Source organism: Mycetomoellerius zeteki, unplaced genomic scaffold (genome assembly GCF_001594055.1).
Source record: "Mycetomoellerius zeteki isolate Tzet28-1 unplaced genomic scaffold, Tzet1.0 scaffold126, whole genome shotgun sequence".
Taxonomy (NCBI): Eukaryota; Metazoa; Arthropoda; class Insecta; order Hymenoptera; family Formicidae; genus Mycetomoellerius; species Mycetomoellerius zeteki.
The window spans coordinates 319,201-391,289 of NW_017256190.1; the positions used below are offsets into that span (position 1 = coordinate 319,201).

General features: G+C 34.9%; 2 protein-coding genes across 2 annotated transcripts in view; one reads left to right on the plus strand and one right to left on the minus strand.

Moving 5' to 3' along the window:
- Mekk1 (mitogen-activated protein kinase kinase kinase 4) overlaps window positions 1-3,718 on the plus strand; it is a 9,780-nt gene extending 6,062 nt beyond the window's left edge. Inside the window, exons 11-19 of the mRNA XM_018461742.1 lie at window positions 1-57; window positions 129-585; window positions 815-1,180; window positions 1,287-1,474; window positions 1,554-1,722; window positions 1,804-1,926; window positions 2,103-2,254; window positions 2,425-2,627; window positions 2,875-3,718. The exon at window positions 1-57 is cut by the window's left edge and continues 103 nt beyond it. Coding sequence (XP_018317244.1) covers window positions 1-57; window positions 129-585; window positions 815-1,180; window positions 1,287-1,474; window positions 1,554-1,722; window positions 1,804-1,926; window positions 2,103-2,254; window positions 2,425-2,607 — 1,695 coding nt within the window. The 3' untranslated portion in view covers window positions 2,608-2,627; window positions 2,875-3,718. The remainder of the gene's footprint in view (window positions 58-128; window positions 586-814; window positions 1,181-1,286; window positions 1,475-1,553; window positions 1,723-1,803; window positions 1,927-2,102; window positions 2,255-2,424; window positions 2,628-2,874) is intronic.
- A 9,041-nt stretch (window positions 3,719-12,759) lies between these two features.
- Window positions 12,760-49,147, minus strand: ChAT (Choline acetyltransferase). The gene is made up of 10 exons (XM_018461725.1): window positions 49,111-49,147; window positions 24,654-24,826; window positions 22,746-22,926; window positions 22,282-22,456; window positions 20,041-20,270; window positions 18,412-18,623; window positions 18,127-18,249; window positions 17,385-17,589; window positions 15,159-15,359; window positions 12,760-12,966 (listed from the first exon to the last, which is right to left on the minus strand). Exons 2-10 carry the CDS (start codon window positions 24,800-24,802, stop codon window positions 12,760-12,762), a joined length of 1,683 nt encoding a protein of 560 aa, XP_018317227.1. The 5' UTR covers window positions 24,803-24,826; window positions 49,111-49,147.
- Between the last annotated feature and the right edge of the window lie 22,942 nt (window positions 49,148-72,089).

The window sequence follows — 72,089 nt, forward strand, 5'->3', positions numbered from 1 at the left end:
ATTGAGAAATGGCCTGTCTGCGATCAGGAGTTGGAGAAATCATTAAAACTGTTGAAGGTAAGAATATATATACACAAACGATTATGTAACTGTTAAAAAGCTAAATCTTCATGTTCATATTTGTATAGGATATAATCCTGGATTTGAGACATCGCATAACGATGGTGATCGAGGACTTTCAAAACGAAGCCAACAAAGTGGAACGATTAAATACCGAGAATGATCAGTTGCCGTTACGATCGAGAATCCGCGAGATCCTCCATCAAGCTTACAAGATGGGTTTTGATTTTCACAAGGAAATGTGCAAGCTATTCTCACTAGAAGAGAAAGCTATTCTGGCGCGGGGTTTAGTATCGTTTGCACTACTATGGATGGAGTTCGTGAGAACAAGATGCGAACGTGGCCGCGGTTTGAGGCCTAGATGGGCAAATCAAGGTCTGGAATTCTTAATAACAGTATGCGAGCCGCAAAATACGAAGCATCTTACCGATCAGGAGTTTGAGGAATTAAAGATGTGCATGGATCGCTGCATATCTCATGTCGTGGGAACCGTGTCAGTTACGGGATCGACACCGGAGACAGAAAGTAATATATGATTTTTAGTCATTAATTTTAATATGCATGATTAGAGTTTCCATTTATCTTTATGACTTTAAGTTTAGTAGAAGTTATAAATATCAATTTTGTTACTTTAAATGTCCTTTTTGTTATAAAGTTAACAAAATTTTTGAAACTTTCTAAATGAATAATTTGATCTTGAAAATGATTAAATGAATATATTTCATTACATGTCATTGGCAATATTTATTTTCAGGCTTAAGAAGACTGTCGCGATCAAGAGCTTCATCACCTTGCCATGGTCGTACTAGAACCGCAAGCATCAGTGTCTCTCAGAAACCACGGGACGCTTTGAAGTCACCTGAGCTATCAGTTAATGTGAAGAAAAATAATTCGCCGAACATAGTTGATGGAAATCTCGCAGTGATAATAAACATGCCCGAGCGAGGTACACAAAGGCACGAGATGATCATTCGTGCTATCAGGAAAGTCGAGGGTGAACTTGACGAAAGATTACGAAGCCGGGAGCTCATTGGACAAGTCGTCGACAGGAAAACAGTGGACAAAGTTCACATCAAGGCCAGGCGAGTTACATTTACATGGCAACGAGGTATTAAAATAGGTACGTCTTATGATCATTTAGGAACATGTAAAAGAATTATTGTTTCGATAGATAATTATAATAATTATAATTTTTAGTGTTATTTTAATTAAATTTTATTATGCAGGCCAAGGAAGGTTTGGCAAAGTGTATACCGTGGTGAACAATCAAACTGGTGAATTGTTGGCCATGAAAGAGGTACAACTGCAACCTGGTGATCATAGAGCGATCAGGCGTGTCGCCGAGGAATTACAGATATTCGAGGGAATTCAGCACCAGCATTTAGTGCGATATTACGGGCTAGAAATTCATCGTGTACGATAAATAACACAATCATCGCTATGATATATTAACTTATGGTTATCGCATTTATCACGATAAATTTTGCTTTCAGGAGGAAATGCTGATCTTCATGGAATTTTGTGCAGAGGGAACTCTCGAGAGCTTGGTAGCGGGTAGCGGTAATGGACTGCCAGAATCTTTGGTCAGAAAGTACACTCATCAGCTTCTTTCGGCTGTGGCAGCGCTGCACTCTCACGGAATAGTTCATCGAGATATTAAAAGTAACTATATTTGAATAAAATGAGCTGTTTTTAAAATCCGTGCTATTTTTATGATTCCATAACATTTTTTTCTTTCCGCAGCTGCAAATATTTTTCTAACAGATGAAGGTAATAGTTTGAAACTCGGCGACTTTGGCAGTGCGGTGCAAATTAAAGCACATACAACTATGCCTGGCGAACTCCAAGGCTTTGTCGGTACTCAAGGTTAGTATTATTTTAATTGTTATGTATTAAAATCTCATTCATTTATTATTGATTAGAGATGGGCGAAGGAAGAGAGAGAGAGAGAGAGAGAGAGAGAGAGGTTAAGAATTTAATAAACTCAAAGACTTTACTTCCATTATTTATATTTTTAATCATTTCTTAATTTTTTTTTAAAGCTTATATGGCACCAGAGGTATTCATGAAGTCTGAAAGTAGTGGACACGGTAGAGCTGTTGATATTTGGTCAGTGGGTTGCTGTATCATCGAGATGGCGAGTGGACGACGACCTTGGTCGGATTACGATTCAAATTATCAAATTATGTTTAAGGTAATTGCAATTAAATACATTATTACGAAAATGGAAAGTAATTTAATTATTTTGACGATTTGAGAAAGATAAACAAAGGGTTATAGATATTTAAAATTAGGAATTTAGAATTAAATCTTTCGTCTTACATCTTTATTTTTGAAATTTAATTTTAACTCTTTTCATTTAAGGTTGGAATGGGAGAAACACCAGCACTTCCGAAGAATCTTTCCGCAGAAGGCATAGATCTCATTAAGAAATGTCTTCAACACGATCCGAAGAAAAGGTCAACGGCGAGTAATCTCTTTGCGCATCCTTTTGCGCATGGAGAATATGAAGATGTTAATGATGCTGATTTAACGATGCCTGTGTAATACTAAGAGCTCGGAAAGATGTAAGTACCATTCGTGAATTATAAGCCTTTAATTTTTTTTCATACGTTATAATCTTTTTCTGAATCTTGGAACAAGATACTATAAGAAAAATTAGAATTAGACAAATTCAAGCATTTTTTTTAATCTGTGCAAAGATATGTATATCTTACTCTAAAATCTTGCTTTAAGAATTTTAAACAAAAGGTTTCAGACGAAGTTATGACATTTAATTTTTAGAAATAATATTCAATCTATTTTTCTTTACAGTGCACGATCTCTGCTAGGCAAAGCTGGTATTTGCGTTCGCACCTAATCGATAGAATTGTTCCACTCATTTGCTGTATCGTATTATTTGAACATGGTCTCGTTCTTCTGAGCAATTCAGTGTGTTTTATCCAGCTTCGACACTTTTTAAACGTAAATATTCTGTTAATATTATGTTAAACGTAATAGTCTAATATTTGCAGTAGGCTGTACAAAGAAACAAGGCAGTCTGAAAATATTTTATTCACTGACAAAACCAATATAATATATTGTACTATTGTGATCATGTTGTACTTAAGGGGATCCTAAAGGGGGTCCTGTTTTTCCATGATTACGTTTTAGGAGAAATCTCCGAATTAGCTTCACGGATTGTAAAATTTTGTTTACAGAATTAAAGAACGCATAAAAAGAAATCCCAGCAAACACGATTTCACGAGAAAATCGAAAACAAAATTAAAAAATTTACTTTTTCTGGCACGTAAAACTCACCTGAGGTTAACATTTGCGTGATATAAAAGTTTTACAGCTTGTAGATTGAAAATAAGCGTGAAGCGGGATTTAGCTTACTTGAACAAATAATACTGAGTTTGTGGAATTAATAGCGTTTTTTACTGGGTCGCACTGAGTGCGCACCAAAAACTCGTTCAGTGGCAGCAGCACTGTACGAGGTTGCCAAAAGTGCGAGTTTCTTATACTCTCAGCTAAACGTGTATCGATCTCAGTGCGTTTTATAGTGCATATTTGCCACTACATTTGATAATATAAAATATTACGTAATTCACATTTTCATAATATGGAAGGAGAAGGATGCATACGTGTCTACTATTTTGTAAGCTGTTGTTCTGGAAACGCGAAAATAACTTTTGCACTGTAACGATAACATAATTACTTGTAGTACTGATATTCTTATACAATATATCCTGGTAAAAAATTTTTCATGTATGATCATTATATATAAACGTATATAATTATATAATACGTATATATAATACCGTAATATGACATATTTCATATGTCCATACGTCTTTCTTTCTTTTATAAAAATATTTAGTATGATAAAAATAATAATAATAATAATGAGAAAACGTAAAAAATAATTAAAAGAATAAGTTGCAAAAATCTTTTTAATTATTTTTTTACATTTTCTCGTTATTGTTATTTTTCTCATACTAATAATTTTACAAAAGAAAGAATGACATATATCCATATATCATGTGTTCATGTATGAATACATGAACACATTTCATAAATAATTATATATGTTTATATATATTTATGTATGACTAGGATTCCCTTAAAGCGTAAAAAAAATATTTTTCCTAAAACGAAATTCTTGCTTTGCAAGGACTCGGAACAGAATTCCGACGTCAACAGAGCCGAAATTCCGTGTAGTAGCTGCGCGGTCTTGCGATAGATTAAATGGTGCTGGCATATGTTAGATAAGGACAGATGTATGCGTTTTAGTGAGACAAAGCGATATATAATATTATGCAAGAATCAAATATGTTATCGAATTTGGAATTAAAAAAGTCTGCACTATCGACCTCCATCAAGTTCGGTAATCGGTTTAGGATCTCCTTAAGCATAATTATACATTATGCGTTCCAAAGTATACTTTCTTTCCATTATAATTATTAAATAATGAGACTTACTACTTTAAGATTACTATTAGCAAAGCTTTTAGCGTTTAAAGTTGTAAGTTAGATTTTAACGTATATAAAGTATACCCAATAGTTATATTTTGACGTATATAGAGTACACCAAATAAATTACATTATAAAGTGTAAAAAACAAAATTTAGTTTTCCAATTAATTTAAAACAATTATTACAAAACAGCATTAATAGAATGTTTGGCCTTAATAGAATCTTCTAGCTTCAGTGATAAAGATATTTAATGTTAAAAATTTAAAATGATATTAATAATGGCGATGATTTAATCATCTCGTAATGAAGTGTCTTCAATACGATTTGAAGAAAAGATTATTTCCTTACGCATTTTTTTGCGCATGGGAAATATGAAAATGTGAATGATGCTTGTGAATAACAAATTCAACTGTAGTTTTATACCAGATCTAGTGGAAAGAAAGTGTAACTTTGGGATTTTCTTTATATGTCTGTTATATGTGATTTAAGATAGCTGTGCTAGAATAAGTTTGATAATTCGAGCTGAAAGATTTAAGAGACACCGAGTGCGTTTTAATGAAATGTAATATTTGATTATCATGATTCGATAATCGCGCGTATAATTTTTCACTCAGTCGAATAATATTATAAGGAATATATTTATAAGAAATATATAGTGTTTAAATATACAAGAATGAGAAATATATATATATATACAAATCCTTTTATTTTTATCAGAATATACACAAATATAGTTTTATAATATGCATTTATCGTTTTATATAAGCTTTAATAGTGTGCTGTGTATTCCTTATAAATATATGACTGGTACAAATGATAAAGGATACTTCACATTCCGAGGATTATATTCACACCTCACAATTAGTATTAAATGCGACTGTCAGAAACTCGTATTATGTCAAAATTCGTATTTTTTTTTTTATATTTAGGCGCTCGTATTTAGTGCTAGTTGTAGCCTAAAGTTGCAACTTAAAGTAATCTAAAGAGAGGTGTAATTAAGTGTTGCTAAAATATCTTAAGGTACAATAATGGCAGCTTTAAAGCATGCGTGTATGTTATGCCTATGTTATAATTTCGTAGGTAAAATGACTTGTTATTATTATAGAATGCATATTCTATTTTAAATAAAATGATGAATAAAGAAAAACAACGAACAATCTGGTATTCCGATGGAGTTTATTTCTGTATGAGGAAACGTACACATGTGATACAACATACTTTGACATGGGTCAATTACTTAGCGGAGGTATGCTGTGTATGCTTTCCGCGCGAACGGTAAGCCGAGTGTATATTCGTTTATCTATCGAACGCACGAAGGTATATATAATTGATGTCACGATTTTTAATTCTTATCCGAACATTCTCTTTATCTCTTCAGAAATATCAAATTTCGATCGAGCATTTATTTAACAAAAATATTTTTTAATTAAATATTTACAATTTTTTTGAAATATTAAAATGCATTAAAAATAAAATCAAAAACAAACTTTCGAATAATCTCGAATAATTTTCTCTTACGAAGATCCTTAAGTGAAGATGTTCGCACAAGAATTAAAACGAGTCGTATATTACTCAAGAGTAAAAAAAACTCTATGCAAACTGAAGAATTTGTTAAAAATATTAGGTTTAAAACTATATCATACATTAAATTTTGAACATATTCGCATCAGAGTCTTTTTATATAAGTTATTGGATTATGTATGAATTATTTCATACATGGCATTAAAAATATAATTAGAAATTAAAGTTTATCTTAACTTTCCAGTTTATGGTCTATCGGACCTCGTTTTTTTAAATTATATATATATTTCTTTATTATTATTATTATTTTTATTATTATTATTATTATCTATGTATAGTTTTACGAGAAAAATTTAGTTTTTTTCCTCTAGGTTTATTATATAAGAGAGAGGGGTAAGAAGCAAAAAAAACCAAATATAAATTATATACATCATATGTATACATGGAATTGAACAACAGAATTAACAATATTTATACAACGTATTGTGCAAAAAAGTAAGAAGGACTGTGAATTTGTTATGTGAAGAGTCGGAATAAAAAGACATAATTTATATTACATGGGGAACTGAAGTTAAAAATAAAGTTAAGTCAATCTCCTCAAAAACTGGTTCCGGGCAATCGTATCGACTAGTCAGACACTAAAGTATAACATTATTATTCGTATGTGTGCCCTGATAATTCTCGTTTCACAGCATCTATACTTCACATCTATACTAGGCTTGCAAGATTCAAGCACTGATCGAAAAACTGAAAGCTTAATAATAATATACAATAAATATATATATATATATATCCACGAAGTCTTCAATAAACATTTTAACAACGATGAAAGCCACTTTCGCCTGTAACGATTACGAATCGTATGCGTGAATCGCGATTTTTAAAATAGGAGAAAAAATTGTTTCACTTGGTGCCTAAAAACGTAATTTATCATGATTTTATTTTGTTCAATTATCATAGTCGTCACGAGATGAGTCCTACATCTATTAACACTATAACATTATTTTCACACGAATATATATGCTACAATTACATAAATCATACTTTCATACCTGTCATGCTTTTTATCACTCTGTGACGATAACATTAGCAGTCTTAACGCATAGTTTAAAATGTGTATTTTAATAACCAACACACATTTGTGAAATGATAATTCGCGAATTAGACACCGATTGCTCATGGGATTGATAATTCCTTGGAGATATGAGAGAATTAATCCTTAAACTAATTCAGATATCGCCCATCTAAATGCAGTTCCAAATGCGTGCTATTTTCTGTTCTTTATATATTTTTATTGCTTTGGCCATTTGCTTACTCTAGAAATATATCTTTTATATTTTCGTCACTGTACATTAAATGCATGTGATTTAATATTTAATACATATTTAAATCAATGAATTCGTGACGAACCGCAATATTTAATATCGCTTTTCTCAAGTGAATCAATGTTTATATTTACAATTTATGTAAAAAATCATATAAATGATTTAACGTTTCAATTAATAATTATTGACCAAACGAAGGCATTATCGTTTCAAAAGTCATGAAACAGAATCGTAAAATTGTTCTGTCGCAATTCACGCAATACGAAACACCCCGGAAACAACGAATAATTTAACGCGTCGATATATTTCTCTATCTGCTACTTAATTAGAACTCTCGAGTTATATCATAATTACATTCGTAAGTGCTCCTAACGATTTATCAGGATATGTGCTATCCCGGAATAATATCGTCGCTACGTTGGCTTTCGCCTGATATGCGTATGATATTCTTGGCCGCAAAAGTGCGATCACAATTGGCTTCGCGATATGTATAAGTAAAGTATCTCTAGTCGTACTTCCTGGCTTTAAACTATGCAGTAATAATAGCGGTATTTGTGTGCTTCTTAGAATCTAATATAGAACACCTGGCACGTGTATATCGGACGTATACAGGGTGCAATTGAAACGGACGCGAGCGAGTCACCGGGCGTTGAAAATGTACAATATAAATTCTGCAATTATATATAAATCCAATTATATATAAATTCTTAATTTTCCAACGTTCGTGCGATTCGGCGATTCCGAGAAAACTCTTAACGGCGTACATTTTGACTGTACCCTGCATACGCGAGAATACGTGTATCTTTAATCTCGGCAGCGGAGGACTGAAACTTCTCTTCGATGACGCCTCTCGAGGAATTCTGTAAAAATACGCGTGTCTCTGTTACGATGACGTTTCGTATTTTTATGATATCAATGCATTTCGAAATTCGTCGGAAAAGGAAGTGACTCGATGTTTTAAATTTTTTTCCGCCACCGAGCGTATTCTCGAATGCACGCGTTGTTATAATATATATGTATCTTCTTTTCCATTCCTTTCTCAACAATAACGAGGAGGCATCGTGCTCCCTCGTACTTTTCGCTAAATTAACTTCCCTGATTAACTCCCGTAAAATTCGAACTCGTAACTCGTGGCTACGTAACACAACGAAGCAATTGAATAATAATAACAACGCAGATATACACCTCAGAGAAGAGAACAAAGCTTTAACAAGGAAGAACCGGAATTTCTTCAAGATTCTAATTTTAAGAATATGAATAGGAAAACTGTAACTTTTCATTGAAGATTCACTAATCCATTTCCTTCAAAAACTTGACGAAATTAAATCTCATACTATAACATAGTAAATCTAAAACGCGAATTTGAGACGACTTCATAAAGTATGAATAACGTGAATAAATTTATCGCATTTAACAATGTTTCTGTAATAAGCAGATAAGAAGATGAGGGAGATTCGATATATAGTGAAGTCGTAGTGCTAATTTTTCTTTTAAACACGCAAGAAATCAGAAACAGTATTGATCAGACAGATCGCGATGGGATATGAAACAGATCGAAAATTTATATCTTTTTTGTGTACAACAACACATTCCCTTTCATACGAATCTGACAGTAAAAAATCTTGTCCAAAGCTTCTCCCGTGGTATCCATTTTCCCTCATTTTCTCTAGCAATTAATTACAATTATATCTTAACTAGAGGAACTATCGAGAAGCTAACTAAACGCTGACACCTAAATAACTTTATCTTATAGCCGCGACTTTATCTTATAGAGGCGATTCCTCGCGATCAATCGCCGTTACAACTACAACAAGCATACGATGCTATCGATAACAGCAATACTCCAGTACGAGAAACCAAGGCGAGTGTGACAGATCGCCTAAATTATCTAAATCGCAGAATCGAAGAAATGCGAATTCACCTCTGCTTCAACGAATTAAATATTAAAAATATATTGTTCGAAGAAATGGGATCACGAAAAAATTTGTAGGAAACAATATTACATGTATATCTGATATTTGATATGTGTTTGGTAATTTGATATGTATATAAATAGATATGCAATAGATTTTTATAGAGAAATAATTTTTAATGAATTAGTTAATTAAATTAATAATCTCTGAGAAGAAAATAGAGTATTTCATTTCTGCCGTATTACTTATATAGATTCTTCAGCTAATTTAAAATTAATTTTTCCAGCGGAAACCTCGAGAGAGATCGTCTATAATTTATAGTAATTTATAAACTTTTCACGCTTTGTATTTTCATGTAAAATGTACTCAATTTTAAACTTCTGTTAAAATTAAGTTTATTTAAAATTTACTGATAATCTTGTTATTTACTTTTCTTCGCTGAAGCTAAGTTCGTCAAAAATGGTTTTTTTTATCTTTTAATTGTTTAAGAACTATAAGTGATATAGAAAAGCAGACTTTTTAAACGAGTTAAATTTATCATTGTAGTGGTTGATGTGATATGATAAAAGTGGAACACTATTCTTAAGATATGCAATTCTTTGGCCCTTTCTGTCATGATCCCATTTAAATGGACAATAATACATAAATAATATCAGATCTAACACGAGCATAATAATGCTTGATAGTCACGTCGAGCGATAAGTTTATCTAAATTGTGTAAAGTTGAGAAATCTGTTTCTCCCCTATTCGTGAGATCGGTACGTACCAAGATTTGAGACCGATATTATTTCGATGATATCACCTTCATGCATTTGAGGCATGAAATCCAATCTGAACAGAATTGTATCAATGCTACATAGTTATCATTATGTTAATTATCTTTTCCCGAATCTGAAAAACTGAATTTGGAAAAATCAATTTTTCACAAAAAGAGGCATTTATGACTTTCAACTGATTTCAATTATTTTCAATTAATCTTCGGTTCCTGGCAAGTCAAGCTTAGGACAAACAATAAATAACAAAATCATATCGATGGTCAAAACTTAAAAAAGTGGTAATCTTTTATCAACATTTTCGTCGAAGGAAAAATGTTTTCTGAATTGGCCAGGAAATTACGATTAAAAGAACATTCAATGATCTCTCCAAGAGAAACTGCACAAATATTGTTACATAACGACGCACATAATTACGATTATGTTAGTTACACGTGCAATTTTGTCGAATCAACCGTATGTATAGCCTGTATAGCCATAGTTTATCGGTCGCAAACCCTGGCACGGTACGGGGTAGTCAGCTACGGTAAATCGTAGGGAGTAGAAGAATAGCGCGATAGACAGATAGAGCTATACCGTCGACGATCGATCGGCTCTTGACGAGTCGAGCGATACGATCCGCCGACCTACCTAAGAATTGGACAAGAGTTTACTGTGCGGGCGCCAACATACGTACGATTGGCCATATTTAGTGTGTTTCTGCGGTAGACGAATCCCGCACGCTGGAAAGTTTGTAATAATTGTAACACCGAATAACGGAATTATCCACGAAAGTTCAAATTGAATTCCTAAGAAGATTGAGGCAAATTAATCGAGAACACAAGTCATGAACAGCTTTACACTTTTATGCCCGTTTCTACCAATGTAGTTTAATTTTAATCTCAGTTCAACTAACTCTTCGTCTTTTTCCAGTTCTAAGAATTAGAAAAAGATGAAAAGTAAGTTGAACGGAGATTAAAGTTTATCTACAGAATTGGAGAATTTTTGGTGAATTTAACATATTCTACACGGTCTACTCAAATTTTTGTGTTAAAGTAACACAAGATGATGTTTGAAAGTAATACAAACATTATGTAAAAAATTAACACATAAAACTGACACAATTTGTAAGCAATCATATTTCTTCATTAAAATTAACATTTATAATATATTATATATATATATATATATTAACATATATTTTATTTATTTATCTTAGAATTTTCATTTAAAAAATATTTTTATGTTATTCATTCACTTACTCATAAATTGTGTTATTTTAACTAACAATAAGAAATGTTGAATTGTCAATTTAACACAAAATTTTAAGGACTCGAGTGGGCCGTTTCTAACACAAATATAAAATATTTTTTACTGTGTACTTTTGAAAACGGGCATTAGTGAACTAAAAATTTCTTTTTCGTTGGAAACTCAGATGGACAATGAGGAAGATCGGAGATGTGTTATTCCTTTTCCTTCATGCGGAAATTCAAGATGTCCGAACGGAATTCTCGGCGCTTGTGTAACAAGCGGCTCTCCAATCGACAAGTAATTTTTATCGTCTCAGCGGTTTTTCCAGCACGCGGGCGTAACGCTCGAAGAAACTTTATTCTTCTCTCTCTTGGAGCGGACTAGAGTTTTAAAACGACCGATCGATCTATAACATACGACGCCTACTATACGACGGCTGCCGCTGAAGGATTTTTAATTCGCCGTCACCGCGAACGAGATTACGTAAACGCGCGTGTGTCTTGTATGTGTGCGTGTGTGTGTGTGTGTGTGTGTGTATGTGTATGTGTTTTGAACATACTTCTCTAGAAAACAGACAACGAGAGATATATTCATTTCTAGTACACCAGCCCACACAACGAAGGACACCTTAAGAATTACTGACAAACTCGCGCCTTTTAATGACGCTTCTCTTCTTCGTGAAGAAAAATTTTTCTTCTCTCTTCACAGAAAGAACAATTTTGGTGTATCTAAAAATTTAGTTGGATACATATTTTTTAAAAGTGATATCTTTGAATCGTTAAAATAATTATGTTGGACGCCGAAACTGATCGCTAGAATGTCAAAATTTTTCGCTGCATTGCTTGAGTGTCTTACATAATAATTTTGATAATCCAACAAAATTATTTTTAATTATTATCTGTATCTAGCTAAATCTTTAGGTACTTCAACAAAATCATTCTTTATTTCTACATATGTTCCATAGAGATTTATTATATCAAACCAACGATATATTTAACGAGTTGTGCGGGAACGAGTTGATAAATCTCTCTCTTGCGCTACATCTACGCTCGCGTTCCTTAAGTTTACAAGTTATACTTTCATACAGTATTTCATGCAAGGGTGCTCCGAAAGTCGTGCTCTCCACTTCGTCCGAATGGAGTAATTAAATTAAAGTCAACCGTAATAAAATAAACCTAAAGTTTATCGCGAAAAATCGAACGAAATGACGATACGTGAAAACGAAAAATGCTGCTTCTGATACAGACGCTTTGCATTTGCGAACTTTTCGAATGGAATACATTAAAAACATCATAAATGAGGGAAAGCGGCCTCGATGTCATTCGATTGTGCATCTTACGGGTTCGATTTACCCGCGTTTCGAATCACCCTCATGCGATGCGCGAAGCTCTTCTACCTCAGCCCTACGTCCCCCCCGTTAAGGGAAGCTGTGCTGCGTTTTGCAACTCTTGTGTTTTGCGAAACTATCACGCGCACGTCTATCACTTCTTTGAATTCTTTATCATAGCCGCCATGTCCCGCAGACTCTGCTCCAAGGTTTGCGCGAATTGCATCGCGCTGGTCCTACCGTCGCTGTGGAAGGCCGAGACCGAGAAGATGAAGCCGTTCTTCCTCACGTTGTAGGCGCACCCATAGCCGTCTGGCACCACCGGCCCGTATCCGACGATCACGTCGTTTTTCGTGGTAACCTGCGAGATAAATCTTACCTTCATTTCAAGCTTCACGCAGTTAAAATATAATATATGACGCCGAAAATGTATTATTCTTGTCCTTTTAATGACAGCTCGATTGCCACCGCTACTGAGCTAAAGAAGATGATGTGGTACATAGACGGAGACTTTCTTATGGAGAGGAACTTTCCACACTCAATTAACTCCTGTAGATATTGAATTTCACACCCAGAATTCGGGGTATTTAAAAAATATATATTAACCCCCCCTGGTGAAAATTTTTTTCTCTGAATTTTTCATATAATTTTTCAGAATCTTTATATAATTTTATGATTTTCTCATATTTTTTATACGAATTTTATACACTTCTCAGAAAATCTACATCTTTTCTCAGAATTTTCCATATATGTTAATCATGAAATATCGTAAGAGAGAGATTTCTAAGATTTTTTATAAGTATAATTTCTGATGAAATGTTATAAAAAATTTAAAAATATTTTTTACAAATTATGGGATGAGAAATCTCAGAATATTTCAGAATTCACATGTATGAAAAATTCTGAGAGAAGATGTGAACTTTCCGAATATTTCTGAGTATTTCTGAAAAATGTTCCAATTCGTATAAAAATTATAAGAAAAATTTTCACTAGGGAATTTTTGACAAATTTTAAAAAATTTTGAGTAACTTTTCAAACATTCAGAAAAGTCTCCGTCCTTGGTACGACAATAAAGTTCGGTGAATGTTATGAAAAAATAAACATTAATTAATATACAAATGACCTTTATTGTTCTTTAAAATAATTCTTCCTGGAGACAATATACTTCCGCGTGACAACAATAAGACTTAAGGCAATGTCGGAAAATAACTTTTCACAGAGTTTCCGCAAGCTTTACGAATGTTGTCAGAAGTGTATTTTGTCTTCAGGAGAGATTACTTTGAAGGACAAGAAATGTCATTCGTACATTAATGAAGTGATGTTTATTTTCTCATAATATTTATCGAACTTATTGCGATACCACGTATCTTCAAGCGTAAATTTTCTATAGCGTAAATTTCTTTTAGCGTAAATTGAGAATATAACTAATCGAAAGATAGATCTGAGCTTCGCAAAATGTATCCGCGAAGGAAGTATTCTACTGATAACTAGATATTAAACGTCACCTTGGAATAACATGCACGAGCGGATATATTTTTATTCTATGTTAATTAAGATCGTGTTTTCTTAAGATGTTAATCGTCTCCTCGATTATGTAACTTTTCTGAAACAAATTGATCGTATCGCGTCGACCTCGAGCTGTCCGAGTCGTTAAGTACCTTTATAAAATGTGCTTACGACATGATAGACCACTTTAACTAACAATCTTTATGGCATGCATCATATAGTAATCATTAATAATCAAGAGGCGAAACGTTCTCGTCGAAAAAATTTTTAAACTTCCGCGACTTGTCATCATTTTTTGGAGAAGCCAATAATTCTAAGTTTGTGCCATTTCACTTTACAATTATCATAAATACACACTTTTTGTTATAACAGAGAACTTACGAAATATGAATTCATGCATGGGCGTAATCAGAATTTCAATCAGAAGAAGACAGACATTTATATTCATACAAAACTATTATTAAAATATTTATTCTTTCAGTAGGGATCACCTCGCTTTTAATACCTCGTCTTCTATCTATTTATTTGTCAAAGAATTTTATGAATTTTAATTATTTTAATATGACGGCTTAAATTATTTTATATACTTGATTGGTAAAACTGCAATGTGGATAGGAGATTTGATTTATTATATCAATAAGCATTGAAGAGGACTCAAATCGAGATCGATACGAATGCGATATTGTATGTATAATTTGTACGTAATTATTAGCGAATATACACAAATAATTTACGCATTAATAACTGCATTAACCATACAGGCATTCTTTCTTTTATTTTTAAATACTTATACTTAAAGCTAGTCTTCGAAAATCTTCAGCGAACTTTCTTATTAATAATGCGTGAATTATGCATTGGTCAACGAATATTTAATTTTTCGTCGTAAAAATTATTTTCATAATTTATTTGTTTCTTCTTTCTAAAATTTAAGGGGAGGGGCAAGCGCTCCTCTACCCCCCTTTGCGTACGCCCATGCATTCACGGCTAATTGAAAGGCAACGATGTCACGAATTTGACGCCGATGATGAATTGACCTTGATCACTGACCTGTGACGTCGAGAGGGCGAAGTGATTAACGATTGCGTAAGCCTCGTCCGTGAAGATCTCTGGAATCGGCTCACCGACCTCCTTCGCCGCGTAACGCAGCCCCATCAGATGATTATCGATACCCTGACCATATATGTTGTCGTTCATCTCTTTCGTCTGTCTCTGCACCGCCAGATCGAACAGCTCCTTGATCCTTTCCGCCTGGGGAAGCGAGCCGGAAGCAACGTTCAATTGAGTCCAACGCGATGGATCATTCGAATCTTTTTTCGACGAAGATTTTCCCGACACATTATATCGAAGATCAATAAAGAGCTCGGAGAAATCACGAAGGAATCGGTACGCTTCATTAATTTTAACCAGGTAGGTTTGATACTCGATCTGTATATCTTAATGAATTTTAAATTAATCTTTCTGCATCTAATTATGCGAATTTGTACCGTAATTTCCTTTTCATGATATTCCGATTTTAATAAACAGTGAATTTCTTTTTTGCGATTATCATTTTGTGAAATAGACTTATTGTTTTTGAAACATGGAGGTGAGAAGCAACATCGAGCGTGAAGGTAATTGACGTTTATTAAATCAGCTCTCATGTATTAAATGAATAAGATTCGAAAAGTTGCAAATAAAACAAATAAAGAATGCTAAGCAGAAGATAAGTTAATATAATTTCCATAAAATGAAGAAAATAAGCTTGGCGGAGATTAACTCGTAAATTTTACAATTATTATCATAATAATTTTGAAGGAAATATAACCGCGAATTTTGAAGGAATATACCTTTGTAGAAAATTCAACTCACTATGAACAGGAAATGATGATGGAAGAAAAATGGAGCGGCTGAAACAACATCTCTGCTAAAAGGGAAACAACCGAGCACGATAAATGAGAAACAACAGCTCGTTGCCACAGTATTTTCCGAACAAGGGCGAATCGTGTGTAAGGGAAACAAACGGAATATCCCCGCGGAACTTGCCCGGGTGCCTCTCGAGGATCGTGCAAATACTCGATCGTGAAGGACGAATGAATTGTGCCGGCGGACCGGGACTAATTGATTGCCTTTTCTTCGGGGAGTTCCCTAGTTTTTCTTTCATCCGACCGTTGCTTAACTTACGGATCTTACATGACAAACTGTTTTTATAACTATTTTTATAACCGCCAACTATTTATTTTGGAGCACTTGCACTTTAAGAAAATATAAATGTAAAGAGAGACAGAAGTATAGCTTGGATATAATTTGAGAAGCATTATTCATATATAACGTAAATAAAAATCACATATAAATAACGTTGACATTCGTACATAGCGTTGTTACACACCGATGACTTTGTGCACCTTACAGATAAAGATCGGCTGAAGCATAGTGTATACATATAAGTAACGTAACGTACACCAATCAATCGTAATTGCAAAAATCACATAAGTGTAACGTCAATATAAAATTGTAATTGCAGAAATATCACATAAACGTACATGAATTATCTAATTGGGCGGCGAAAATATATTTAAAAAAACTGATATGATCTAATATAAATGAAAAAAAAAACATAATTTTTTATAATAGTGTAAGACAAGAGACACGTGTCTATAAATGAAAAAGAAACAGCGTAGATGTTATACCGAAACCTTTTCGTAGATAGCTGCATTTGGCAATGCAAATGGGCAATACGACCAACCACTCAGAAACTTGTCGTAACACTGCAAAAGATGCATCGTGATGTACATGAACGAAATTACTTCGAACACGCGATTGTACTTCACTACGAATTCGTTATTATTACGTAGCGAAAGTACTCGAGGCAAGATTTTTGAAAATAGCGTTTTCAACCGGCGATCCATCAAGTCGTGAAAATATTGTGAGTGCTCAATCATTCAACTATCCATTATTTTCAACATTAAATTTTCTTAAGATTAGCATATCCAGCAGAATATTACTAAGGTTTCGTTATCTTACGCAAATAAATTGTCTTAATCAAATTATCTGCAAATTATACCATAAATTATATCAAAGAACTTACGCAAAATAATCCGTACAAAATAAAATTTATTTGTATTTACAAAACAACGGCAAGGAGCGCTTAAAGAATTAAGGCATTGAGGCGAGATTGGAGGAAAGTAAAGTAAAACGCATTCCGCTCGACCTTGTCGCAGTTCTGTCGAGTGTACTCGAGCTGTGTGTGTTACACGACACGAGAATCGCATAGGAAAAATGCCAAGTTTCAGTTACACTGTAAATGGTGAACTGAACTCTTTTGGGGCTCCCGTCCATGGCGTTGTTCGGCTGATTCATCTGGCCGTGAGGATCGCCCTGGCACATAGCTTTCGCCCACGCCAGCGCTTCTGGACTGGCGGCTCGGATGCAGTCCACGCGACCCAATGCGAACCTCCGGATGCCGGCGCTTTCGTAAGTAGCCACCAGCCTCCCGTGAAGTCTGCGAACACCGCGAAATTATGAAATAGCAACGATTTGGGGTAATTTATCAATAATTTTTGTCTGTCATGGTCACTTCCTTCCACGTAACAATCAAAGGTTCAAATGACAGTTTTTCATGTAAGATTCTATTCCCGAATCTAATTTTTGCTATCAAATTTCACGTAGCTGTATTTTGAAACGACTAATACGGAAAGAACGGTTTACAGAAGTGTCTAAAAATTTAATTAAATACAAATCTGAAAGTAATTTTGTTGGACCATCAAAATAATTATGTAGAACTTAAATAATTGATAATAATATTGAAAAAAGTTTTGATATTCTACGATCAGTTTAAATGTCCTACATAATTATTCTGATAGTCCAAACGAAATCATTTTCAGATCTGTATCTAGCTAAATTTTTAGATACTTCAACAAAACCGTTCCGTGTACTTCAATAAGGTACATATACTGTATCTAGAACGAATATGGGAGAAGGCAATTTTTAAGATTTGGACATTAAAGAAGAATTCCTCTTCACTTCTAGTATATTTCACCTGAAATATGTAAGTTGGAGTGCTAATTGTATATACGCGTCCGGGCTGACTCTGCAGGACTTTATGAACTCCTTCGAGTAATCCTCGAACCACAGAATACAGAGGTCCAAATCTTCGACCAGACTGAAGGACAAAAAAAATATTATGAATGCAGATTTACAAATAGAATATCTTGCTTTCAAAGTTTTTTTTCCTTTAACAATTTTCGTAAGGATTGGATTTGCAGGTAGAAACGGAACAACAAGCTTTCCATATGATTTCTTTCTTTTTTCCAGAGTTACTTACGCGTCAAAGTTCATCATGGCTTCTCGGATGTCGTTCAGACTTTGCTCGGTGAGGCACCACTCTAGCTTTTCGGGTGCCGGCAGATGCGAGGGTACCAAATTTTCATCCGGCGGCGACATAGAATCCACTTTCTCCGTTATATCCTCGAATGCATTGAAAACGGCCGGTGCTTCGCCAGCGGAATGTTCATACGTCAATCCCCACATTCCGTCCTACGTTAAGTGTTATACAAAACGATCATTGATAAAAAATGTAGCAGGACATGGTCCTGGGCCAAAATCTGAGTAAAGTGCAAAAAACAAAAAAAATTGAATAATTTTGCTTTTTTTCGTATCGAGAAGTGACAGTTTGTTTTAAATATCAGAACGATCACGGATAAAAAAAAATAACGTTTCATGGAAGGTAATATTTGATCAAGAATTCGTGTAAAAAATACATGAAAAAATTTAATAGAAATCTGCTCCGTTCCATTTCGCAAGTCTTTTTTTAAAACGATATAAATTATATATCATGTAATAAAACTATTGATATTTGAACGTGAATAAATTAAGTTATAGTTGGATGCCCTATAAATGATAATTACATGTTCAATCTCAAGAAAATTAAAAAAGAATATTAATGGAAAAATTATCTGATAAACATGGATAATACAGAAATATGCGCAAAAAATATTATATATACTAAATAATTAACATTCGTAAGTTATTCGTTATTTGCCGTAATTGTTACAAAACTAATTATATATGATCGTTTGCCTATATTAACGTATTATTATCGCGCATTAATAATTAATGTGAATGGCTAAAAAAGAGGAAACGATCGATCAAACAATCTCGTTCATTAAGGCAATATGATTAATAAATAGAAACGTAGAGATATCCTCATCGCGAAAGATTAATTAACCAATCAATCGTAAATGAAACACGACAGGGAGGTAGAGATCGAATGCGCGCGGGACCATTTTTATCATCCGTGGAAATATTCCGACAGGAAGAAGTTAGACAACACATTCCGTCGTGTGGCATATGAAAGCAACGTTACCACAACGTCGCGGGTTCACGAACGATGATTTCGCCCGTGAACCCTGACACCAATCAAATCGAAGAGTCATCTTGGAAGCGGTGAAAGTGATAAGTTCAATTCGGCCGAGCGCATCCGCAGAAAAAAACGTTCCATCACGAATTGTTGCCTGTTAGGAGAGTTTCTCAGGAAACGCTAGAAGTATCATTTGGTATCGCGTGTGCGTTTTCTCAATTTATGGGAATAATAGAGAACTCTATTAAATGTCTCTAATTGCGCCAAGCACGTTCGGGTTTCGATCAGATTACAATAAAAAATCAATTCCATTTACTTCACTTCAAATTTGAATATCGGATGCTAAATTAAATTTCGAATCGATCTCAAATATTTACATATCCAATTCGCTTACATCTTGAAAACTTTTATTGGCTTTCACAGCGATTCTAAAATAGATGAAGTCATCTCGTTTCATTTCGAAACAGAAAATATGATGATCGAAATATTATGTAATATATTTATTGTGCAATAAAAACGAAACGTGAGCGTATTTACGAGTATCGTGGATCGACTGTCGACGTGTAGTAATTAATGTATGTCCGTTAAACATACTTTGCCAAGGATAGCGTGGAAAGTTTTGTCGAACCAGCGATTCGCGCCCAAGTGCCGGGACCCTCCGCCGTGGAGAGCGTGATGAAGCACGTTCGCGTAATCTCGATCGCCAATCCATCGGTCCTCCTTCTTCATAGGATTGTTAAATGTAGTAGGCAGCACGTCGTCGTCGATGCAAACGACGCAGAGACAACGCTCCAACAGCTCCAGATTGTGACGATTGCGCTCATCTGGAAGCCGTTTTGCAGTCTCGTTAATTCAAACGACAATCCAGCTTCGATGTAACAATTTTTGTGAATCGCAGCAAAAATGTATTAGGGATTATAGTAACGCCGTTCTTATTGTTACTTTTTATAATAACAGTTTAATAATGAAATTGCAATTTTTTATGACAGTAACGATAACTAACTAAAAACTAAGATTGGGAAAAATTCATTTTTAAAAGTTACTTGTCACCATCATGTGTTGTTTAGTAAAAAAAAAGTAACTTATTACTTGTAACCGAGTTAAAGTAAAAGTAACAAGTCGATATGTTACAAATAATGAGTTATTTTTTCCAATAAATGACGTATAATGGTGACAAATTATTTTTCAGAAGTTATTGTAGAAAGTAACGGTAAAAGTAACGTTCCCATCTCTGGATCAACATGTTAAATTTACTGCCTATATTATGGTCTTATATCTCTACTGTGATTAGCTTTATTACTTGTGTTTTATTGTTTAAGTTTTTTGTGTCCTGTGACCCATAATAATACGAAAATAAATATTACGAAATATATTTAAATATAATATTACGAAATAATACAAAAATAAATAATGAGGAGCGATAATGAAGAATCTGCAATAATAATGGAAATCAAATGGAAAATATTAGAAAATTTGCATTACCTGCAGTGAAAAGTTAAAAATATTCATTGTTTTTTTTTCGCAGCGGTTTAAAAACAGGTCGTCTCTTTTCATTTCGAAGCGTGGAAAAAGATAAGCAATTTATGTAATATAAGTTTTAAGTAGCTTTGTTGTACAAGACTTACGCCGTAAATACGAAACTGGAACGCATTTACGAGACGAGATCTATTAGAACGAGACGTCGCCGGGAGCTTGCTATTTTAGAGTTACAATCTCTCCGTTGTCTTCACGACGCTAACGAACGCGGGTCGCCGTTAGCTCGTTAGTGTCGACCGTTTATTCGATTTGTAGGCGTAGGTTCTCGTTGAGCAAGGTCGGGTTAGGGAGTTAATAGGAATATTGCGAATATTGGCGAAGCGGTGAACGCGAGTGAATAATTATGGCGAGGGCACGTGGCGACGAGGGTCGTCCAAAGACACGGGCGAGCTACTTTTTGGGTAACCAGATTATTACATTTCTTTCTCTTTCTCTGTCTCTCAATAATAAAATAAAAACCGCAGAGAAAGGATTTTGTCCAAGTATTTAAACATTTAAGTAGATACAGATATAAAAATTTGTTTTTTGCATCAAAATAATTATGTAGAAAACTCAAGAACGATAAGTTGCAAAAAGTCATGACATTCTCTAACAATCAGCTTGAACGTCCTATATAATTATTTTAATAGTCCAACAAAATTATTTTCTACATTCAGTTAAAATTTAATGTACTTCAGTAAAACAATTTTTCCCATAATTGAAAAGCTTCATGAATAAATCATTTAACTGACAACATACAACATTACGAAGCATGAAATTTATTTTACACGTGACACATGTCACATGCAAAATTTCGCATATTTAGAAACAAAATGAACAAAATCAATTATGATAATAAGCGATATAATTATTTTAATGATTCTGAAAGAGTAGCTGTTGTAATGTTTTGCATCACATGAAGCTGAACTAATTGTGTTTTTATTCGTTCCAAGAAACTGAACATTACACGCGTTATGGATCAATAAAGTTTTTTATCTCCTTTCCAGGTCCTATAAAAACGATATTAACAATGCTGCTCGAAGAAGCTCGACATAATGACGACAAAAAAAGACCTTAGATTCTGCTTTAAAAGAATTATGAGCTTTCTCTAATTAAATCGCTTCGATGCTTATTAATCTACCTTTAATCATGAAAGCTTAAAAAAAAGTCGACAATTTTTTTTTTACAACCGCGCTGCTCTTTTTCTGAAAGAAAAATTCGCAGCGTGAGAGCCACTGAATTAAGAGCTTAAAGCACGATGTTCTCTTCGTAAATGGAATGCTTATACTCAGTGGACACCTTTAATCGTGTCATACGTACTTTTTATCAGCTCCTCCCGCGCCTTCGCCCAGGCTGGTCGTTTTGTGGTCGTGAGAATTCCGACTGGCGGAGTTCTAGGATCAGCTTTGGTTTCCATGATCCTTAATAACTGTTGGACCAATTCTATTTCCGTGATTCGACCTCGATCCGATGCCCTCACCGGCACGCTGTAAAACTGCGAGAGAACAATTAAACAAAGATCTCATGACAACATCTGTAAAATATCTCGATCTTCTCTGGACACCACATCGTTCAATAAAATATTTTTGATAGTTTAACAAATTAATTGAAGTTTCAGAAATAATAAAACAAAATTAATCTACATATAATTTAATTGATGAATAAATCCTGAAACACGAATGAAATCCTTTGAAATACATTAAAGAGCGAAATGTAGAAATGTACAGAAATTATCGTCGTAATCATTTCCTATCAATGTGATAATATCCATCTCTGAATCTCACCTGATTATGATGCGCGACGATAATGTGGTCGCCGGAGGATGCTCTATCCAGGATAATTTGCTCGTCGTTGTTTACACCGGGTCGTCGATAAATCCGGAATATTTGGTAATGCTGCGCCATGCAGAGCGGTTGCATGGTCTTGCTATCCTTGGATTTCACACGTTCAACCTCCAATCCGGATCTATTCAAATCCAGAGCTTATTCTTTCTCTCTCTCTCTCTCTCTCTCTCTCTCTCTCTCTCTCTCAATAAGTCGTATCTGCGCGCATTTTATTTGTTACGAACGAGTTAAAGCTTACAGACACAGCCCGTATAAATTAATATCCTTGAGTAACAGAAGTATACAAGCTCATAAATATTTGCTGATTTTGAGATTTTTTTAAGTTATTGCAATATCGAGAAAATCTGCAAATTTCCACCTAATTCATATTAATTTATGCAACCGCATCAATTTATCATATTAATTTATTCAATTAGTTTATTTATTCAAGATTTTATAAAAATTTTATAGAAAAAAAATTAACTTGTGAGAAATAAAAAAGTAGAAGTAGAATCGACTTCCTGTTGACTTCTTCGTTCTCGCCTTTCAGATCTCTCCTCGTTTTATTTCAAAGAAACGCGAGACAAGATGAGCTACGTTTGCAGTTAAGAAAACCTAGAGACGGGCCTCCCTTCGCGAATTTGCGTTAGTTTTTGAAAGAAAGGAACACTCTCCTCTCCCGCAGTGCCGGCTTCTTCTCGTCCGGATGCAGGATTCTGAGGATCCTTTGAGCTCGCGGAAACGTCCGCTCATTCTCTCTCGCGGGTCCCTTTCCTCTTTATGTTCGCTTTCTATGGATCTTACGGCCCGGATTTCCTCGCAGACGTACGCCCTCTCTAAATTGATTTCAGCGCGGCTTCTTTTTGTCCTCGATCAAGACGACGAGATCAGCACGTCGGCTCGTCGCGTCTTTCCCTCGATTATTAGCGAATTTGCGCTCTTCAATCTCAACGGTTGCTCCAAAATGCGCGTTCAAAATAAAGGGCAAATTGTATGCAATAAACCCACGGAAAGAATATTGTTGAAGCATTTAAAATTTAATCCCATATAGATCTGAAAATATTTATATTAGGCTATAAAAATTATTATGTACAAAGCCGTGATCAGACTAGAGATTAAGATTGAGATTAAATTGGAATTTCATCAATCAAAGCAAAATTCACTAAACTTGAGATTAGTTTCCTTTCTTCTGTTTAATTAAGTTCCAATCCAATTTTAATCTCTAGTCTGGTCAAGTTTAACACTCTTCGTATAGAAATTTTTCAAAATCTTCTCAAATACATCTTAGATTCTGATTAGAATGCTCAAATAGATAAATTGTATCAATTAGGAAATCTATTTTCATCCCAAATTTGGGTTTTATGTTTAGAATCGAAACAGAAACAATATAGAAATTTTCACATTTCCTTTTTTTCACGAAAATTGTGTTATTTTTATATGGAAATAAAATGGGAAATCTATATTTATTCCAAGTAGGTAAATCGCACTGCGATACGAATTAGGAAATCTACTTTTATCCCAAACATAATGAATAATGCTGTAAAAAGTATTTTTGATATTTCAGCAACCAGTTTGAGCATTCTACATAATTATTTAGATGGTCTAACAAAATTCATTTTAAATCTGTAAAAATTTATTTTTAGATACTTCAACAAAACAATTCTTTCCGTGCGATGCTCGCATAGAAATGATCGTAAAAGTCGACGAAACTTCTACACCCGAGTTTAATGGTATTGAAATATTCGATACGTCCTCTGCTGCATTGAGCGACGGAAACCTTGCGACTTATGATTGAATACGATTCACATTCCGGATTATCATATAGAATGAATGAGCAAGATTGCAGAAAATTGCAAAACGCTATCTCACCTGTCCAGCAATTCCTGATAATTAAGCAGCTCGGTGAGAAATCGCGCGAGGAATACTGCGGCTTCCTGCTGGTTCGCAAATCTTTTCGGTTTCGCAGCCAAGCCGGGATTGCTGTTAATTGGCAGGGCCAGTGGGACGGACATGTACATGTCATTTAGCCACCATTCTGTCGCCTACAAACGGAATTAATATATCATTAAATAAATAGATAATTTAATAACCACACGTTTTTGTATGCAATTAGAGAGTTACAAATTGTTATTAATTATTAATCATTATTACAGTTAAGTGTGGTCGTTGTTGATTATTAGGTGTACAGTTAAATGCAAAATCATTCAGCAATGCAGATTGCGATTAAAAATTACGTAGGTTTATGCGATTCAATGATGGAGAACGACGGGCCGATGATCGTTACGTCATAATACGTGAGAAGCGTTATCATCGTGAGATTGCATAATAATAATTATGCTAATTACTCGAGATGACGTCGCGCAGCCTTGCGTGAAAGTATACCCGGAAGACTGCCACATGAAAAATAAAATATATTGGCGAAAAGAGATTCTCGAGGGAAGTTACAACCGAGAGCGCACCGGTAGTTGCGAGCGTGATTATTTTGCGAAGCAATGATTTGCGAGAAGACACTAATGTGTAGTCAGGAATGCTTCAAACTTCCCGGAAAGAAATCATTCGCGACCAATTAGGTATTATCGTGCGTGATTCGTTTATAGAGTCGATAAGCAGCTAATGATAATAGTTGCTTTCCATTTATATCAAAACTCAGATATTTCTCATTTGTGACGTCATAACGCAGTTGAATGCACGTTCCTTTTCATTCTGACAAGTGAGATGCAACTGAATTTTTTACCTACAATCTGCACAAGCTCGAAGCCATGTGCTTTACTGAGTATTATTAACTCACGTTAAAAGTGAAATTATAAACACGTGTTGTTACACGAACTTTGTCACCAAAGTAAGCAAGTAGTATAAAAACATAACTTTAGACTTTACTCAGTATCACTTGTGCGAAAATGGAAAGCAACTAATACTATCCAGCATGTCTCGAAAGCAGGAAAGTCTCGTAGATGCGTATTGAAACGCACTCGGACGTTTCTTCCGTCGTAAATTATATTGTCGTACCCGGCATGAGATTTAATTTTATTGTCAGTTTAACCATCACTTTCTTGTCGTTTTAATCGCGCATAATTTTATTGCGTAATTCAACGTCGCTCCAACGTGTCGCGATATCGTTTTTGACGCTCGACAATCGGGGATCAGCCCCGTACGTCATTAAATGCGGATTAAACAATCGAGTTTTGCCGCCGACTTTCGTTTTCGCGCGCGTCGCGTGATAAAATCACTCGTGCTAAAAGAGGGAATGGCACAATTGCTGTTAAACTTAAAATACGTAGTTTAGAAGTCCTTTTAAATTGCTTTTTAAAGTAGTGTCTCGATATGTCGAGCAGTTTTTTGGATTAATCCATTTTTGCCAATATAATACATATAATTACAAATATAATAAATACAAGTATAATTAGCTTTAATTTCCGTTTAACTTATTTTTATTTTTTTCTGTTGTAACAATTAAAAAAAGGTAAAAAAACTGTTAAATCAAAATTAAAGTTCATCTACAAAAAATAGTAAAAATGGATTTAAATGCAACAAAGATTTCCAGAATTAATTAATTAATGTAAATGCTAAAAAAATCTTCAGAAATATTAAAATTTTATAAAATTACTTCCAATTTTTTACAACTTTTTTAATTTATTTTGGAATCCAACTATTGAAAACACTTTAATAATTTATTGGAATTTTCGGAATATATAATTCTTTAAAGTTTTTTTCTTTAATTTAATCATTAACCACATGTTTAATAATTTACTAATAATTAACTAGTTTCAAATACTAATTGATAATTAATCATTTAACGTACGTATATGGATATACAATTAAAACGACTGAATTTTACCATTCGTTCATGTTTCATGATGTTTGAGGTATGTATTTTCTATATTTATTTTACAACCTGTTTGAAAGAGGCATCAACGTTGCGGACTTTCTCGCAAACATAACGAGACAGTCAAGACGATGCAATGAATATGTTTTGTCATGTCAAAGAAAATATTTTCCCTGATACTTGTCTCTCCCAAGAAACTCATAATAAGATAAACGTCCCAGTGTTCGGATATGTATCTATGTCCGGACATTTACACAAAATTTATTATTATTAATCTCAAATGCTTTTTTTATTACAGTATTATAATTTAATTGCATTTAAAGATTACAATTAAATTATAATATTACGTTTTAAAAAGCGTATTTGAGACTAATATTAACTTAAATAAATAAAGTGTTATGTAAATGGACATAGATTATGTCCGGACATGTCCAGTCACTGGGATTGGACCAGTACCTATGTTCAGACAGTTACACAAAATTTTATTTATTTATATTAATATTAATCTCAAATGCTTTTTTTACCTTAAAGATCAATTTGAATTAGTTGTCTTTTGTCATTAAACATCTATTTATATTATTATTTTCCGTCAGCATATTAATTTTCCAATTGCGGTCGAACACTGGAACAATTATGTTTCAGTGTCCGACCGGCTTGTCCGGCCACTGGTGCATTGACGCATTCTATTATTTATTTAAATATTTTAATTAATAATTGTTATAAGTGGGTTCAAATAATTTTTCCTTGCTTAAATGCTTAAGGGAGTCTTGAGTTTTCAAATGAATACAAATATTTATATTAAAAACCTTTTTGATATTATAAATTGTATTATTTATGAGAACCTAACGCTTAAACGTCCAGCTATTGGGACATTTACTTTAAAAAACATATCTTCCGTTTATTCGCAAAAAAATGAGTGCTTTCTAGCAATAGGCACAGTATAACACAATGTAACACAGTGATCATTAAATTTCATCTCTGTTTAACGTTAACAAACAATAAGGATGTAATAACACACTGTGTTATACTGTGTCATCTTTATAACACAGTGTAGGTCTGTTTTTTATTCTCGCGCTCTCTGAACTGATGCACACGGTGCAATAAGTTGAAGTGAAACAAATATACGTTGTTTCGTTTCAAGTTACTGCACCGTACAGTGCCGTGCACCAGTTCAGAGAGTGAAAGGGCCACCACACACAAAATGACATAAGCATAGCATAAGGCCGCTGGACCAATAAACATCTTATACAAATCAATATGGCGTCTTTATATTAGATGCTTATTGGTTTAGCAAACTCACGCTATGGTTATATAGCTTATGTCATTTTGTGTGTGGTGGCCTAAAAAATAAAAAACAGATCTTGTATCTTTTGTTGAAATGCACCCAAAATCTATTCGCAACATCAACGTTCCGCGGACACCCGCGTTAATGTTTTATCATTACGATCGTATTTAACCCTTCATGGTCACACTTCTTAAAAGTTCTGTAATTGTCACACCGGAGTTAAAATGATCCCAGAGCGCATTTAACCGATTGCCGTATTCACTTTTCGATCCATGAAGTAAAAAAAATTACTAGTTAAATACACTCTCTGGGGTCACTTTGACCCCAGTGTGACCACGAAGGGTTAACGTCACGATATATATATATATATGCTGCAATTTTATGATATTTTAAATAATTACTTTGTAATCTACGCGTTCTCGATTCGACCAACTTTCCTGTGTGGTATATCTTTCAAAAATATTTCTTTCGTCAAACCAATTGCTGACGTATTCAGTCATGGTGGAAGTAATATTGTATTCAGTATCAGGTGGTTGCAAAGAGAGACGATCCTCGATAGACCTTCACCGATGGAAAATCAACTTCAAATTGACCAAATAGTCAAAAGCGGTTCAGCGATTATTCGCTACGGATATGATCGAACTAGCGACTTTAATCTCATCCTCGGAGCCGGGTAATCCCGCACGCGCGGCCGTAATCGTATCATCCCCCTGAGAAGCGGGACCTCTTCTTTCTCCACGCGATTCTAGGTCAGTGTGACGAGCCGCGTGTCACAGCTCGCGTGCATGCATGTTTCACGAGATCCGTCTCCACGTCAATACGACGTATCGCGGCTCCGCTTTCGAATCGCCTATAGATAGAACTTACGAGCTCGAGCTTGCGGCGTATTCGCAGAAAAAAGGGCTATATTTGACCGGGGAATGACACCGTTTCGACATCGCAACGGGGATGTCGGTGGAGCACTTGTGTTCTTTTTTTAGATCGCTAATATATAGTTTCGGCGACGCGACGAACAAAGGATCGCGCACGAGAGAGACTTTGTCGGTTTTATTATTTTTTTCCGGACCGAATGTAGATCCTCCCGACTGAATTTACAGTCGGGATTTTCCTACCGTAAATTTAATGACAGATCTGATCGAATTTTCTGTCCACGAATGACAGAAATCGACGAGAGTTACGCGAATTAAATTACAGAGAGATTTTACGAGGATACGAGGATATTCATTATCTAAATAAAATAAAATTTCCTTAAAAACAATTTCGTTCATTCTGTTGTTCATTTTATTTCTTAATCAATATATAACAATCGTTACACGCAATAATAAAATCTCCTTTGTTAGATTTTAATTTAACAGAACTCGAAATTTAATATTGATTTAATTGAAATCTAATTTGAAGCCACACTGTAAATAAAAGAATTGCAACTAATTCTTTATCACATCTTCGCCAAGAAAGTTTCTTATTTATGTTACGATATTTTTTCTAAAAAGATTTTATTTTATTTTATTTTTCTCCTCTGTAAATATTGCTTATATCTATTACACTAATTATTGAGCCAAATTTAATACATTTTCTTGACTTAAATTGTTTAACTCCATTGCTTTAATCAAATTGATGAATTGGATAGTGCAGTGGCGACCTATAAAAATGATTAAAAATAACTTCAATTATGTGTGTGGATAATTTGATATCAAATTTAATCGTGTGGTTCATTTTGTCTATTCCCGATCGCTATTATCGAACGCTGTTCTTTGGCTTGGATGCTAAAGTCACTAGATCTATAAAGTACCGCAAACTCGCATCCATTTCGACGCAAAACGCGGCCATTTCGAATTTATGCGTTTGTATATACGTATTTATTTGGGAAAATGAAGCCGTCAAGTACGTAAATCAGTGTTTTTGAATTGTAATTAGTTTACTTATGACAAAAAATATGTATGAATGCTTAATTTACGTGATCTTTAATTTAATACGGGTTTATTTGTTGTAGAAGTTTAGTGCATGAAAGTGCACGAAGGGACATATAAGTACAGTTTAAAAGATGAACCACCCTTGCTTGGAATCGTGTACTATGTGCACTTCGGCCATTTTGACGCAACATTTCGGAAATCAATTGCGTTAGAAATCTAGTGACTTTATTGGATGCAGGTCTCTGCTGCGAATCCGGATTACGCAAAGACAAACCGAGTTGCAGGTCGAGTGCAACGCGTTCGCGGCAGACGCGAATCAGTTCATCGTAACGAGGGGTCGAACTCGGGAGCTCGTCGCACTCAGCACGTGGACAAGACTTATCCGACCAGCAACAGCCGATCGCTTTGACTGCCGACAGTGATGCTGGACGGTTCCTTTAGGCACGAACGAATATGTTTCGACAACACGTTACGCCATGGATGCGGATGCGCACGTGCAATGTGCTACGCAATAACGTATGCATGCGACGAGCGAAACTGTCGGATTGTATTTGTTATTGAGCATTAGATAGTGTGGGAATAGAATTCCGGTCTCAAGATTGAACGGCTTCTGTCAACTTCTGCTTGGAGGCCGGTTTAACGAGCGTTCACCTCCCTTAAATCGCGCAATTGAAACACGTTAGTTGACTCGCGTGTAACGACACAGTACTGTTTAACTAATTATCCCGATGCGACGCCGCAGCCGGGTGTTTCAAAAAGACACTCGTGGCGTTATTAACGTCTTGCGTCACCCGGGTTCACGTTTGTGCACGCGCGTCATGCACGCACGCGTAATTGGTGCTCCCGCAAGGATACGCATGGGGTACTAAGTATCCCATTGACGTGATGAAGTCTGCGAGCCATTCGACGATAGCGATCGTTCACACGTCTCGGAGATCTGTGAAAGTAGAGTCGGCAGCATCCGTCCGCAATCCCTCGCAATCACGCGAACAATTACCAGATGCTTAAGTAATTGCAGTTGTTACCTTGTGAGCACACTAATGTTCACGTTTTCTAATTAAAGATCCCGTATATTAGGCTGATATGTCCTGCATAACGGAGCACGTGAATTTAACACACTGCGTTTAGTAATAGAATATTCATGACGTTACCTCTTCGAAAAAAGTTATACTTCTATTAATAATGCCGAAAGGCGCGAGTAAAGAACTCCGCATACTTCACGTTGGAAAATTTGTGTTAAATTAACTTTTCACGTGTCCCAAGCGATTCATTCTAATTTATGTGTTAACAAGATGAATATATATATATATATATATGTTAAAACAAATATTATTTTTAAAAAATTACAAAAAGGACCATTAAAAACCTATTAGTTTATCTCTTTTAGACTAGATACTCTTAAATTTTAAATTGTTTTGTTAAGACGATTCGAAAGAAAGCTGAAAGGTTGTAGGAAGGGTCTAAAAAAATACGACAAAAATTAATGCTCTTATGTAGAAAAAACACAACTTCCGTAAAATACACAATTTTGATCCTATTGAGATTTTTTATCAGCATCATAAAAGTAATCACATATAAAAAAATTTAGCCAATATGACAGAAGCCGGTTTCCTCATAAGAAGATAGGATCCTTTTAAATGCGAATAAATGTGAACGGTTAGATGAAGAAAAGACGTCCTTCGGAAAGAAAGATAGCTAAAGGAGAATTTCATTCTTCGATTAATTTCACGACTCCTGCATATGTCGGTGGAGAAAGAAACTTCCAGGATCAGTCAATGACACGACCGACGCGGTCTCGACTTGGATGCTGCGAGATGGATGTTTGCGAAACCGATGTTCGGTGTTCCGCGATGTGCGCCGTTCTCCGCGGATTAATGAGGTACTGGTGCACGTGATCGGTGCATTAGAGCATCAGAGCAGGAATATGGATTACCCGTCGAATCATCGTTCGTCGATCGTCGCATCTCCTTGTACATCTCCGAGCCGAGGTGTTTCGTTATAACGTCGCTCCGCGACGAGAGCCTCGAATGAGAAACGAATGACCTTACATTTCAGTCGTAATTTTAATAAGAGTTGCGACGAAAGGAATCGATGTGACACGATTTAGAAAGACGAAGTGATTTTCTCATAAATAGAACGCTCAAGCATAATGAGAAATGTTGCACAAAGTTCTGACATTCTAACAACCAGTTTGAGTCCTACATAATTTTGATAGTCTAACAAAATTATTTTTAAATCTGTATCTAACTAAATTTTTAAATACTTTAATAAAATTATCCTTTTCATATAAACGCTAATCTCTACTCTTATAGAGTTTAGTGATTAATATGGTTGGTTAGTATTATTATCATAATACTTACTAAATATTGCACCAATACTCTAAATAAAATAAATTTGGCAACTTATCAGGATTTTCTTAATGTATAATGTCTTTCTTTTTTCTTAGGAAAAGTGTTCTTGAGTGCTGAGGTTTCTTCTCCTTTAAATCAGCTTAGTTGATAGTTTGAGTAATTTTGACGTGGTGACGAAATGCTGAGAGGTCTAAAAATTCCGCAGCTACAAGCGGAAGGAAAATTAACTGTAAGTTGTACACGTACGACGAAACGGGCATTTATCATCGCGATGATCTCTCGCGCGATGCACATCTCGCGAAATAAAATCCTCAGGATTGCGCAGGACTCCTACACGTCGGATACCGCGTGTCTGCCGCGTAATGGCGCGATATGCGAGAGCTTAACGAGCGCGAGCAGAATTATGAGAGAAGATCTATGCTCATCATTCCCGATGAGGAAACAGCTGGCGCAATAACGTCTCAATGCGTCATTTGATGGGTGATATTTGCTTTGCTCGCACGTTGTTTATCGCACCTACGCGCGAAATTGCACAGGACGCTCGCCGGAAGACTTCCTCACGGTGGGATTCTCACCTAATTTTATGCAGTAAAGATTTCTTTGAGAAAGTTTAATCACGGAAGTGTGCCTTTTACGGTGAGAAAGCAAAAGGGTTCTTGCGAGCTAACGGCGAGCCATATCTTAAACGCTTTAATCGTCCGTAGCGTCGGAAATGCGAGGAGAAGACGCGATTTATTTTTTAATTTATACGGTTAATCATTCTTTTTCTTTTTCCCTCGTCGCACTTTACTTTTTAATTACGGTTAATCATTCTACTTCATTTTTCTTCAACGTACAAAAGAAATATAAATGGCGAAAAATGGCAAAAGTTCTATCAATACTTGATTAAGATTAAGAGCAAAGTAAGAAATTTCACAAAATAAATCTTAACTCCATTTCATTTTATTCATTTTAATTCCACATCCTTATTTTCAGCAAGATATTAAGCGTACCTATATAAATAAGATAGGAGCATAAATTCTTGCATAACGCATAAGGCATAGTGCATAAGCGAATCAACTAATCAGAATTTTTCCTTTCTTCTCATTCCATGGAAAAGAAGAATTTTGATTGGTTGATTTCCTTATGCGTTATGCAAAAGTCTGTGCTGCGGTAACACTTCAAGCCTGTTACACATGAAATGCATAACAGAGCATAAGCATAACATAAAACTGTTGAACCAATGAACATTTAGCATAATGTCGCCATATTGATTTACATAAGATGCTTATTGGTTCAGCGGTTTTATGTTATGCTTATGTTATGCTCTGTTATGCATTTCATGTGCGACAGGCTGTAGAGTCTTTTATTTTATGGAAAGGAAGGAAATGGAGGACGTTGATTGGTTCATTTCCTTATGCATTACGCGTTATGCAAGACTCTGTGCTTCCACCCTTAACGCGCGAATAAACAGAATTAACATTATTAATCGCCGTCGATAGCGCGGAGGGTGAACGGAGTATAATCGAATAATTCGTCGAGAATTCGGTTTCATCCCGGAGACAAGGGAAGATGATTTGTCTCGCAAGAATGACGGATGATGGTGACGGGGCTAATTTAGGTCGTTCCGGTTACCGCAAACTTTCGTCCTTTGCCGTAGTCGTTACGCGATTCTAGAGATGTAAGCGACGGAAAAAACTAGAATTTTAGGGTATAAAAATTCGGAAAATAATGGTTTTTTTCCTTTGGCTTTGACAGTTTTTTTACTCGGATATTTTTTTTTAGCATTCCACGATTTCGACGCTGTACTATTGCTCCAGAATTTAGTTTTTGCACTTATCCGCAAGATTTCTGTGTAAAAATAATTATAAAAGTTAAAATACTGTATAATAATTAATATAGTATAATGCCGGTGGTCATAAATATACCTTACCTTTCACTATTATTTGAATGATATTTTATACTCTGTACTTCAATTTTAAAAGTTAAGTAAGTGGTCCGTAATGTCAATACAAATAATACTTTACTAGACTAATTAACTGTTTATGTTGTATACTGTGATTGTAATTATACATATTCTAAATTTAAATTAGTGAGACAATAAAATTATAAAGACAAAAGTATTAAATAGCATCGAAATAACAAGAAAAATAAATTCTATTTCTTTTACATATTATATTTAACACGAATTCTAAACGGTTTTTCATGAATTTTATATAATTTAGTCAAAAATACCGTAATTATGTAAAAATTTTTTTACATCTCTACGCGATTCTAAAGGGTTATCTTCCACCCTTTGCTCGATCGTCTTGTATCGACCTGATCCCATCTACCGCATCGAGAGACACGATCATGTCACGTGCCATGAGCAAAACTTAAGCTCATTTGCTGATGTCTGTGTATATCCTCGCAATCATGTCGCGGCGCAATAACGGTATAATGATGTGTAATAACGCTATCAGGTAATAGAGCCCCGTAATGATTATGGCTACGATCTCTTCTTTTGTTGCGCTATCGCGTAATCGAAAGGTGTTCTCGGTATCTCGCGGAGGCGCGCGAGATTATAGGAATTAAACTGTTCGCTATTACGAAACACAAATCGGGAATTATACGGGATCTACAATCGAAGTCGCAGCGGTCGTAGAATCTTAAGTCGTGGAAAATTGACCAATCATAGTCGATTATTCTTCTCATATTTGATTGTGATTGGTTAATTTTCTACGACTTAAGACTTTACGATCGCTACGACTTCTATTGTAGACCCCGCATTACTGTAAGTTTACGATTAACGCCGTGGATCATCGGAGAATCGTTATAGCGTGATCCACGCGATGCCCCGATCCACAGTGATAATTAGCATTATTTGGAGAAAGTAAAGTTTTATCTACACTGTTAGAAATGTGACCACGAGCTTCCTTTACATGTAAATGAAGCTCGTGGTTATAAACAAAATAAAAAGTAATGAATGATTTAACTGAAAATTAAGTTACAGTAGTTACTTAAATGTAATGAATGTGTACATTAAATTTTCATAAATTTTCATGAAAAATACATTAAATTTCATGTACATGTACACGAATACACTTTTCAGTTATAAATATATTAAATTTAATGTGATGTCATGAAATTAAGTTCAAATTGTGTAAATTAAAAATATATTAAATTTCATGAAATTTTTAACAGTGTATAACGTGCTCTTTGCTTCCTTTTCCTGTTTCTTTGCCTTTTTTCCCCTTTATACATTCGCGACCAGTCTCTGTTATGGACGTTTTTTATTTAGTGACAAAAGTCGATACAAACGTCATATTCTATTTCTCTTTGCATTCCATGAGTAACAAAGGCAGAACGATATTTTTGTCGACTGGTGTCACCAAATGGAAAGCGCCCTTCAGAATCTCCAGCACCACGTGACCGCCGGAGACATCAACCTCGCCGGTTGAAGTTCGGAATTCGGAGAGGGTGTCGAGTTACGGAGATTTCAACAGGAGCCAAAACACAGGGCGAGCGAGCGAACGAGTGAGCTGAGCGAGAGCTGCCACTGCCATCGAGCTCGAATTCTCTCGTCGGTACCTCGCCCTTTCCCCGCGTCTCACTCTCTCTCTCACTCTCCCTCTTTCCTTTTCCCTCCGGTGTCTTCGTCCAGCTTTTCTCTCACTTCCTCTAGTCCTCCTCCTACGCCATATCGGCGCAAACGCGACGTTATCGACCACCCGTCGAGGCACGGCCGTGCGTGTCCGGCCGCGTCTCGCTTCCGTGCTCGCGTGCGGGCGCCGCGACGCAGCCGACGTCGCATGGCACGCGTGCCCCACGTTGCGTCGCCCACGGATATGTCGCGTAACGCAGTACGCGTTGTTTAAAATTAAAACCCGCAATCGCGCTCCGATCTATTTCGACCACTACGCGCTCTTGAAATATTTTCAACGTTGTGTAACGCCTGTGTATATAAATTGCAGTACGGTGGGTAACGCGACATGCACGATGTAATATTAATGAGTAAAACACACGCATCCGAATGTTTCAATCGCTTGTAATTATTTCAATTATCAATCGTTGTTAATGTGATCGATATTCCATTCTAATTTGTTCGCAACACTGATGTAAATATTTTAACGTCACATACATGTGTTTACGTGGATCCTGTTTTGTCACGTTTAAATTTTTTAATTTTTTAATATAACCCGGGAAAATTTTGTTGGATACAAATCCAAAAATAATTTTGTTGGACTATCAAAATAATTATGTTGGAAACCAAAAAAATGAAAAATAATGTTCAAAAAATTTTTATATTCTAGCAGCCACACTCAGAGAAAAAAATCGTATCAGTAACTATAAATTTGTAGTGAAATAGCGCCTCAATTATATACATATTATTAAATTCTAATAAGAATACTAGATTAAGTGAACTAAGAAAATATAGTACATTAACTATATAAACAATTTATAAATGGTTAATATTACTATATTTTCTTAGTTCACTTAATTTACTTATTGTTGTTATTAAAGCTTTATAATACATAGTTACAAATTTGTGTACGCATTTCTTATTTATTTTTGTCTTCCAAGTTTGAAACCAACGCTGCGCCTTTTATTGTAAGCGAGTGGTTTCCTTCTTAGAAGAAACTGAACTCCGCTACGTCCCTCTGGTGACAAAGCCGCGTACTACTCGTACTGAGCGACACTAAAAATTTTTGTCTAAACTAGAAAAATGTAATTGTTATATCTATTTGCATGAAGTCCAAGTAACTACTCAATGTAGTTGAGTCACTATTTCAGTATCAATTAATAGTGCATACAATTTGTTACTATGACTATATTTTTATAATATTCAGCATATTACTTTAGTTTCTATTACTTCGTAAAACTAGTTACAGGTACTTCAATTGCAAAAGTTGCCAAATTTATAGTTGCTGGAACTATTTCGTTTTCTCTCAGTGCAGTTTAACTTTTCAACAAAATTATTTTCAGATTTGTATCCAGTAAAATTTTAGATCTTTTAGCAAAATAATTCCTCTCTAATTAAATAAGAGAAATTTTATATTCGGTCACAAAATAGATCTTAGCTTAAATATTTTTCTGTGAATTTATATACATGTCTGATTCTGCAAACTCCGCGCCGAAATCTTTTTCGGTCTTGAAACGCAATCGTGAGCAGAACCAAAATTGCGATATCACTTATTAAATTGACAAGCAATTTAATAATTTTTGATACTAAAAAGCATTTTTATAAAATAATTCTCTCCGTGTATATTCATTCGAAGAAATATCGGAAAAAAATTGATCTGATCCGATTTATTTGTACATCTTTTCGATCGTTCTAGCACTTCTAGCGCCGTTCTATATGCTGTAAGCCTTGCGAAAATTTGGCGGACTCCTGTTCATCAGCAACTCCCCCGAGCGCGAAACCGCTCGTATTTCAGACAACTCGCACGATGAGTGTACATGATATATCGAGTTTCCTCCGTTTAACGCGATACTTCATTAGCCACGGTGAAAACGTGCGACCGTCGGGTCATCAGGGGAACTCTTACGCGTTCTCAAACCGATGGATACCTTTCTCGCTTCATCCCTTCAGTAATACATGGTCGCGTACGCAGGTAGGAAAGCTCTCTGCAGTACGCGAGATGAAATTAAAAAAAAAAAACAAAGCTGAGGCACCCCTTCACTGACGCGATCGATCCGGAGCGTAAAGCTGCACGTTGCAGCGTCCTGCTGAAACGTTAGTGACATGCCTGTTATATGTATACAATTACGAAACTAATTGACTGGATAGTGCGTTATTATATCAATTTCTTCGAATTGTTATCTGGTTCCAAGCAATTAGTTTTTAACGCAATAAGTGTAGTAAACTTCAAACCGTATGTAAGAAATTGACCAATCATAGTCGATTATTCTTCTCACATTCGACTGTGATTGGCCAATATCTTACGATATAAAGCTTATACTATACTTAGACTCGGGTTTTTTCATCATCCACTTGTCGTTTAAACTTAACTCCACTTAATTTGATGATATTGTAAATTGTGTTTTCCTAGTTATGATTAATCATCAAATTAATGACTTTGTACTAGTAACTTTAAAAGTTATTCACTAAATCATCAGTTCAGTGATTAAAAATAGATTGAAAAATACAATTTTTACATTACCATTAGGTTAAATCTAACTATAAGTTAACCAGTAAATGAAAAATTAAATTTTATTTTTGTTTCTTACGTCACTGATTGTTTCATAATTAATTATCCAAATATAAATATAAACTATAAATAATAAATGCCGTAACACGTGCGTAAAACTATAATTTTTAAAAACCCGGACAACAGTTTGAAGAAATCATCAATAATAGCGCACTGACCGAACAATACGTGTGACTGGATATGTATATTTTTATTATTTCATTTAAACTTGATGCAAACAACATGAAATTCTGGACTTCAATTTTTATTTATTCGATATACGTATCATCACGCAAGTATAACGTATCAGAACGAAGTAATTCTACAAATCGATTCCGTTCTATGCAGAATTGTATTTTTATAACACTTTTAACGCTAATCCCGAGATTATTTGCGTATATTTGGAGTGCGATCAATGTCAGAACGAAAGGAGAATCAGACGGCTACGTTTGGCGTTAAATATATCATGAGAGCACGTGGCCCGTAATATCTGTTCATAAAGCTTTCAGAATTCCTCGAAACTGATATATGCAACGACGTAGCATGTTTAGAAATGAACAGCCGACTCGAAGAGAGAGGCCGAAAAACGGTTACACGTTTCGAGAAAAGCATTTCTCGTCAGGAAAAGGATTGTGCGTGCAACGAGGCCAGCGTAGAATTACAACAACTGTGGATGCAATTTCGTCTTGTCGTCTCGGAATTTGTTTCGCCTTACGTGCAATTTTTACTTACGAGCGTATACTTCGACGTGCTCGACGTGCTAACATCGCACGGGTTACGTACCACTGTAATTACGAAATGCAATTGGAAACTGGTCGATCCGTAGTGCATTCGGTGCACATCGCCAGTCCATTTTACGCGAAACGTCACAATTCGCATAGAATAAAACGTCGATTGTGTAAAACAGTAAAGTAAGATCAGATCATTTCGACACACTAGATACTATTACGAAGTAATTTTGCTGAAATATTTAAAAATTCAGCTGGATACAAATTTGAAAATAATTTTGTTGGATCGTTAAAATAATTATCAAAGAGAGAGAGAGAGAGAGAGAGAGAGAGAGAGAAAGAGAGAGAGGACGCTCAAACCGAATGCTAAAACGTTTTGATCTTCTACAGCAATCAACTTGAGCGTCCTATATTATTATTTGGACACTGCAACAAAATTATTTTTAGATTTGCATGTAGTTAAATTTTTAGCTTTTGACTAAATATTGTAATTTTATTGAACCATCAAATTATATGGAAAATTCAAGCAATCATGTAAAATAATTATGTAAAAAATTCAAGCTATTATGGTTGAATTTTCTATAATTATTTTGATGGTCCAATATAATTATTTTCAGATTTTATGTTCTCTATCTAAATTTTTAGATATTTTAACAAAAAATTGTTCTTTCGGTGAAACATTAGAATTCGGATAATATTAACGGTCACATGAAAGCAAATGACGCTCGCAACCGCACAGAGAAACCCGAGGGCGATTTTACGATAGTTAATTACGTGTTGCATCCACTCTGCTTGAACGCAGTATTAATTCCAAATCGCTTGGTTAGATATCGGTTCTAATTCTACGACGTCGAACGTACGCGCGATACGCGACCGCAATTGCGATGAAACAGTAAATTCGTTTGATTTTCCGTTAAATAAAATTCCGTGCTGTAATTCTGATATTGTTATAACGAAACAGCTGGCGAAAACAACGTTGGAATTTTATTCAATTTTCCACTAGTATATTCTAACAATAAGCACAGAGGTGCACTTTAATCAACCTCTTTTCTGCCCTGTTAAAACACAAAATTAATTGCAAAATTAATTACACCATTTTACTCAGCTTAATTAACTTGACATATTTTCGTTAGCGTTATGCAATTAATTGTTGAGTACAATGCCGCGTACGGAACTGACTTGCGAAAGATTCGCGATGCGTTCGCAGATCGCCGGAAACAATCTGTGAAAATTTTAGATTGTATCGTAATAAAAACATGTGAAACCAAACGAATATAGATGATCGTGAAACATTTCAGTGATGCTAAAATATGGAACGTTTTGCAAAGCGTAAAATGAGAGGAAAAAATCGCAATTACCATAATTTAATTATAATTTATAGTCATTTTTTGGGACAACTACATATTTAGAATTACTATGCAAATGGTATCAATTGTACTATTAATAATAATCATACACGCTGCTTGAAAATCTTTAGTTTGTTCTTAACATGTTTTTTAATTATTATTACCACATAAATAGCAACTGAATTTAAGAAAATAGTTATATTCACTATAATTGCGATTGTATTTATTAAATAAATAAAAATATTTATTTTATTTATCATTTGTATTTGTATATTTTACTATATTAATAATTGAAATTATCATAATTTATAGTGTAATTTTCTCATGTTTGAGAGAATTATAAATATATGATTATTACTGCTAATATTACAGTAGTAATAACCATAAAAATGAAGCAGCTAACCATAATTATTTTATCATACAATCATAGCCACAAATACCAAACACTTTTCTCTCAGTGTGTACTACATTCTTCGGAATAAATATCATCGTGCATGCGTCTTGTCTAACGTACCGAGTAATCAGCTCAGGACTCTCATTTTCTTATTAGTTCTTTGTTGCACTCAGACGGATATACGTAGTGCATGCATAATTTGTTCCGACATGCGAACGCACATCACGAATTATCGTGGGCGCGAAAGTGCTAATTATATGGGAATCGCATTTTGTCACGATGAAAACCAGGCCATTACGGTTACTTCCGATTCTTTGTCCGCCATGAGATAATCGAATAGGGAACTCTACTGAGTAACTGCCTATCATTTATATCGGAAACGTAATCTCATTTTCTTCTCCATTTAAATAAAGAGGTACTTTATAACTTTCATTATCGTAAAAATCCTATTTATCAAATTGCTTACATAACTTTCGATAATTGTTCACTTTAAAAGATTCAAAGGAAAAGTAATTAAATAATAAAATTAAATACAATACCGGGGCTTATAAAAATAATTAATAATTTTCGAGTAAAATTATTTTCTCATTAATTGAGACAATTTTTTCATTTTCTGATACTTTGCGGAAAAATAATTACCAGTGATAATTGCAGATTTAAGAAAAAAACTTCGCCTATCACGTAAATAACTTTTTTACAAGTTGAATAATCTTTCTGAAATACGTGAATAAATTTTTTACTCCATTTTTTATTTCATTTGTTTCGAATTGTTAGAATATTGGTAGAAATTTCTTTCCCCAGCTTGTAGCTCGTAGCGATTCATCATGGAAGATTCATGGGCATCCTGCGCTCGCAAATGGAAGCCACGATCGATCCCGTGTAGGAATAGGAAGCCGGATTGCGGAGACCTCGACGAGGAGACTTCGACGGATCCCGCGTGCACGTGGGATCCGTTGATCCGCGAGGAAAACGGGATCAGGAAGTTCTTCGCGACCGCGAGGAGTAACTAAACGTATGTTCTCAATCTCGGAGTAAGTCCCCGCGGCCTTGGAAAATCTCGAATTAATTTCCCTTCCCTTCTCACCCTCCCTTTATCGTGCTTTCTTTCCATGTGAGGAAGAAAAAAGTGCGCGTAGGAGGAAACCCCTGTGGGTAGTTGAGCTTTTAGTTAGGCGCTCTGCGGATTCGGGGAGACTTTCCCGTAAGCTCAGTAAGATCTGTAAGTTTCGTCGTAGCCTGAACTTCGCGGGTCTTCCTTTAATAGCTTTCTTATTGGATTCTCATATGATTTCCACGATTAATATTCTCTCATAATGAAAATCATCCTCAGTAAACACCCTCAGTAAACTAACAGTAATATAATGTTTAATGTCCGACTCAACAATATGTTATTAAATTTATATTAAAAAAGATCAAGAGAGGAGCAATATAAGATATAGTGTCGTTAAATCGTATAATTATCTTTATTACTAAATCAATTGGTTTCATTTTATTCGCAGTCTCTTTCAATATGTAGGTACGTTAAGTTTCAAAAACTTTTTGTATTATAGCTTCTTATTAGTTTATAATTTCAAAAACTGATAAAGAGACCAAGTATGGTCGAAACGTATTCTTTTGATTCAGCAAAATTGATTTAGATACAAAATCATACAATTTTGATAATTATACAATTTTGCGACACTACACCTTTTTTAATTTGCTTTGCAAATTAGGAGCCTGTATATATTACATTTACATTTACATAGTTGAATGGAAAATTATAATATTGGTATAAAGTTACTGTTAGTTTATGTTCACCGGGATTTATATTACGTTGAATACTGACGGACACTGAGAAGATGTAATGTTGATTTAGAGAGTATTTGGAAATTCAAGCTTTTCACTGTCTCTTTATATTTTCTTATGCAGTTCGCTTCGTCAAAAGAAAGATGCATCGATTTTGCTATCGCACAGGCGATGCCACAGGAACGTCAAACGTAAGTCGGAACTGTATGCCGCGAGCGTAGATATTATTCTGAGAGAACATGATATAAGAATCATACATCAGCGTCAGCATAAATGAAGAACGAAGCGAAATCTCTCCAACGTTGGATACGGTTGATTCGATTCCATCTTCCGTTGGCTCGAGAGTAATAAGACGGGCATCAGAGAGATACTCGTTCAACCACAAAAACACGTCAGAAATGTTCACAGCGTATTGTACATCCCTCTGTTATCTCACCTGATACTGCGATGGAGATCGATGCTACGGCTCGGTTTTGATCCGAAATCATCGGCATTGCACATAGGAGACAAATCAGCCGGCTTGGTCACACCAGCAGGTCGGTCGATGCGAATCGATCCGACTCTTTAAGCGGGTCGTAACCTCTAGTAAGTCCGGCCTTTGGGACGAGGTCGCGGTGACCCAAATTAGGAGCCTTACCTCGCCTTACCTGCGTGCGCTATGGCCGCCTCCGGTGCTCTCCTGCCTGCAATCGTTACCCCGGATTCTGCGCACTCTCATCGTTACCGTTGAGGACACCTCTCTGCGAGAACGTCGAGCTTGCACCTCGCCATACCGAATACGCTTCGTTCGGGGTCAATCCCTCGTTCCTTCACCTCCCCGTGCACGATAATAATGTTCGCATTTCAGACGTCGACGAAATAATGGCTCGGTAATATTGTATTCAAGTTTTCGTCTGTACTGTCAAAGACAGAACTTTGGATTCGAAAAGTGACTTTGGATACATACACGGAAAGAACGATTTTGCTGAAGTATCTGAACGTTTAGCTGGATACAGTATAGTTCTAATTAACTTATTGGACTATCAAAATAATTATGCGAAACGCTTAAACGATAACAATACCGCAAAAAGCTTTAACATTCCAGTAACTAGTTTAAGCGTTCCACATAATTATTTAGATGGTGATGATCCAAATATAATTATCTCTAGATCTACATTTAATTAAATTTGATACTTCAGCAAAATTATTTTTCAATGTAGGTATTTTACTCATTATTTTTATTTTATTATTATTATTATTATTATTTTAGATACGATTGTCATATTTTTCTTCTTAATGATTGATATAGTATAACAAGAGATTTTATCTTAATGTTGAACGTTAAAATATCTTATTCAATATATTGCGATTTTCACGATCAATATTCTCTTCAATGAAGATCATTGTTTATATTATGTTAAATTAGTGACAGGCACTGAAAAAATTCAACGTTTTTATTTAGAGAGTATTTACTTTTGAGGTTTTTCATTAATATTTCCTTGAAGAAAGTTACGCGATTGATGAGTTATCTCCATGTCATACATCTTCATCAGGATGAAAAAAACAACCTACTACAAGTATCTACATTTTTATAAGAAAATAAACTGTAATAAATCTAAGAAAATAACAGTTTCAATGTATCCAAAATTAACTTTCTCGATCGATACTATCAATCATTGTATGAAATTATTCATTATACCAGTAGAAAATGTGAAAAATTGCGAATTTCCTCTTCTCTTCGGAATATTACCCATACAAAATAAAATCTTTCACATTCTTTCTTTCTCCATACAAAAATTAAATCTAACAAAACTGTTGCTATTCCAACAATGTCGCAACTTAGCGCAACCGCGGCGTTTCTTCGCGAGAGTCGTCGTTCCATCGAGCCCGCGACAACGTCGCGCTGCCCTGCGTGAAAGTAACAACGGCGAACTCTTTTCTGAATTCTAACGAGTTGCGTTACGCGAGTCTGAATTTTCCCAAAGCCGTTCATCGGGTATTTAATTACCATCCGCCACAAGAGAGATTTCGAAAGTAGACCGTCGCCGCAACGCTGCGGAAGGATGTTGCTACGTGCGAACGAATTAAACAACGCCGTCTGCAAACTCTCCGTACATTACGTACACACGCAAATGTACTTCCTTTCGCCGTCTAAGGGCAGGAACTCGTGCGTGCATGCAGAGGCTCGCGAAGGTTTGTGGACCGCCGTAAGCAACCTGCGATCGATCCACCTGGCTTGCCTTGCCGCTGTCGTCCCTTCTTGCATGTACACGCCCAAACTCGGGGACGATTTTCCCAACTGCCTTCGTACAAGTCTGTCCCTTGCATTCGCGTCGCGTGATAATGGAAAAGTTTTAAATTAACTTTAGATTGTGATTTCTTAAAATACGAGCTATGTATATATATTGTAGCTACAAATTTAAATATAAAATATAAATATTATTAGGCATCAAGATCTAGCCTTGACCGTACTTGGTCTTTATTTATTTATTCAATTTACTTTCTGTTGTTACTAATTTATACCATATGGTATATCGTTGCTAGTAGGTATTTTAAGATGCTAATTAGCATTGTTATTAAATTGAATTATTTTATTTTTTGTTACTGAGAGATATATATATATATATAAGTAAATCAAATAACTAAATAAATAAGGGCTAAATATGATCGAGTCCTGTGGACTTTGATGGCTAATAATATTTATATTTTATATTTAAATTTCCAGATACTTTAGCAAAACTGTTCTTATCTATCGATTACTGTCGAACTTGAAACGCAATTATAAATTGAAGCTTAAATAATATCATAAATTAAATAATTCAATTTAATAGCAATGCTAATAAGTCTCTTAAAATACTAGCAACGATATAAATTAGTAACAATAAATCGTGCATTTTTCTTAAAAACATCCCTTTTAGCTTCTATATACCATACATGTATATAAAACTATATTTTGTACAGCACTTATTAATAATTCGATTATCTTCATATAAATAATCAATTTACTACGTAACATGTTTTCGTCAAGCTGTTTTAAAATAGTTCTTATTACTATCGTAAATAATCTTCTAAAATTATATTCTTTGTTTAAAACAGATGCTGTCTTATTCCTTTTTTTAGCTCTTAACATCCTTTCGAGCGACGTGGCAAAGGCAGCCAATCTCGTAAACCAAGCCGCTCGTCAAACCATTTCGAAAATTTCATTTCAGTCTTGTTCCTGGCCCATGTCGAGAGCATTTGATACGCACGCCAAGGACCCTTCTTCAAGGACGAAAAAGGGGCTGTCGAGACGGGATAGAATTAAAGGTTAATCCCACGGGGTATATCTACTCGATGAGAGAGAGAGAGAAAGAGGGGGGGGGGAGAGAAAGAAAGAAGAAGCAAGAGAAAGAGACGGATTCCTCTCCTCCACATGTTCATCTTCTTCTTCGGGAGAGGAGGGTTTTGTTTTTCGCTCGAGACTGGAAGATACCATAAATATTTGCGCTCTTAAGTGCTCCTAGAATATAAGAGGAAGCGTCGCGCTAAGAGAATCCTGGATCTTTCGTACAGGCTGACAAATGCTCTTTTGAGTAAAGAACGATTCTCCCGACTTAATTAGCTTCTCCGGAAATAGCAACGAAACTATCGTTGAAGTATCCTTTAGAAGGTTTCATGTGTACAACTAATTTACACCGATTTTATCTATGTTAGTACAAATTAAACCTGATCTACACACCACAATGTGTTCTTTTTTCCTGTTTCTTTCTTTTTACTTTTTACCTTTTTCCCTCTTTGTGATTGTTTTATCAACAATTGTATATCTTGTGTGTTCATTGTCTCTTTCAAAGTTCGTCAACTTTTATCTCTTTTCTTTTTTAGCACAAAAAATGAAGAGACAGGATAAGAAGAAAAAAAGACGAATAAAAAGTAGTAAAAAGCAGAAAACCGGAAGTAAAGAGCACATTATAGATTAGACTTGAGAGTGGGAGATAACCATTTACACTTGTATTTTCACACTGATGATGGCTCATAAAGCGAAGCCAAAACGTTCGTAATCACGATACTATACATTGTACTCTCTTAGAGAGATTTTATTAAAGACGCTTTGTTTTAAATAATTTTTTAATACATTATTAATTGCGCTTTGACTCTCACAGCTCTATCTTTAGTTGTTGATTGTTATTGTAAAATTTTTTTATTAGATAAACTTTTTAATTATTAATATATGTATGAAAAACGCTTTTTTTTAATGTTACGTATAAATTCACGAAGTAATACCTCCGAATCTCTGTGGAATCATCGCAGTGTTTTGCATTATTTCCTTTCAAATTATCTGCGAATTTTTGTAGGATCATTGGGGTCATTTGCCTCCGCCCTACATTATTGTTCGTCGCACGTCGCGAATCTCCCGGGTGAGATTGGCTTCGTGCATCCCTTGTTCGCGCGGAAACGATTTATCCACCGCGTATCAGATAAATCGGCAATATGCCAATTTTGCGAATGGCACTCGTTTTGCTCCGGTCGTTTATGTCTCCTGGGCTCGTTTCCATTTCGGTTCTATCATTCCTCGGAAATCGAGAAGGAAAAGAATAGAATAAAACCATAAAGACTTTTTGTTGTACAGTGTGTCTCGCGCTGAACATACTTTCGTAATTAATTCTCAAACGAAAAAACGTTCTCCAATTTTAAGTTGAAATAGAATGAACAGACGTGACGAATATCCGTGAAGCGCGGTTAACGAGCAGTAAAAGGCAAGGCGAGCAGGACAAACCGCGAGAGCGAAAACATCGAACAGGGGTTGCCGCCCTTCGAATAGGCCGCTCGCTGTCGTATCGCCGTAGCGATCCCGCAGACAATCCGTAAGGGCTTAGCACTGTTTCAACAAGGGATTACCGACGCATCCCTAAGCCGAGCGATACGCGATCCCATAGCGGACCTGCGTGTCGGGGACAAACATTTAAATTGCCAAGATTAGGCCAAGTAGCTAGCAAGTGTGATGCCATGACGCCATTCAGAAATATGCAATTGTTCGCCAACACGGGTCATCCATGTCGGGCATCTCTTTCTATTTTGGATTCATTATACGGTATATGATTTATTTAAATTAAGTCAAGTCTAATTTAATCTGTTCTATTAGTATTTAAGTTTTTTATCTCTCTGACGTTGTCCTTGCAATACACAAAAAGAACAATTTTGCTTAAAAGATTTAAAATTTTGCTAGATACAAATCTGAAAATAATTTTTGGACCATCAAGATAATTCTTAAGAATTATGAAGATAGACTGAGAAGATTAAATTATTTATAGTTTGTATAGATGCTTATTAGCATCAAATCATTAACAGCTTTCTAAGATGTTTATTTACAGCAATAATATTAAATTGCTATTAATTATTGCTTGTTTGTTAATTTAATTACTATTCTAGCTTCGGTTTAGAACTATGTTTCAGGACAAATAATCGGCGCATAGCTTAGCTTAAACTAGAAATTGTATAAATTCACAGGAAATATTATTAGACATGAAGAACTACCTTAAATATGACGTTTTATAAAATAATTATGTTAGAAAGTGATGAACAATGATGATAAAAAATTTTGATTTTTCTAGTAACCCCTCAGTTTGAGTTTCCTGAAAAATTATTTTGATAGTCCAACAAAATTATTTTCAAATCCAGCAAAATCATTTTTCTCTTGAAAAGAGAGAGAGAGAGAAGCATGGAATATTTCATATCATATAATTTATATTCATAGATATTTTTACTATTCTTTTCTCTTTTGACTGTTTTTTTCTATTTTAACTAACGTTTTCTCAATATTAAATTGAAAATGTTTCAAAAATGCGATCATTTTAATAAAATCACTACTTGTTAATTTGCATCAGAATTTTTGACAAATGAAGTCACTGACGACTATAATTTAATTGAAGCAGGATAATATCATATCTGGTGGTATGATGGCATAAGAACCGCAAGAGAGGTACAATCTTGCCGCGGGTCGTATCTTCGCGTCTTAAAGTGTGACGCATGTAGGTGCTTATCTTCTTCGAACGTGTCAAGCCAACAGCTATTTATGAAGACGCAATGCTGCTTATATTACCGTCCAGCATATACGGGATGTATCGAAAGTTGCGTACTTTCACTTAATTACAAGCCGCTTGATGAATTTTCAAGAAATTTTTCAAGAAAATAACCTCGTAAGACACTATTGTGTGACTTTTGACATAAAAGTTTCAATAATAAGTATTTTGGTAATTAAGATTACGCGATAAAATAATATTATTTGATAAAAATGCCCTTGAAATTCGCTATAGACGTAAAATTCTATAATTTATTTGCGTCTTTAAACCTTCGGTTGGCTCCACTCGAAATATTAATTCAATCAATAATTTAATTATGTACGGATTGAGAAAAAAAGTGCCGTAGTTCTCCAACACCTTGTATATTTATCTGTCGCGGTTTACGTCGCAAGATTGCGTGTCAGTAATTACGCTCAACCTCGAGCATCACCGATACTTGAGTGGCTTGAAAGCGTGAAAATGTCCTTTCAAACCCTCCAATATCACGGGGCATAAGCGATAATTTTGTTTTCTTACTCACGTTTACCTTCACGCCTTTAAATTAACGTTTGTTGCAAATAAGATACTTTGGCCTCTCTGAAAGCAATAATGATGATAGCGTTAATGGGATGTGATACCGCGATTTTCTGCTGACGCTAAATAATAACCGTGATTTTTTTTCTAAATTTGATTACTAAATAAATATTCGTAATTATTATTAACTTTATACAACTCTCGTTAGTATTGAATGATTAATTAACGAAATGTTAAGTACTATATGGGTATCTAATTGAGATCAAAGGTCTTCGGAGACAAGGGGACAAGACACGTCGCTGAAAAAAAAAGAAAAGAAAAGGTAAGAAAAAAATCGTGCAAATAGCTGCCATAAAGGTACACGAAGTACAGAAAAAAGAACATACATCCCCGTAGTATATCGATTTAGTCGAGGTTTCAACTTTATCGCCTGCTACACCGAAAGGTCCTTGAGCAAGACCTGAAATAGAGAAAAAAGAAAACGAAATATACGAAGGAAGGAAGGAAGAAAGGAAGCGTAACTAGGATCCTTTGTACCGCTTCTTGCGTGTCGACGAGAAATATTTTCTTTTTACGCGAGACGAGTTCCTTCTCCTGACGCTTGGTGGATTGTGGAGTAAAACGACCACCCTTGTTCACCCCCGCGTTTTCTCTCCTGTCCGCAGGGATTCATAAGAAAAGTTACGTACTTTAAGGCGGGGACATCCCTCTTTCGAAAAAGCGCCAGCTCAGTTTAGCTTTCGATCCACTCGTTACGGTAAACGTTCGGCTTCGCGGGATCAGCCGGTTTTTTCTTTTCGTGTATTTCCTCTCTGGGAAAAGTTTCTTTTCTTCTTGGTTGTTCAGTTTGACAGCAGTTTTCCGCGTTCTCTTATCCGCGGAAAGTGGATGTAACAAATACTTGCACAGTTTGTCGAATCGGTAGTTTTCTGTTCCGTAAACTGCTCAGAGATGTTTCCGTTGAGTTTTAATGTGAATTAAATGATTAAATAACTCACTTATCTAAATAAAAGATGTATTTATGAAATTAAACAGACTAAAAAAACGCTTTATAATTCTTTTTGAAAATATTTAAAAATGACATTTACGAGCGTAGTAAGTAACTATACTCGGTTGTTTTATTCAACATTTTAAGGTCTTTGAAAAAAGGCATCTTTAAGACAATATACTGTACAAAATATTTTTTTAAGTAAATTTGAAAAAATACTTTTATAACTTTTTTATAATTTCTTAGTTTTTTTTTATCATTCCTTGACGTTTATTTCGCGAATATCTCGAGCCATTAAATTATCTCTTCGTTCGCTGACATAAACGTCTTCCTCTGCAACAATTTTGCGAGCCAAGGAATGAAATTATATTCCTCCCAAGTTTCGGATGCTCGCAAATAGGAACGGCCGTCCGCGCAAGTGAGAGCTTACGGCCATAAAAGTTTATTGCTTCTCCTTTCCGTACTTCACTCCTTTCCCAGTCTCCTTGTAGGGATGAGACTTTGTCGGTTCCCCGCAGAAGAAGATCCCTCCTGAGTCTCGACACGCGGCCATTTGCACGTGCTCGCGATATTTCTGGATAGTATCCACCTGCTTCCATCCTATCCGCTTATTCCACCCTCTTGTATCCTTGGGGAGGATACATCTACTTTAATCGTTTTCGCGGAGAGCAACAGCGTTACTTTCGCACGCATTTAAATGTATACATATGAACTCCTCACTACTTAATGCAAATAATTACCAATCCATACAGCACAGAATTTGCAGTAATATCGCTGCAAAATCTCTGCAATATTGCAGTAATATGCAATGTTGCAGCAGTGTTGCTGCAACTTTTGTGCTGCAACTTTGTGTTCTAGGGGTTACTCCAAAGGAACTATACAGTGTACAGAACTGTTCAATTGTTAATCAAACATTAAAAAAAATGTATTTTTAGCTTCTCAATTTTTACAGTAACTTGTGCTTTCGTTAGACTATTCCATTTTTTATCATATTATTTTTAAAGATTTTTGATCAGTTTAATGTGGATTCCTTCTCGATGAAAAAGAATTAAAACGCTTCCAAGTTTTGTATAATTGTTGTAAAAATGAAAACAAAGAATTTTTTGGTAAACTTCAGAGACAGAAATTAAATAATAATAGTATATTTTTACTGTAATAACACGCAAATTTGTTTGTACAAATTTGTAAATATAAATTCATGATCTAATATGTTTTCTTTTTAAAAAGAACTTTTTTAAAAAGAATATCTATTTCGAAGAATAATGGCAAGGTACTATTGTGCAAGTTCTACAAGAAAATTATAGTTGAAACGAGATGCAAAATTAGTTTCCTGAAGATCTTTGTAAATTCGTAGACGACTCATTCCGGTAAAGTCACGAGGCGTTTAATCGCATCGTTCTCGTCGCGTTGTGAACTGTGGATGAGGAGAACGCGAGAAAGGTCGAGTATGACGGTGGAGGGGGAGGGGATTAATTCCGGGCGTTTGTAATTCGAATTGAATTTATCACGGCGGAAACTATGAAGCGAACGGACAGACGAACCGACGAACGAATGAACGAACGAATGAAGGGAGTCGGCAAGCTCGGGCTTGCGGATGAATAATGGAGGCCCCAATGAGATTTTCCAGTTCGCCGCGGGGCACCGTAATATTAGCTTACCGTCGCCATCGCGACTCGCCCGCGACGTGCCCGAAACGACCATGAGGCGTACAATCCGACCCGAGGTTTTAGGTTTGGCCACCCCTGTGTTCTACGATGCTTTCATACGTTTCTCACCCTGCAAAGTTGACGACTATCATCAGAGAACAAACGCGGAAAAAATATCAGGGTTTAAAGAAGATGCCGCGGGATAGAAGGGATGAAGATTTACGCCCAGGTGGTTAATTAAAATTGCGAGCTAGTCAAAGATACGTCTGGTAATGTGGAATCGCACATACACAATCGAAATTTTTCCTTATAATATAAATCTTAATTAATTTTCGATGTGAGATATGGGCAATTGAGAGCAAACGCAGTTAAATTTAACGTATATCTATTTATATATAATAATACCAAATAATAAGTTTATAACATTATTTCTTTATTAATACGGACGTTTCGATTTTGCTTAAGTCATCTTCAGCGTATATCTCTGCTTATAATTTGTAGCGTATATCCTTGCTTATAATAACGTAATTAATATTCTAAAAATGAAGTTAATCAACTTTAATTGTATATTATCATTATGGCGCTCCTACAATGTTATACTTGGTGTGTTGGGTGAGTAGAAAAAACAGCTATCGTTAATTATTGCGAAAAGTTTTTTAACAAAATAACAACACATTATAGATCTTAACAATCACACAGCTTGTTAAGGAGATTATTTTCAATACTCGAATTGGCAATCATCTCAACCCACCAAGTAATGAAAAATTCAAATTATAAGCAGGGATATACGCTGAAGATGACTTAAATAAAGTTGAAACGTTCGTATTAATAAAGAAATAATGTTATAAACTTATTATTTGATATTATTATACATAAATAGATATACGCTAAATTTAACTGCGTTTGCTCTCAATTGTCCATATCACATTGAAAATTCATTCTATTGAATCTGAGAGCCTTTGTCAAATTAAAATTTTAATGTTTTATGTTATAAATCTTAATATATCACGCCATTACTTCAACAGTGACACAATTAAAAAAACATGAGTTATTATCATGAATGAGTTAGATAAACATTACCTTATCAATCATCAAAAGTAAAAATTTTATAAAGTTAACATAAAAAATCGTTAAAACATCAAATTCAAAAAGGGTGACTTAAAAAATCATCAAAATCGTCAAATAATTTAAAAAAAAAATGGTTTTTTTAAAGGTCGTGAAACATGAAAATAATATTTGATTATGTTAAGAATATATTCTTTTTGCCAATATATTATATAATTTGATTAATTAATAATTTCCTATTAAATTAAAGAATAGTTCTTCCCTTTTCTGGGAAACTTAATTTTCTACTATTCTTTCCGGAAAGACCGGAATAATTTAGTCGACGAGTCCCTCAATTGACCGGCGCTCGCTTTTACAAGACCGGTGCGTCATCTTGAAACGCGTAACTGGATAATGCGAGCGGGCATTCCCATCGATCAGATGAATGGAGAGATAGCGAGAAAGGGAAAGCAAGATCGAAGGAGCGGCGGCAATTCGTGCGACAACCACCGCTGGCGAGAAAATTGCTTTCAGTCTGGCTTTTCGCGACACTTCGCTTGGGACTGGTGGAAGGCGAGGGCAGGAGTGCGAGAGGTCGACCCTTAAAGAAACGAGAAACGAAAATGTATTTCCGGATGTATGCCAGCAAATCGAAAACCCGGACCGGCGATTGTGTGAGTCGAGCCTCGTGCGCCTCCCGCTCAATGGTGAATGGGCCGTTCGGCTAAATTAGAAAAATTACGTGAGAGAGAAAGAGCAGAAAGGACAGATTGCTCTCCCGGAGTGGTAAGAAATAAGATATTTCTGTGGAGAACCGCTGAAAAGGGGAGAAGAGAAGGAGGCATTATCGCGCTGCGCGATAAATGTGTATACCTCGAAGATAAAATTGCGATGAATTAATCTGCCTTGTAACAGATGTTTTACATAGAGCGAGAAGAAAATTTCGATGAGATATGACAAAACGGAATTCTGTTAAGAACCATATTAGAAAGATATCTTCCAATGGGAGACGAAAATTTTTGGAAAAATTAAGTTCAAACAATTTAAAGATATTTAATTGTACACTTAATTTAGTACTTTATTTTTATTACTTGATTGCTTTATTAGTTTGGATAGACGTAAGCAACAGATATTTTATACGAGATAAATTTTATAAGTAATGGAAGTCTGACAGAAATAGAAATCCAATTTTGTTCGAGCATATTAATCTTATATTTATAGTCGTCCTGATTTTGCGGTTGTCGCGTTAAATCGAAGAAATTTTACAAAACCAACGTACGATATCCTTTGTATCTTCGTAAGAAGATATTTATACCGAGTACAAAAACTTTAGCTGAAAAATGCAAAACTAAATAAGTTTATCGCTAACCGAGTAACGTCCACAAATATTTGATCGTCGCAATTCTTTTTGACAGATATATAGAACGTAAATCCGTGATGCGTTTCTCTTGTTCCCTTCCTGTGAAGTTATTTTACCTTGACAGTAAAATGCACACGTTGCACAGCTTCTGCTACATACACGTTTGATACGTCTGACGTGTGCCGTCACGGTGTTTTTGATGCTGAATACTCCCGGAAATACGAAAATGAACACATTTTGGAACCGTAAATCCAAATTTGAGCGAAGTGCAACGTTATTTTTACATTTTGACTGACGTAGTTGTCAGTGTTGATAGTGGTACCTCTTCGCCTGGCAATCGCTTTATGTACGTACAACGTAGCTCCGTATGTCACCCTTTTCGTCCTCATTCCTCTGGCAATATTTGCATTGTTCCGGTACAGTCCGGACGACCCTTACGTCCATCCCCTTTCACCGGTGCGTTGCAAGAGAGGAGTGACGCACGGGGAGGAGGGAGGCGCCGGGGCCCTCGCGTAAATCCATTTATTTATTTATTTATGTGCCACGGGGGGGCTCGGGCCGACGAGGGGGTGCGAGGCGCGGCTTATAGCCGGCGCATGCATCGAACCGGGAATCCCACGGGAACGACCGTACGGGATGAGGGAGATAGCAAAAGTCACGGGGAACTTGCGCGCGGATACTCGACTCCGTCTCGGGACCTCTCCAGGAGCTCGCTTGGAATATACAGGGTGTTTACTTATTCGCACGTTTAATACGCAGAATGATGATTTTTGCCAAAGAGAACCTGTCGAGTGCCAGAATTTAAATGAGATATTGTCACAATTAGGCATATAAGCGAAAGGAAAGTTATTAACATTTAATTCTTTAGCAAATGAATATTTATAAAAATGATTTTATTTAAATAGAATTTATATATATTAAATCTAAATTTTTTATTCTCTCTCTATTGGAATGCATTCTTTTATTCTGACTCTCACATGTAATATCATATACTATTTTTAAATAAAATTACGTAGGTGAATTAATTAGTTTTAATCCTAAAAATTTCCTTTTTACTCTTCCTAATTTTTAAATAAAATAGAATTTATACAATAAAGAATTTATCCATCTGTATATGTGAAAGGTCACTTAGATTTTATTCCAAATTTGAACATTTGCTAAGCAGAACTTACAAAAAAATTGCCTCTGTGCATCTTAATTTGTTAGATTGTATATTGTAATTTGTTAAATGCTACTTAAATAACATAATTTTTAGTTTAAAAAAATTTTAGTTAATAAAGAATTAAACGTCAATAACTTTTAGTTTTAAGAAATTGGGAAATAAAGACTTCCGAAAGAATTTTCTTTTCTTTTTAATAATTATATTTCAAGGTTAAACGGAGAGAATTTTTTCTTAGAATTTACCTTGAAAATATGACAGTCGTGGGACAACATTGTATTTCAAAAAATTTTAATGTAAAGCTCTCTCAATCATTAATAAAACTACAATGAAGTAAATTTTATTATTTTTAAAATATAAAATAAGTTTGATCAATTTTATTGAAGTGCATGGTAAAAATTTTTAAAATATTGTAATGTACCACAACTATCATATTTTCAGGGTAAATTTTAAAAGAAAATTCTCTCCATGTACATATTATTTTGAAGTTTACGTCTTCGAGACATTTTCTTCAAAATCTTCAAGCGTTACTCAAATATCCTCTTTCAAAGTCTTGTTTAGATTTTCGAACTTTTTCATTTTTCTATTTTAACTTGCCCTATATGTGCATTGATTTCATTCTAGCAGATATTACGATCGATCGAACGATAGACGAACACCCTGTGTAACAGCAAATTCTCTCGAGGCATCGCGGGCTTGAAACGAAAATGGTGTTGTGCCACTTAGACGGAGAGGATCTCTTTCCCGTACGATCCCCATGACCGTGACACACACCGCAGTTTTTTCTTCTTCTTTTTCGCGACGGGATAGACCCTCGTTTTAAAGCGACGGCCGTATTACGGATTACGCTGTCTGACTCGGCTTTCCGACAGAGTCGATGTCTTCTCGGCAATGTTACGGAATAGAGAAGTAGACAAAATTTCTCGATACGTTGACGGCTTACAAATAAAGTTTCGTAAATCCAAGAAAAATAACATGATTCAAAATTGCATGATTTAAACGCAATTTTCTTCTGAAGTGAATCAATCTTCGATCCAATTTGAATGAAAACATATTTTTATTTATTTTACAAAAAGTTATATGTAATTTGTTTGAAAATGCGACCATTGTGTTTGAATTGATATTTGCGTAAAATTGATTACTCACCCAGTTGGTCACCTTCTGCCTACGTTCGAAGAGACGTTGCTGGAGTTTCGGTCCAGGACCCGACAGGAAGGCTCGTACCAAGCTTCGAGTCTTTTCCAGGTGGTTCGGTGTGATGGCTTCGACCTGCGCCAAGTATTTCTGCAAGGTCGTCTCGAGATCCGGAACCGGAAGACTCGGTAGAGCCTCTTCCTTCTGTAAATCGAACGGAAATAGGTGATTACTGCGAGAAGAAAGAAGATTGAAATGAATTATGCGACGAGTAACGAAAGGCGGACATAGACATTAGATTTTCAATTTAAGTGATGTGTGCATTTATAAAAAAAACATTATATATATTTTTAAGATTTATTATAACAAATATATATATATATATATAATTATATGTATACATTACATTTATATACAATACTATTGTTCTGTTAAAACTATTGTATTCTGATTCACACCACTTTTAACGCAAATGAAAGAAGCATCAGACGGTAGAGAAGAAGAAACATCAATAAAGCTATTAAATTATGTTTAATCGAAAACAAACCGCTTCTGATGGACTCCGTCTATTTTAGAATTCAAGCTATTACAGACGCTTTGATTACTATTGCATAACATAACGTCCGATAGTCACAATTACCGGAGACGAATAGGCGATGTGGAAAATGATGACATAAGGTGACCGGAAATTGGCAGACGAAAGGGTCACGGCCGGCAAGCATGCCCTACGTCCTACACTGGACATGTATTCGTTGCCCTTTGCGGGGGGCCACGGCGATTGTAAAATAAAGAATCAATCGAGAAACGAAGCGTGCCTCTGGTGGAGTAAGGACCCTTAAGGCTAGCATGGTTGGTTGAACGGAATCCCCTTTTGCAGGCCTAACAAGACCAACTTTGCGATCCGAACACCCTCATCCTTCAGCTTGAGTGTTTCCGGCAAGCTTGTGTAATAGCAAAAGAGAGGAAAGAGAGAACGAAAGGAGAGAAAGAGAGAGAGAGAGAGAGAGAGAGAGAGAGAGGAAGAGAAAAAGATTGACTGTCACCCTGTAATAGACTTTATTCCCTTTTTAGTAGATTCGCGTATTTTGTAGACTCATTAGTCCTTAGGTCGATCATTTTGTCGTTACAAATTATAGATATAGTTCCTCTAAACTTGTAAGATTCATAATAGCAACTTAATTTAGCTCCTGGTATAAAGATATTTTTGGACTTAATGTTACGATAATTAACACACAGAAAGAACAGTTTTACAGAAGTATCTAATAATTTAGTTAGAAAGAGATCTATAATTTATTGGATCATCAAAATAATTATGTAGGACACTCAAGCTAATTACTAGAATGTCAAAACTTTTTATTGATCATGCTTGAAATTTCCATATAATTATTTTGAATGAAGCAACAAAATTATATACTTTCAGAATTCTGTATCAAGCTAAATTTTTAGATATTTCAACAAAAGTGTTTTCTTTTTCGAGTGAAAAAAATTAATTTAATTCGTTGTAACAAATCGATATCCTGTCTAATGTTGAGGAAAAACCACACACGTTGGAATTCAATGGAAAACTTGAGAATTTCGTACATGAAAACATGCAGAATTCATTCAAACTTTGCAGAGTGTCAACTTAAGCTACCTCCGACTTCTCCAATATTCTACCGATCCATAAGCTTCCTTTAGAACTTTCCCATCATATTATTCCGATAAATGGAGTCCTACCTTATGTTCACGTCAAGAAACTTATCCACGCCAGTTCCTGAACGATTCGCGAACTTTGTCGCGTCGCGATCAAAGGGCTCGTTGCGTACTAGTTGCGCGCGCGAGGATCCGAGCGAGCGGAAGGCGATCTCAGATACTGAAAATCGTGTGCGAGATGGCTTTCGGAGGGGCAGAGGGGTCGCGGGTCGGTGGTGTGTAAGGTCGTTAGCGGAGTTTCGAGCGGTGCATAGCAATGAGGCTTGAAAAGGGGGTGGAAAACCTCCTGGGAATCCGGACACCCGTTATACGGAGAGCGGAATGAAACGGAGGGCGTGCGTCGCGTTGCGGAGGTAGCTGCAGGAACAGGACAGGAACGACTGACTCATGCCATGCCAGGATAATCGAACTCGTTACGACCCGGCTCCCTGGATTCGTTTCGTGCGTAGAATCGTGTATCACTTCCGCGTGGTGTATCGATGGATCGGGATTATAGCGCCCGATACAATCTTTTATGAACTTAACTGTTCTTAGATATACTGAAAAAAAAAGTCTTTCTTCACTTTTCACGAGGAAACATAAGGTGTCGATAAACGAACTTCGTAAAGTATCAAATTCTGATTTTAATGAAACTTTGTATATATACATATAAATTATATAAATTAATAAATTTAGAAAATATCAGTTGTGGCTAATAAACAGTTTTAAAGGATGAAATCATCCCCTATATTTAAAGTTTTTAGCTTTTTTCGTTTTTTTTTATATCTCAAAAACTATTTATCAAAAGATTTATACAAAAGTTATATAATAAAATTAACTTTATTTATCTATTATTAGTAAAAAAAAAAATATTAAAAAAAATTATTATTTATTATTTATTATTAGTAAAAAAAAAAATATTAAAAAAAATTATTATTTTCGAAATTTATTAATTTTCAGATTTATTTTTTATTTTAAATAATTTTTTAAATATAGCGAAAAAGACCTGCAAATTACTTTACATATAAAGGGTGATATTTTCTAAATTTATTTATATAACCTACATATATAAAAATTTTTATTACAATCAGAATTTGACACTGCGAGATTTCCTTTGATAGAGAGAATTATGTGGCGTTTAATAAAACACGCAATCTCGCGATGAAAATAAACGATCGAGGAAACCGAATACTTATGTCCTTTCCATGAGAGATTTTATTAAAAAATCTGTGTAGCTTTCCAAATCTTGTAAAAGAAGAAGAAGAAAACTATATAATTATCACGCGATTGCATTGCGAGAATACAAAATAGGAAGAGGTGACAGGGTTGAAAAGAATCGTTAGATCTCGCTGAATAATCCTATCAAGGAGTCAGATCGATAAGCGAGATCGACACGGTCCGCAAAACAAACGTCCGCCGATTCGACTTGCGCTCCTTATCGATGCAAAACAGCGCGGAGGGTCGTAGCAATTAAGAGATAACAAGGTTTCCTCCCCTCGGTGCCCCTCCAATTAGTAACACTCCCGCTGCACCACGCTAGAACGGCGGAACAACCACCTCGGGCTCCCCTCGTCGCAGTCCTTCACCATCGCCACCACTACCCCCGGCGGCGGTTCTCCCGCTTTTTCGACCTATCTCACCCTTATTTGCATACCGCGACGGTCCACCAGGGACTTCCGCGGGAGATTGCGAGGTGCCGTTCTCGTGACGTAGGTACACATTATCTGAGATGCGTTTGCGGATGGAAAATTCGAGGGAGACGATTCCACCTCCATTAATTTTTAACTATCGCGCACAGTATCGCATAGCAAGGCGGCACATAAAAATTTCAAACATAACAAATTAAGTTTTTTTGTTACTTGGTTCCTAGACCTATTTTTGCAACATTAATGTCGATTTGAAGTCGATTTGACAACTCACTTTTGGACTTTAAAGTTCTGAGTATCGCGTAGACGTAACAGGTATGTATAGACTAAGCATTTTCTGATCTTAGCTTTTGCTCTTGCTTTTGTTATAGGAACTCTATTTCAAACTACTTTACGCTTTTTAAACTGACAGTGATAACTTCATAGAAAAGTGCAGTCTATTCTCATTACGTTTATACTCTAGATATATATATATATATATATATGCGAAAAGGATTTTTTATTCGTTTTAACATTTCTACATTAATATTCTATGTAACCTCGTATATCTCATAATAACATTTGCAATAATGCAGGCCACATTTAAACAATTATAAGTGTATGTAAAAACTGCAAGGATTTAATAAAAAATGAGATAATGCAAGAGTAAAATATATGCTTTAATTTTCCTGAATAGACGTAACTCTAACGAGATACGATTAAAAGCGAATATTGCGATCATCGATACTCGGCGAGTCGTGAATAAAGATAGTTGCTTAAACGCGATGGCAGAGGTAAAATAATTCAGAATCGAAAGACAATGAGCAGCGAACTATGAGAAATTAGCCGATTAATAGATTGATAATTTGCTGGAAAATGTGTTACACCGAACGGATTACGCGCTTTCGCCACTCGCCATCCGAGAAAGAAAGGAAGAGAGAGCAGCGCGGCGGGGCGAGAGATATGGAAAAGGAGGGTGCAGGGGTGGACAGGCAATTATTTCGAATTCAGTACGTTCGAATGGCAGCCACGTCCGATTGATTATTATCGAGTCGAGCAAACGAGGGTGCTTGATCGAAGCCAGTCGAGCATTGCGCGGACTTGGCGATGCTGATTAATATCGTCGACGAGATCGGCGATAAACACACGTTGCGCAGTTATCGCCGGACTGATTCCAGGTTAACTTGAAATTGTAACTGCTATTTTAACTGCTATTTTAACTGCTGTTTATGACGATATTTCCCGACGAGAATGAGCAGAGCACGAAACGAACTCGCATTAACACTCTAACGAGGCTCTTCGTTAAAATTTAGTAATTAGAGATCGACATATTTGTAGCTATCTAAATACAGCTGAACATAATTCCCTGCAAAAATGCAAATAAAATTATACATCGTTGAATTATTATATTAAAAAATGTATCCTAAATTTTTGCAGCGTCTATTTTCGTTGTATCTGTTACGTGTTAGATCTCTCATTATAATTTTTTCATCGCTGTACTCAGAATTCCTCATTATAATTCCTTACCGTGATACACGGAAAGAACGATTTTGCTGAAATATCTAAAAATTTAGCTAAATATACAGAAACAATCATAATAAATAATAGCTAGATCTGAAAACAATTTTATTGAACCATCAAAATAATTGTATACAAGATTCGAGCATGGTGTGCTGAAAAATTTTGACATTCTAACACTAAGTCTGAATGTCCTATATATAATTAATTTAATAGTCCAACAAAATTAGATTTGCATCTAGTTAAATTTTTAGATACTTCAGCAAAATTATAGATTCAAATATACAATTATAAGTTCGCCTTTTCAATTTTACAAGTTTAAGATTAACCACATTTTTTTCTACAATAACTGTGAAGAACAAAGGAGAAGTGGGGGGGGATTAATAAAACATTATTAAACTCTCATTAAAACTCGTTTCTTCGTCGGTCGAGTCGATGCAACTCGCTGACGTAATCTCTCGGGGACGTTTTCGCTCGCGTTTTCATAACGAACTGCCCTCTTCCCTCGACAGGATTGCTCTTCAAGGAGAAAATAAGTTTTTCGGTCGACGACGCAAGGGAGAACGGACCGGTTGCTTGGGGCATGAAAGTTCGCGCCTATTTCTCCGGAGGAATGATGATCAAAGTGAGATTACGCGTTGCGAACTGGGCGCAACGGAGAAATTCCGCTCTACAGACTCAAAAAGGATGCCGTGAGCGTTTGTCCTGCCGAAGGACCCCTTAACGCTTCTTCTTTCCTCGTTAGCACCATTTTCTCGCAAGCTTAATGATATTTACCGAGGGACGTCGACGATGAAACAGACTAACTGCCTCGGCATTTCGCTGCTTCAGTTCATAAAATGCAACTTGTACATGTACAAAAAATTTTGGCTCTTCCATTCGTAATTTTAACTGATTTTAAGGATGTATCTGAGCTATTCCAAAAATAGTACCAAATTGATGAAACTCGGGAAACTCTTCCTTTATTATCTGTAATATAATAAAAAAAATTTCAAGTAGATTCACTAAACCGTTAGAGAGTAATTATTATTTTAATTATGATGATTATAAAAATTTAATACTATAGTACTGGCCAGTTAATAACTTATTTTAAGTATTAAAAATATTATTAATAGTATTTTTAATACTGTGTGTGTGTGTGTGTGTGTGTGAAAATAAGTGATTAATTGGTCAGTATTAGTTAAAGTTCTATAAGAGACGTTTTCTTACGGGAAACGCAACTTTGTCGAATGTAATAAAAGTTTTATTGAAGAAATAATACCAAAAATTTAATTTTTTTTATACGTAGGTTTAGATCCTAAATTATTGAAACTTTTTGCAAAATTAGATTAATTTTCACAACACGGTTTCAGAGAAATTATTATTCATAACAATTTTGAAATCCGTCAATCACTGACTATGTAAGTGCGGCAAAAATAACTTTTTAAAAATAAATATGTTGTATATCTACCATTTATATAAATTATCATTAGATTTACTACACGTTTGGCGCAGTTATGTAAATATTTCGAATTAGGGGGACTTTTGTCAACGATTGTACCTCAGATACATCATTAAGACAGTTTAAGTTTAATCAAAAAAGAAATTCTGATTTACAATTTAAAAGTGCTAGATGTTTGAAATTAAACTATAATATAGTTAAATTTTGATGGCAAATTTAATGTCATTTTATGTATAGAAAGGAAACTCTCCTTATTATTTTACAGCAAATAAAAAATATAGTTACAATATGAAAAATTTATTAAACACAGTGAGATCAATGTGGCACACACATGTAGAATTACAATAATTTCGAGCGAACGAAACACCGCCGCGGCGTTTCTATCGTAACGCAAACAGAGGCAAACCGAGCAAATTGGCAAACAGTCGGGGATGTGCAACCGTGCGAAGCAATTACGGATTTTGCGTGAACGACGCACAAACTCTTTGTACGAAGGGCGAAGGGTGCGGAGAGGATTTTTCTTTGTTGCAATGGCGTAACTACTGAATAGACCTCGGAACAATTTCAAAAGAATAATTTAATTATGCTTTATAAAACGATTCATGCAGATAAATAAAACATTTTAATTTAATTTCATTTTAATTTAATTCTTCAAAAAGCAACTTTCATTTGCTTTTTATCTATCCGTTATAAAACTTTTTGAAGCTTTGATGAAGCTTTATTATTATGTAAATTCTCGAAAGATGTGTTCTTAACCCATTAAGAACCAAGACAAATTTTTTTTCTCAAAATTTAAAATCCTTTTAATGACAAGCTACTATGCCCTTAAGAAACCTACTTGCCAAAAATTTCGCATCCCAAAGTTGACCTATTTTTTTAGTCAAAAAATCGACCAGCGGTACTTAATGGGTTAAAAAATATGCATTGAAATATTAATTTGCTTTAAAATTTGTTAAATTATTGTTAGAGCTTCCCATGGAATTAAATCTCTTTGATGTTGTACGATAAATTAAAGTTATCTACTGTAAAATTTATCACGGATAAATTTCACAGTAGATTTTTAAATTTTAACGACAGACTTTTGGCTCATAGCCTTTTCTTTTCTCGTTTTTTTAATTTATTGAGCCTTATTACTACCATATTTTACTATCATATTTTTATCACGGATAATTTTTAAACGAGAGAAAATAAAACTTTGTAAATTTCTCTCTACAACTGCAACGTTTCTACGCTATTGCCTCGAGCCTAAACTGAACCAGGAACGAGTGAACAGTAATTGGAGAGCGAGGGTGGGGATTATGCTCGTGTTTCTAATGAAGCGACCGAGAACTTGACCCCCATGGAAGAATGCCTCGCACCCCCACGAATTTGTCTTTTCGATTTGCGTCGGTGGATTCGATGTCGAAACTACGGAAAACATGCGGCCTTGGAGAAAGCAGAAAAAATAGCTTGCGCGTTACTCGACATCGAGCAATCTCGTCATGTTACGTCGAAGTCACGCGGACTCGCGTGTTTGGGTTTTTTCGTGTAATTTCTCGATTTTTATTTATGGCACCCAAGAGTGTACTTATCGCGTAGTATGAGTAAGCAAAACTCACGACCCTATTCTTCGTTTTTTTTTCTAGAGAAAGATTCTTTTTTTATAGAGAAAGATATCAAGGTTGAGAAAATTATAGTAAGAAGAAGACTAAAATTCTCATTCAGGTTATGTAAAAAAAAATCAAAATGTTTTATTAAAAAATGTAATAGAATGTGTATATAATATTGTAATATTTAAAAATATTGTAGTAATATTAAATGTCAATTGTAATATAATAGGTAATCAAAACGATTAAATAATAATATATATTCGTAATGTATCTTTTTCATATACGTATTTTAGATATGGTTGGTTTACATATTTTACAATTTAAAATAAAAAAATAACTCAGATCGAAATAAAAAATCGAAAACTTCTATCTTCATTAGTGATCGGGATTTTAATCTTCACAGTTACATCCAACTAAGAAAGTTTTATCAATATATTTTCATTTTATTTCGTTTTAAATAATTCAACGAAAGAAATTATCAGAATGAAGAAAAGTTAAATAAAGTTTTATTTGTTCGCCACAAATCTTGAGATGCAGAAAGTTGTTTAATTTCAATCGTTGATCACGCGAAAATTATTAAACTCTACCTCGCACTACTTTTTTTTAATCAAGAAAGTATCTTAAAATAATCAAAGAATGTGCCAAGGATATTACATGTGAGAGAAGTGTAGAAGGTTTGTAATATTTATTTTAAACATCAAAAAAGTCATAAGTGAACTGATCTTCGACATCGTTTTCAAAATGGAGAAATTTATAATAATAATATTATAATGGCTCAATAAGAATAAATAAACATAAATTAATAATAAGGGCTACACGAGCCAATAAATAATATATTTAAATATTGAACATACGTTTCGATCTTCTGTCAGGCCATCCTCAGTGTTTACAAAATTTCAAAAAATTAGACGTAATAAATTAAGTTTCTGTAACGGTTGGATACAAATAATTCTATTATAATTACGCAAAAATTAAGCCTTTTCGTCTAAGGTATCTTTACACAATTTTTATTAGATATACATAAATATATTTAAAGATTATAGATGTGAACAATCGGTGAATATAACGATCATTCATTCACGATTGATTTTTATAATTTATAATCCATTGTATTAATCAACAAAATATGTACTTATACTCTCGGTGCGATTATTTCAATCAATTTTTTCAACTGAATATTAACATGGACTATTATTTGCGACGACTTGACACAGTGAACGTTGTTAACTAATCACAAGAGAATAGGGACTATATTATTACTGCAAGAATGAAGAATCACCACCATCATTATTAGCGTAATTGTAATAGAATTATGTGTATCCAACCATTATAGAAACTTAATTTTTGCGTAATTATAATAGAATTATTTGTATTCAACTGTTACAAAAACTTAATTTATTGAGTCTAATTTTTTGAAATTTTGTAAACACTGAGGATGGCCTGACAGAAGAACAAAACGTATATGTTCAATGGAAAAATTAATTTTTGTTTGTCATGCGGAACATCTTGAATACAAGGTGTTCAAACTTGATTAGCACGTTGATAATAAGAACAGTGTGCGGGAATACATCCAGTTGCGAAAGCATAAACGTACGACTTATAATTCCATCAGAGAGTAATTTGGCGAGTATTTAAGAGAGATAGAGACGGTGGGAACGCGAGGGATGGATCGCTAAGAGAAACCGAAAAAAAGAAAGTCTCTAGATAACGATAGGACCCACCCTTCAATTATTCCAACGCGCGTTTTTATGGTAGCCGGTTTGGCTTACACCATTAGCAACCCGATATCGATGAGACCCATCGGGAAGACCCTTCCTTGCCGTTGGCCCCGTTGATGATTTGTTTTCGTTCGTGCAACTTTAAACGCCTTAAAACACTCGAGCGTAACCCGCGCCACACGCATTTACGGGATCTTCTCGAATTCTATGATCGATTCAGCTTTTAACCCCTAACAGTGCCAATGTATAAAAAAATACATATCATATATATATATTTTTATTGTGATTAGCCTCCAAAATATTGCAACCTGTCGATATATAGTACTGGACGGAGTGTGCGACGAAATTTCTTTAATCGTTCATCTTGACGGACTAAAAAAAAGCAGTAAATATATGATCACTCTCCTTCTATTAATGTTCTACTAGTCAAATTTTATGTAAGAAGAAGAAAAAGAAGAAGAACATATTATTTCAAGTCAGTAACTGTATTACCTATAATGTTAATGCTGCATATATAAACAATGATTAAATTTTCATGTAATATAAAATTAATAAATGTGATTTGTTCATGTAAGAATTTATTGTAAAAATACATAAATTCGAACACACACAGATGTATCAATCCTTCTTTTTCTAAGTCTGTCAAGATGATGTCGATTCTATGCTTCTTCCAATATTACACATTGATATTGTCATCATTAACAATAAATGAAAAGCACAACATATAAAATTCAGATATAATAGAGAACTATGTTTTACACGGAAAAATTTGTCGCTGTAACGTAACTTTTAATTCGTCTTTTCTGCACAAACGAAATTTTCTGTCGTATAAATTGCAGAAATAAAATCAGGATCAATTCAAACTTGACTATGATGAACTTTACGATTCCGGGGTTAGTAAAGCTACGCTTCCATGAATACGAAGCACCGGGTACGTGTACGCATATTGTGCGTATTTACGCACGTCCTCGGGGGCTTGCCTCAGAAGTTTGCGCTTAATCATGAAATGGACTCGGATTGGAAATGGCAAACTCACTCTCTCTCTGAGTTTAGTTAGCGACACTCGCCGCGCTTTGAAGTTCGACAAGCCTCATCCTCTGATTCTCCTCCCTCGATCGCGCTTATTAGCGAGAATGGATCGACCATGCTGTACATACTAGTACATCTCGAGACATCTCGTAATAGTTGCTGGTGCTTATCGCAAGCTATAGGGCATTAAGGTGGTACAAGCGTCAGCGAGCTCTTTGATTCCCGAGAACGTTTTGCATCTCACGATGGAATTTATGCGGCACTTACTCGTGTCGAGTTGCTTTAATGTGATTAGCTCGTATTAGCTTCGCCCGTGCAGAAATATGAGATGTTTAAAAGCAGCGGAAATTTCGAAACTTAGTTTGAAATCTAGAACGACATGTACAGGACGGATTTATTTCACTCTTTGAATCTGTCTCTCCTAATTACATTTTTATTTTTTAACATGATATATTCGTACATTCATAGTGAGTTTCACACGAATTTTTTCCTCCCCTTAGGATAATATTAAAAAATAAATGTCATTCTAGGATTTTAAAAACATGAACTTTTTATACTAATTGTATTCGCAATTATAAATTATATATGTATAATTTATGATTAACAAAAATTAGGACACAGAAATTATTTACATACATAAAACGAGTATATTTCTTAAATTTTACGTTTTAAACTCGGCTGACGTCAATGAAAAAATCGATAAATAAAACGAAGTCAAATTTCGGTAAGTCTCTCTTCATTTGTAAATTTAATACAGAAAAATACAGTTTCTATCTTTTAGTCTTGTTAGAATCACGGATTTTTATTTTCACGAAAGAGATGTAAACAACGTCAACCAGAAAATTGTTTCGCGATGAGTTAGACATACTACAAATTAAGTCATGATTGAATCACTTGCGTGTGACTAAAAATGTCAATTAAGGACATTAAGGTATTAAATAAAAGATAAAGAATTGTGCATCAAACTTTGCATTGCTTTGCTTCTTATTTCCTTACGGTTTTTTATGTGTTTCTAGTTTTATGCTCTGCAAAATGTAGTTTAATACAAAACAAAAATATTTAAAAAATTAATATTATAAAATAATAAAAAAATAAGTGAGATAATTAAATTTAAAAATTAAGAATATGTATTATATTCATAACATCTAACTTTGACCGATTATTGACGTTCTTTATATTTATTTATAAAAAAATAAGTAATCAATTACCATAATCCTGATCTTTTCTATACTCGCCAGTACTCTCATTGATTATCTTATACTAATGTAATTTTATCGAAATCTATTCATCGCGTTTGTCGAATCACGTTCGTAGGGCCGCGGAAAAACTCGGTCATCATGGATAATAGGACGCCGTACACTTCACGTGTCATAATAGAACGGGTACCAGATGACAGATGGCACGTGACTCACGCGTGCACCACCCCGACGATTCGTAAATAAATTAGTTATACTATCGGATCTCGCGATAACACATTATTTACGATCGTCTCGTGACGGTGCATTCTTAGCGCCATGCAGGTAAGGGCGCTTAAATTTAATGAGATATCGATATATTCGTATCACACAAATCCCATTTTGATATTTTCGTTTATATTTATTATATTGTAAAATAAGTTTGTTATATACATGAATAACTAATGTCAATATGTATTATAACTTAATTTGATATTTTTGCCAACTCTGTTTTTGATATTCCCGATCGATATAAATAATACAGATACACACAAAAATTTTTTTATTCGGAAATTAGATCATGTATTCTTATGTGTATTTTGAGACTCTGAATCAAATCCGATGTTCAAATTGCTCCATTACGTTATAATTTTTTTATCCAAGAAAAATAGTTCAATTTTCTAGTATTTTTAAACTATCCAGTTTGCATATTAACTTTATATTGCGTACTGTCGTTAAATTTATTTTCTCTCTTTTATCTCAGCTTACATATTAAAAACCAGACCATAAATGGCTCTAAAAATACTGCAGGAAAATCGAGTTATTTTTCGTTGATAAAAAAATTTGGATATAGGATTCGTTTTCAGAGCGTTAAAATACATAAAAATACCATGGCTTAATTCCCGGATTAAATAGTAAATTTTGTTTTCATATGCCTGTGTAAAAAATATAATTATACAAATACATTCTAAAAGTGCTATTCTGAAATTATTATTGTTAGTAGGTACTCATAAAAAGCTAAGTATATAAGCTTTCTACAATAAACTGTTACCTAAGTTTTAAATTTTAAATCATAAGAAATTCCCAATCACAGTCGAATGTGAGAAGAATTGAAGACTTAAAACTTAGGTAATGGCTTAGCCATAATGGGTAAAGCCCAATAAACGTGTTAATATTTAATATTTTAAAAGATTATCGTCAGAAACATGCTTTTCTGTCCTCGAAATTAAAACGTCGGATATTATATATTTAATTTGTTTGGTATGTTTAAGTACCAGGATCGACAAAAAGCATCGCAAACATTTCTATCCCTATTCGCAGGCAGGGCTGACCGCTCAGCTGTGCTTAATGCAATACAGGGGATCGGATAGAAACATCGCGGGAGTACTCAGGTAGAATAAGTGGACTTGTGGCTGACCAACGTTGAACCGCACTTGCGACGCGTGTCGTGGTCACGAATCGCAATCCCGATCGTATTTGATGAGATCTCGGATCAGCGATTTACAGATGAACACCTTTAGATTTAACAACACTTTAGGACTGATCAAAGATTAATCATTTTGAGAATTGAAAATATTTCAAGAAAATTAATTTGAAAATAATTAGTTAATTAACAAAAAATTGAATGTTATTTATCTCTTAAAGCAATTAAGGTATTCTCTGGGCAAATAATTGTCTGATACACAAAAAAAGATTTATTAAATCTTAATATATATTTTTTTAAACAGTAAAGTTACTAAGTAAACATTCACTTACAGTAAACAAATATTTACTCAATAAAAAAGATAGTTAAAATAAATTAATAGTTTTTGTGTCAAATAAATATATTTACACTTAGTAAAGATTTGCTTAGAACTATTCAAACAAATATTTACTAAAATTTAGTATTTTTTCCAGTGTTTTTCTCGACTTACTTTTTTTGGAACTTCTATTTATTGCACGTTCATATCAGCTATAAAAAGCACTATTTGATTCATTAATAAAAATGACTCAACTTTTTAAACCTTTTGGCTGTCAATGAGCAATCAATCGATCCATCAATCAAAATGATCAATCCTCAACCGATGTGATCCTCTTTTTCACGTTTCACGTGAACGGATTAATTGATATCTGGGCGTGGTAACACCTGGTTTGCCGATCGATACCGAGGACCCCCTAGTAGCCGCACGTATATTTTCACCCTCCCTGCGTGCGCTCCTGTATACTTCCGGAAAGAGCAACCAACTAATTCGGGATCGGCCGACGCTTTTTTCCATTGAAATCAAAGACATCACCGCTCTTGCGTCGCGCACGAAGAAAATCCAATATAAAACCAATATCGGAAGTGACGAGCCGCGAATACCTCCATCTTCTCACGAGTCGATCTCCCTCTTCTTTTTCGTACATCTTCTCCAGTTCGCGAAAGTAATTTTCTTATGGGTGTCTGGAATTTCGCTTAGTATGGCTCTCTGAACGAATGGGCAATGATTGATGCAAGGACTAGAACTTAAAGGAGAAGAGTCAATAAGACCGTTTTTCGTTCACTTAAGATTTCCAAAAAACAATTTTTTTGTATTACATACAACGTACATGAATAATTATTAGGGGTGTCAAAAATAATCATTAAGTGAGAAAAAATTCGATCTTTTGACATTTTTAATGAGGACAATAAAAAAAAATTTTTTTCTGAAAATTTTGAGCAGGTAAAAAAAACAGTCTTCTTAATCCACCTTCTGGACTCGCATCCTTGAATATTAAATGCAGCTATTTAGCTGTTTTTTTTTAGTTCAATGGAAGCTCAAACTTTCCATAGAAATAACAATAAATACTATTGTTAATTTTTTTTCACGTTTAAAACTAATACTTTCCTTTACAAAAATACAATACTCCTTCTTTCCTTGAATATTTTCTTTTAATTCTCTTTATTCTAAAAGTGTGTTCAGGGAGTCGCTATTAAGCCCAATGTCCACGATGCTAGAATTCGGTCCGAGTTCTCGGATCGAAAAATGTGTAGCCAATCAACTTGCCGGTTTTCCGTAAAAACTGTAAGCTGATTGACTACACATTTCTCGACCCGAGAACTCGGACCGATCGTGGACATTAGGCTTTAGAGCAATTTGTCATTCTATCCTTATTTTACGTCTAATAAATAACGAAGAATGACAAAAGTAGTGCTAATAACGTCTCCCCGAACGCACCATAATTATTAAACGAGTACGTGTGATTTATATAGTGCTGCTAAACTTAGCTTTTTTAAGTGATCGACACGTTCGATTCAATTACCGCATCGCTACGTCGAGATAAACACCTAAAACATTGATTCACATAACGTACGCACTCTGCATGCAAAGTTAGTAAAAAATAGAAAAAACAAAGTGTCTTTTTACAAGAGTGTGTACATCATGTTAATCAGTGTTTTAAGTGTTTATTCTCGACGCAGCGATGTCGATAATTGAATTGAACATATTGATCGCGCGTGTTTTTCAGTGCAGTCGTTTAGACAAACAACACACCATTTGCCTCGATAACGAAATAGCGTGATGAAAACGGTGGCTATAGAAACGTACATGGCCACGTGGGCGCGATGAAATGCTCGCGTAATACGTGAGTGTAAGTTTAATACCGGAGTGACGAGATCCTATTGCCTTTAAGAGAGACGAGTTGCGAGAGATACTCCACCTTATTGAATGATCCATAGTTGACAGCGGGGTTCACCACAATTTCTTTCGACGACACCTGCGACGCGCGATTTATTCATTAGAACGTTATAGAATAGATGGGTGCGATATCATGAGATGCTAAAATTAAATTAAAATCCACGGAGAATTAATTCAATACTGATTCAATATTGATTATTACATTTTAAAAATAATATTGAAATGTAATATTTTTCGAATAATCTTTTAGAATA

Bases quoted from the DNA above. Each gene is read 5' to 3' on its own strand.
- ChAT (XM_018461725.1), bottom strand. From the start codon at position 24,802: ATGTACATGTCCGTCCCACTGGCCCTGCCAATTAACAGCAATCCCGGC. The intron at 22,457-22,745 runs GTGAGATTCAGA...GTTCTCTCGCAG, and splicing joins TCGTCGCGCATCATAATCAG to TTTTACAGCGTGCCGGTGAG. The intron at 15,360-17,384 runs GTAACTGAAACT...TCGCTTCCCCAG, and splicing joins TTCAGTTCACCATTTACAGT to GCGGAAAGGATCAAGGAGCT.